The following is a 67337-nucleotide window of genomic DNA, read 5'->3' as shown; positions in this document are numbered from 1 at the left end:
GCAGTCTATTTAACAACATAAGATCAGGAGCATAGGGGTTTACCGAGAGAGCTGAATTTATATCTTTAATGGTACACATGCATCTTCTGTGCTGCTCTCTAGAATAAATTTCAAAGCAATTTCCTTAATAAAGTATTTTCAGTGGTACGGAATATAATAATAATAAACACCGATCATTTATTTTTCAGTTCAAACATTAAAAAAAATTTTAACTATACTTGTTATGAAACATTTTTATTTAGAACATAAGTTTCTACACGTTAATTATATACACGTACAGAAAGCGTAAATGTATTTATCATGATTTTTTAGTTTAAAAAAAATTTAAAGGTTAATAGCTTTTGTAAAAAATTAAATGTAAGGTAAATACATTAAACATAATTAATGTCATTCTTCTATCAGAATTCATTCTCTATAAAACAGGATATTGCGTTCATTTATTTGTCTTATTAGAAAAGGTCTTAAAGTCCATATCATAACCTAAGATCAGGGGCCTTGGGGTTTAACGAGAGAGCTTCATTACACAGTAAACTCCATTTTATATCTTTAATGTTACACATATACCTTCCGTAATGCTTTCAAGAATAAACTTCCAAGCAATTTCCTTAATAATGTATTCGCAATGGTACCCAATATCACATTTTAACCATATTCAACTTTTACTATACTGTATATAAAACAAGGTATTAGGTAAGGATAGAACATTTGTTAGAGCTCAATTAATGCCATTCCATAATTACAATATTTTAATCATATATATTTTTTTGCTTTGTTATGTTAATACCTGAATCTTTAAAATGCCACATGATTTTACTATACTAACACGTTCCGTAAAAGCCGTAACGTTGCTCTATTGATATAATAATGCTAAATGCTATGCTAGCCAGTTCTGAGGCTTGAAAACGTACTTGTTGGGAATCCATAGGGTTACAAGAATTGTTCATAAGTATTCTAAACGGTTTAAGATGTATATATCTGTGTTTTCAGATTTCCAAAACTAAACTCAACAACACTTTGTCATCTACGTACATCTTCCCTTATTATAACAACTATTTTGAACATTATATCTGACAGGACGTAATGTATATAAACGGAATTGATTGTGGATATTAATTCGATATTTTAAATAGCTATGAAATTACATATTAACAGCCTTGATTCATAATGGACTTTTAAACACTACAGATTTAACGAGGATAAATGGAATGAGCAATATAAATGTTTAGTTTAAGGACTAGTAACTCGCGTGACGATGTTGTTATGGCAACAGCGTTCGAGATTCACTGTTTACCATATGTTCAATGTTTATACTTTTTCTATATGTGGGCTGAAACACGGAACCGTTGCTTTATAACAAAAAGAGTTAAGGTAAAACTACCGAACAGTAATAAACTGAACTCAATTTATAAATTAAATTATTAAGGATGTTTAAAAAAAATGTGTGGTTTCATATATTCATTTTCGTGTTAATATATTGATTAATGTCAAATAATTGTAGGTTATGTTACTTTATCGATAAATAAAAAATATTTTATATTCATAGAATGATATATATTCAGTTGGTACCAGATCTAATTTCTGCACAATTTTGCGTCGCATTTTATTTCTGTCTGCCTGTCTATCTGTTTATCTGTCTATACGATATCTTGAAAACAAAGTGAGTTATAGACTTGAAAGTTTGTATGAAGTTTCGATACTATATAGGCCAGAATAAGTTTGATAATGGTGCATTTCAAGCTATGGGATTTGGCTGATTGATTACATTGCAGCCCTGCATTGTAGTACCGTCCCCTACCTCACAGGAATGTTTATTATTTAAACAATGGTATGAAATGTAACTCGATGAAAAAAATATGAATGTTTCATGTTGCAAGATACCTTGATAAAAGATATTTGCAGACTTTAAAATTTGCATGTTTATTTGTAAATGGACAAGAATAAGTTTTATGATAATACATCTCAACCATGGAATTTGGCTGAGTGTCATTGAAGCCCATCACTCATTATGTTGACTGAATATTTATTTGTCTGTGGGGAAGACGTTAAAAATTTCTGTTCTGTATGTATGCCTGTCTATTTAACCGCAGAACATCTAAGAATGAAATGAATTATAGGTTTGAAATTTTGCATGCAACCTTTTGTATGAAGCCTGGTACGTAATGTACAATGTCGCGTACACTTATTTTGCTTCATGTAAGTCTAATAATAACTAACAAACATAATATCTTATAGAATAACAGTGTTATAGTTTTATTAAAAAATTAGTCAGTTTATCGTTGTTAAATGTTTAATTAGATTTTCAGTCTTAAAGTTTATTTAGGTTTTTTAAAAACACCAAAATGACCTTGATAAAATTGTATAATAAGTAACTTCTTGATAAAAATAATTGTCATTGACATAACATATAATTGTAAGAATACAAACATTTATTTTATATTAAGTAATATTTCCTTATTTTCAGTATCTAATCATATTTTTAAAATTTGGTTTAGGTCTTGTTTTTTTTAATAATACGGCAGGGTTTAATAAGTCTATCAGATCCTATTAACAGAATTGATCCCATTGACAGACTTTTAAATAGTGCAATTTGCAGTCTTAGAGAGCCAACCAACGCACGGTCTGAGGTGTCGGATTGATTTGGGTTAAGATCCTCGTACAAGCCAGTGACCCGTGAGGACAGCCAGGATAAGGCCTTAAAGGAGTTTGACTTCTTAATTATACATGTATATTCGTAAAAAATTGTCAATGGTCTTTACATTGCCAGTTAAACGCAAAGAAGCGGTAGGAAATTGATGATCGCAATAAAAGAAAAGATTCATAAGAAGGCCGGTAGTATTCCTAATGATTCTCTCAATTAACTCTTTCAATTAACTCGCACGCGTAAAATGGGAGTACGGGTTATTGTTTACCTTGATACGACAAAACGTTACGCCAAGTGATCTTAACCGACGAGATAATGATGTAACAGAGCCTCATTGCAACTCTGATGCAGAGCAGTACCTATGACTAGTTATATCCATATTTGAAGCATTGAATTATTCCAAAATGAACGTTACTTACAACCTCAATAAATCACTAGTTGCCATGTATTTTTAACACTACCTAGGAATTAAGATATGATTATTCAATATTTTTACAACTGCTTAATCAGTAAATAGTATATCAGATTTAATTGTGTGAACTTATAAAATTTCTATATGACCTTTACTGGGACATACGCAACAAATAAAAACGGAACGTTTTACCACTCTTCTATCCTTTTTCGCTACACATAGTATTCGTTACATGAGATGACCCAAGCAAACTATTACATTTTGTATTTCCGGTTAAATTTCATTTCGGTCTTATCTAAACTCCCTATATTTGAACCCATTTGGGTTGGGTCAATAAAGTGGCACAACAAGCTGAATGAAATAGAATATAAAAAAAATTATGGTTGCCTGTAAAGTCGGTTTTACGGGCGAAGATTTTACGTGACAACGTCTTTTTCGGTAGAATATTTATTGATATGAATATTATTAAATTGCACAATAGGAACAAGGAATTGAATGAAAATAAGAATTGCACAAATTTTAACTATAGAAATATATTTTGTTTACTAAAACATTGTACATAATTTGAAATTAATTAAAATTTGTTATTGTAAATGGTACAGTTGAATAAAACATTTACTAAAATTGGAATTTGAAATTCTTGCTAAACACAGTTAAATTCTAACTCCGCGCGTGGTGATTGGTCGGTTTAGTTCGTTTGTTTGGTCGCACTGTTATGACAGGTTAGAGGTTATAATTTGTTATTTTAAATGTTTGACTAGCAATACGCGCTGTTTCTTCTCAATCGACTGAATTACGATTGATTGCAGAGTGATTTAAACTAATAATTTACTTAACACTATCAACATTTGTCAATAGTATGACATAACCTATAAACTCAGTTTCTCAACTTTTGTGTCAATCTAACAATTAATCAATCAATCATAGTTTACGATAATGAAATATCAGTGTACAATTATTTACCTTTATTGTTGTAGTTGTTGTAAATGACGAATCTAAGCACTCCACATTTTCACGAATAAACATAGTTATCTGCTTTATCCCGTGCGGCGGACCCACAGTTATCTGCTTTATCCCGTGTGGATCCCGTGCGGCGGAAGTTAAAAAAACTTAAAACTTTCTGAATAAGAGATTCAGGCTTATACAGTAGAGAGATCGACATGAAATCTCTTGCCACTCCATGACAAGAGATGAGTAATGAATGTGCGATGGAACTTACATCACCAAACTAATCTTCAACGTTATATTACGAGGGTACGATGCCCCTTATACATTTGGTCTTCTTGTTATTGACTTCTCTTCTAAGATTATTTATTCACTGGGCTACATTTTGATGAAACTTTCCTTTCAAAACCCTCTACACTCCTACAATCAACACTTATAACTTCAAGACAAAACAATTTGTAACAGGAAAGTGCCACAACAAGCAGAATGAAATATGCCAGGGAATAACACAAAAACTTGCTGTACTAGTTTGAGATTATAATTTCCTCAAAGATGCCAAGAAACACTTAGTTTTTTATGTTAACGTTGCTGTGATGCTTTCTAGTTTCAGTTAATTTGTATCCATGGTAGAATAATGATAAATGATTGAGTAAATTTATTGCAAGCCATGCAATTAAAAGAACAACCGTCACTGTTACTAAGCGATGTTTCATCGAAGTTTCCCTTTTAGATAACATTTCTATTGAGATGGCTCTTATAACTAGTAATGAAGTAAATATTTTCGGTTTTTAATTGCTATCTTCTTTACCGTAGTTTTTAATTTATAGTTATATGAATGACTCCCAATGCAAATTCATTAGTATACAACGTTTATTTAGTGATCCAAAAACTAGATCATTTCTTATAAAACGCATTCCTCACATAAAAGTGGCAGCTAATTCAATAATGATTTCCATTTTAATGTCTTAAAAGATTTTATTAGTTAAAACATCTCAAACAGCTAATTTTATTAGTATGAGAAAAATGGTGTCCAGCGTTCTAAACAATCTAATTGTCGTGAACAATGTAGTTGATGGCCTTTGTCACTATTTGTGGATGGTTAGTTGGCTGTTTATTGTTGTTGCTTCACAAATCCTGATGTCTATTGAATGGCGTCAACTGTATGAACTAATTGAAAAAAATGCCTATAACTGTGTATCGTTTCAAAAGGTTTATTATTTCCCTCTTTATTGCTTTGCAACGGATCCCTTGAAATATTTCGTTTAGGATATTCTGATCTATATAAAACGATTATCAAATAATATTTAGTACTTTTTTATATGATTCTAACCATGCCTTTCAAAAATGTGATCAAATGAGAAACTTGCAGTGTTAGCCAATCACTAATAATCTTAAATATTAATTATTTCACATAAATTTAAAGTATTTAAAACCCTAACTTCACTTACATATTTTATATAAATCAAAAGGTTACTATTTTAGTGTGCCTTTTGTGTATTTTAAATAAATTCGAATACAAAGGCTCCATGGAGTCCAAAGTCCAGTGTTCATCCTATAAATGTTATTTTAGATTAGTTAAAAACAAATAACTACTACAACTCATGTGCTACTCAAGCAGTTAGCCTCTGTTGAGTAAATAACTTAACATCGGAACATTGCTTAAAACATTCAACTATAAAATTACCATCGTTAGTTGGTAATTCTTAATGATAGAAATTATTCAAAATACACTTATAACTATCCGAATGAAACCGATTTAATTTGGAGTGCATAAAGAATAATTGTGATTCGTAATTGAATGAAATGTCACCTGAGTAAAAATATAGATAATTCTTGCCCCGATCCATTGAGGTTGTACAGACAGATGGGAATATCATCAATCTGCTCCCTATCAGAGTTATGGTAGTCGTGTTGAATAATTCAAGCACTCATCGGAAATGGCTTTCAGTGTAAACCTGTAAAATTTAAATTATACGTATTGTAATTTTTATTTTTAACACTCTCACTGTGAATAATTACTGATTGGTACTGAATACTCTTAACAATCGCAGTAGGTGTTATATTAATAACCTGTTGATTCGTCTAATAGTACCTAGGTTTCATTCATCAAAGCCGCAGAGACATCAATCTGCATTGCAAACTGGTGCAATGGTAATAGGGACGAATGTCAGCCTGTTGGATTGGACTGAATATCCTCTGGGACCAACTAATTTTATGAATGCAAATAAACGCGAATTAAAAAAAAAAGACAGTAGCAGTCGTGGGACTGCCGATAGAAGTGAAAACCGAACTATTAAGCTGAGAGTAATTAAAACTATATGCAAAAATTATATGAAATTTTTTATGTTTTATTTATTAGTTACATATGATGGGTTAAACAAATCATGAACAAAATATAAATACAAAGTGGTTGAAAGAATAATTAATATACAATTATCTTAACAATATCTTAATAAAAACAATAAATGAACATATTTCATGAAATCTAAAATTATTATAACATTTTTTTAATTTTCCAATTTTAAAATCCACGAAAAAATATTATCAAATAACTAGAAATCTATTTTACCACGCTAGTAAGATAAATCTTATACCGTAATAATACTCATTTCATGATGAAGAGGTTAAATATTAATAAACATAGAATACAAGTGAGTAAACACCGAGTGAGCAACAGTGAGTTGAACACCGTTGTAAATAATACAGTTATTGCTACGGATAAAGTATATAATTGCAATAACAATTAAACCCACAATATTTTTAAAGCTAATAAATTAGTTAAATTAACTTGGTTCTCTCGTAAAGGTATTTTATTGCACAATAAACTAATTTATTGAGTTAATACGGTATCAGTGAGCCAATGCGCCAACTACAGTTCCGGCAGAAACGTTCACTCATCACTTCATACGCTACTACAGGCTAAACTAAACTTCCAATACAAAAATGATAAATTACAAAAAAAATATTCATCTATTTTCACACAACTTTCTCGCTGACAAATTTTTGTCTGACCAAAAAATAAAAAAAATCCTCGCTTACTACTTTTTTCTTGTCATTGTAAACGCTATGTAAAATGTAAACAATAATCAAAATTATTTCGAAATTTTTTTAATATTTAAAAATGTAACCAATAGATTGCCAATATTAAGAGCTTTAATTTGACGCATCTTACAGAATTGTACGACATTGGCTTCACTTTTAAATCGCGAGAGGAAGCCGTAAAGGTCACTGATTTTCGCAGTCTGTTTTCATACTCCGCCGGGACAGTTTTAACACAGCGAGACTGACTTTTTCATGCAGGTTAGTAGTCCGCGGCCAAGTCTACGGTTAAAAAACACAGCGAGACTGACTTTTTCATGCAGGTTAGTATCATTAGCATGTCGGTGACGCGAACCGAGGATTTTACCCTCTACCAAAACGCTCAACGCGCCTAAAGAAGTTTTCACTTCAAAATAAATGACATCTTTATTAAATTATCCATTCTTGTGATCTTAGAAACTATAAATCTGGCTGGAAAATTTAAATGAAGAACTTTTGCCTGTTTTAGAAAAATTTAAAACTATGCATTTAATCCTTTTAGTTTCCCTGTGAAAAAATTTGACAACTATATTGAAAAAGTCGCAGTTAAAAAATGTTTTAAATAATTATTTATAAATGTTTCCGAAATAATAAAATGTTTCTAATTCACCGTTTGCTGTCAGATTTATCGTTTTCGAGTTCGGAAAGTAAACGCGTTTAAAAAATACGTGTGTACTTGAGTTTTTGCAAAAATGTTTGTACTTCATCCTATAAATATTTGAAAGATGACAAGTCGACAATTCCTGATTGAAAAAAATGCGGATAAAGTACGCGTGGGTAATTTTCAAGTGGATGTTACATTCGAGTAGTAAACAAAGATTTAATGGCGAAATTGTTACAATTAAATAAGTAAAGGTTTGGCATATGAGGGCGCGAGCTATTTTACCACTGCTATTGTTTTGCTAAAATAGAAATTGCCGATAGTTTTAAGAGAACGGGTTATAACTTTACCTCTCATGTAGGTGATGTACGTTTTAGATAGGATAAGTTTATTGTGTGGGCTTAAGTTTGGCAATGAGTGGTACGCCATTCGTCTATCGTCTATTATCCATCGTTAGATGTTGGTAAGGGTCGTTTCTCTAGATAGAAGGTTTGCAAATAAGAACCAAATCTTTAGTTATTTAATAAAACTATGTCGTGTTTATAATTTATGAAAAATATTTCTTGCTGTTCACAAAAATAATAAAACATTACGACCTAGAAATGGCTATTTATAATCCATGTTAAGTAGGTCTTAAAGTCTATTAAATTTCAAAATTAAATGTCAAAACTACTTTAAAATCTAATATACCACAAACGTTCGATGATATAATACATACATTAACGAAAACGCAACGAAAGCATAAGTAAATATTTGTACACATTGTCTCAACAGGTTTAAATGAAAATCACTCATGCATAATTTACAGTTTAGGTTTCTGTTTCTGTCTTCAAATGTTGGATAAAGAATCTAAATCATAATTGTTTAAAGGCAAATAAAAGTGATTAATATAAATGTTATCTACGCTATTTGGTTATATTCGTTACAGAAAAACTTCAACAAAGTGTACCAGAATTTGGTTTAAAAAGCTGCTTTTTTATGAAAGTTTATATATATATATATATATATATATATATATATTCAAATGTAGTAATGTTGAACTTTATAAATCTAAAAAGATAATCTGAGTTTTGAACTACAATTCTCAGATTATAATTTCAGAGCAATAAACCGTTATTGAGATGCTGGAAGAGGCTGTTCAAGCCATAAATGTTCATGGAGCTATGAAATATCTTACCTTGGTTCTGGCTTTGCTTAATTTTACAGCTTTAGACAGGAAATAGGTTACCCTGGCTTCAGGATCAGTTGGCCAGCTATGTGTCGTCCTTACTGAGTGCCATAACCCCCCCCCCCTCCACCACGAATCTATAAAATGCTTTGAAACCAAAACTACTTTTTAGACACATTTAAATGCTTACAGAGGCATTAATCTTCAAACTATACAAAAATAAAACTTTCTTTTTCTGAAATATCCTTTGTCAAATGACAAAAAAATTATTATTTTGTCTTTTTTCTTCTTGAATAAATTGAGCAATCAGGGGACTGAAATTTTTAAGCTAGCTGAGAACTAGGAGGCAATTCAATAAAAAAATAATAATAACAATTTCTATGTATCCATTTAAAATTAAACACGAAAATATTTATGTGTTATTTACGCAGCTCAGTATTTACTTTAAAGGTTATTCTCGGTTGAATCTAGGATCTGCAACTAAATATGTATTTATTAGGCACTTAAAACGATATGTTTACACTGAAATAATTAAAATAATTATGCTGAACCATCGCAATGCTTCACAATACACGGTTTACATATGGATGCAAAAATAGAGTTTTCGTAGAAATTTATTTTATACTTGACGTGATATGCCTCACTTAACTTGGCTTTCATTTACTCCAGCTTCCCTGAACCCCGAACACAACCATTTCTAAATAATCAAACAGCTTATGTATAAAGTCCTTCAGAATTCAGATCACGTTCGGCTCATATTTATCTTCAGATGTATTATTTGTCGCTGTGGTATTACAATGTTGAACGTGCTAACACCGTATTTGCCGTGTTTTAATAACTTATTTGAGGATACTATTTTCGTGATTTGGTCTACTAAACTCTATAACTTTATAAATATGAAGCAGTATGTTGTAAAACGTTAAACATTAAAAGCTATAGATTTAATCCAGTTTGTTTTTCAAGTTACCAAAGTTTATTTATATAGAACATTTAAATTGAGTCTGTCTATGTGAAAACTCCTCAAATAGGACATTGCATTGAATAAGGGACACACTGTCATGAACATGACTACACAAAGACGTGATACAAACCGTCACGTAACAAAGAAAGCTATCCTATTAACAAGGTGACACGATGGAATAACGTGTTTACTCTATACAGAGAAAAACTTAGATGCATTGTACTATAACTGATGTGGTGGCTGTTCCTTTGGAAGTAAGCGATTGCGCGTAGGTGTAATCATTTAAAATATTAAGATTAATTTAACTATTTGCTTATGCTTTAAAAGTACTATTTAGTTGAAATAGTTAATTTATAAACCTGAAATATTTATCACACCTAGAGATTGAAAAATATGAAGCCATGTTAAGTTAAAGTTTCTTTTCAATTAAAAACTTGACTGCTGAAAACAAAGCTTAGCACAAAACTGGTCCGACTAAGCTTTAGCCTCGCGTTTGATTAAAATATGCTATAACGTAATATGTTAGGTGCAACAAAGAATGGACAAATATTTCATATAAACATTTATAATACATGTGCTTTAAATGTAACTTATAGATTTATATATAAGGCTATCTAAAACTTTTTAGGTGAATTATAGGTCTCCAGTCACCTCACAAAACTGTCATTACAAGCTGTAATTAACTGTTTCATGAACATATTTTACATTAAACTACCTTAACATTGTGTAATTAGTATCATACAATATATACAATATTTTAGATCTAATTTTATGTTTCTTGAATTTGACACTTGACATGTCGACTTGAATCTTGGAATGTGGACTCGTGTTCGTCTAAAGAGATCCAAAAATGTCGGCAACGAAGAAGCTCAAATACACTATCACATAGCTTAGACAATAATTAAAGACACTTAGATCACACTATGTATTGTAATTTAGGTAAAGATGTATTTTCGTTGTGTCATCAGGTGGACAATGGAATGTACTACAATGTTTAATACATGATCTCTAAATACGGTGGAGTAACCCAGTCTTCTACACGTAGCGCAGCTATGGTTGGAATGGTTTGATTCAACGTGAATGATGACTTTTGCTCTAGTTCACCTTCCTCTTAGTGTAGCATCAGAAATATCTCATGTTGTCACAGACTTTTCTGACGCAACAAAAACATTGGTAACGAAGAAGCTAAAATTATACTCTTTATAGCGTACAACATCAGAGACTACTATACTAAAACTTATTGTCTCATCAGGTGTACAATTTCTTTAACGTTTTAGGATCCCTTCTGACAAACATGAATCAAGATTCCAGGAGTCTTTCAGATTCCCGACGTTGCACTAAGTGGAAGGTAAACCCTTTCCAACCTAGCTACGTTATGTACAATAGCGTTTGTTTCAAAGTGTTTTTAAGTCCCCACCATAATAATTTGATATATATGATAAAGTACAATGATATATGTATAAAACTTTATTCTTTTATATTGAAAATAACAGTAACAGGTAAACACTTTCCTTTTATATAACTTTAAAAAAGTTGTTGTCATATGATGATAATATCCCAGCAGTGATTTCCAAATATTGCTGATAATATATCAAAATTAAAAGAGTATCAAAAGTATCATAAACTTTCTTTCGAATTTATTCATATAATTTGCCAGTGTAATACGAGTAACCATTTAATATATCCCAGTCCAAAATTTCCTTTCGTCTGCATGTTTTAAAAGATTGGAATACATGTAGTCATCGTTTGAAAAAAAATTATGTATTCCATGCTGAAAATAAAATAATAATTGGGTTTATTACTTTCAAATAAAAGAGATTCGTCCAAGGCAGGCTTGTTTTCTTATGTGGTTTTATGTAGTTGACGAGTCAAATGAATGCCACCGAAGCCGTCTCTTAATACACAGAAATATCCCAATTTATAACATTCTTATTCATTAATAACAAGGAAAATCTTTCTTGGTTCAGGTATTAACCCGAACATTATTATATATCATAACCATGATGATATTCCCTGCAATGTCGCAAAGTTACCCAAAAGTTTAAAAATATAAAATATTCCTTGAAATATATATTTTCAGCTCTTTCCCTGGATCACTGGGCGTCCTATTGTGTAGATCACCTTCTTCTAGAACCAAAGTAATTCTACAAAGTGTAAATCTGAACTCTACGAAAAAGTGTCGACAACTCTTCATGTACTTTATTCATACAAATTATTTATTTAGTCATATTGTTTGGATTTAAACACAATAAAGTAATATTTAATAATTGTGTTTATTATGTGTTGTTTTTCAACAATCAGGCTATTTTAACCACATCATCATTTTCAATGGATGAACCCCATTAAAAGAGGAGCTAGAAAAGTTGCATTCTATCTGCCTGTCCGCACGATACATCGAAAAAATAGCCTATTTCATATTTGACATGAATTTTTATTGTTATATAGGCAACACTGGGTTCGAAGATGGTGCATATCATGCCGAGAGTACGCTGAACGTTAACAAATATTGTACACGTTTTTATAGGCAACAATGGTGAAAACCGTAAAGTTTTAATGTTATTTATGACATTTGCTGCGCAATCCTAAGAGTTATTTAATAATTTAATACTTACAAAATTTATTATAAAACCAATTAAATTCGATACATGCGTCAATCAATGATAAATCGAACTGGGCTCAGTAAAAATAACCAAATTAAATAGTAAGTTTCATGAAACATACAGTCCACTCTGATAATTCTCGCTAATTTAAAAGATAAAAGTCATCTTGAAACCTTCGGTTAATTATCTATAACATCTTATGAGGGAATTTATATTCATCTGGTGTACTTTAATGGTCCACATGGTCGTTTAATTTAAGTCATGCCTTGCGGCCCTGAACTCCTCAATGTTACCCTCAGGACTCATAAGTTCCTACGTCTGAGACAACTAAAGCACCTCCTTACTATTAACCTTTGAGTTGACTAGAGCTCTATTACATATTAGACACTTTATATTATCAATAAACATGTTACAAGCCCTCAAGTTGAACGCTCTAAAGTCATAGCCTTGATTATAGATCCTTACCCAGAAGGATCTCTAATCATGGGTCACAGTAACCTCTATTACATCACAGTAGGTTACCCGTGATTCCTATGATAATGATGTTTGCTACATAACGCATATACTGACATTGATTGATTACCGATTACGAATTAACCTCACAGGATATACTGAACACTTCACTGATTCGTCCTCCTGTACCAGATCACATTCATTTCCAAGGAGCTATGAACAAATTTTATTTTTCAAACTTCTCAAAACATTTTTCAAATAAGATCGGTCCTGGTTGAAAAGTTTATTTTCATGTGTAAATGAATTAGACTTACGCTTAGGCAGAGGTAAATGAATAAAATAGCGACACTTAATTAAAGACTTATTATAAATGGTGGGAAAAAATTCGATGACTTTTTAAAAAGGTGTGGTTAATAAACCCACGGCATATTGAGATTCTTTAGCAATCTTAATGCAGACAAACATTTTCGATGAAATAAGAGGTAAGCTCTGAGAATCATACACAAAGTAAACATATTTCTCCTCCGTCTTGATCATATGTTTCATTGATATTTTTTTTCGATTTCGTTTTTTAAGCAGGGTGACAAAAGTAACTTTAATCATAGATTTTAATTATTTCTCACTAAAATTCGTGTTGAAGCCCAAGACGTAAAGGTGGTTCCTAAAAAAATTTTCTTGAGAAAAATTGCAGTGTTTTAAAAAAATACGTATTAGTAGTTTATAAGTATACATTGTTATTAGTGTGTAGTTAAATACTCAAATGTAACTAATTCTTGATCAGTGCTGTATTTTGTATTTGTTGTAAAAATGTGTTCTCAAGAAATAAAATCATTCTTCTTCTTCTTCTTCTTAAAAAAGGCGTTTGAAAATATTCGAAGATATACTGTTATTTTGTAAACCCTTTACGTATTTGTTTATTATTTCCAACCAAACAAATACATATTTCTCACGTACTAAATGTAAATGAATAACACAATTGTTGGGATCCATTTCATTAGCAGTCGCAAATCAAGAACATAATACACGTGCACGAGGAACAATAACTGCGACAGTTGGTTTCCTTTTGTAGAACTATTTAATTACTAATAATTAATCAGCGATACTCTCTTTCGCTTTTTTACTCCAAATAATTGTAAACTCTTAAAATTAATAAATTTTCAAAGATTTGTTTTCACTAATATATAAAAACCCGATAAAAAGAATTTTTGCTAGTGACATTCTGACGTTATAAGTTTTACCTCATAATATTTGATCAATTAAAAACGTTGTTAATTAATTCAATATCTACGTGAAGGACAGTAAGTTGTGAAAGCAATGTTGATTTTTTTCTGACGCTTCACCCACTTAGCTAAAAAAAGAAACATATTATTTATTTAACATTACCATTAATGGAATAAAATTGTTCTACAAAACAATTCTCAAAAAAACAAAATAAACTAAATACATACCAGTAAAGTATTATTTTTTACAAAACCACCGTGTAGATAATTTATAAGAACATTTATATTTGAATATTTAACCTCTTCCATATAGGTTAAGACCATGGCTTTATTTTCCATTTTTTACATACAAATACCAAGTAAAAATTATAATTATAGTTTGTCTATAGTAAAATATATGGTTTCCATATTGGTTATCACTATCTAAATCTCACGCAGTTAAATCGATGGCCATGGCAGTTGAATATGGAATAGTCGTAACCGGTGTATGGTTGACTAGACGCGACAAGTTCTGTAATTGTAGTTTATAGCCTTAACTGGCTATAAACTCAGCTTAAATTTTTAACTCGTGTTGAATTCTATGAATATAAATATATATATTGCGTTCTATGCTATTCAAAAGATAAAACGTTACGTCATAATAACAACTTTTACAGTATCATATGTGTGTTAACTTCATATTCTTTTTGGTTTGTGATCCTCACGTCAGATAAATAGGCCAATGAAAATTTTATGTTGAAAAAAAAAACTATTAAATTATAAATGAGTAGTGTTATTTACACTATAAAAAGCAATAAAGAAACGAACAAGTTATAATTAGTTATACAAAGTTTATACGTATTATGCACATATTTTTTGTACTTTAACTGGATTCAGAGCAATCAACGTTATTATGTGAAATTCGTTTCAAAACAACAAGTCGGTTTTGTCACATTCAAATCTATTAAATACTGTATAAAGAAAACGATAAAACTATTTTTACTGACCGACAAATAAGCTTGGCATTTCACTTCTTTCATGTAAAAGTATTAAATTCAGTGGATATTAAACATTTTCACTAACAACATAAGCTTCTATTTAGTTGCATTATATAAGTACAAGAAGTGTTGAAATATATTTTCACGTTCTTTTTGTAGTCATTTCAAAAAGTAGTTATAAAAAACGAGTTACAATTAATTGTAACTTTATATAATAAGCTGCTATGAAGTACATAAAACAGGCTTAATAAATAACGACGTGCTTTTTTTACTTATACAAAATTAAATGTTACCAGCATGTAGAAAAACTTAAATGTAAAGTATATAAATAAACAGAATAAAAGCAATTCTTCTATCAGCAGACAAACATCCAAACAAGATGTCGTGCGTTAATTTATCTGTCTTATCAGAAATGGACTTGCAGCCCGTGTCATAACCTAAGATCAAGGGTCTAGAGGTTTACTGAGAGAGCTGAATTTATGTCTTTAATGGTACACATGTATCTTATGTATTACCCTCAAGAATAAATTTCAAAGCAATTTCATTAATAATCTATTTACAACGGTACTCAATATCACAATATTATACATCGATCACTTCTTTCTGTTAGTATACTAATAAATATTTTTAACCATAATGAACAGAAAATCGAGTTGTTAATGGTAAACATTTTACTATATCATAAATAATTCCATTACATAATTACAAAATTTTCAATTATTTCAGTTTTTTGTGTTATGTTTGTATCTGATTATTTAATATTACAAATGATTTTTCTTTACTAACTCAGTCTCTCAATATTGATTCGTAAGACCCACGCCTTGCCTTTGGGTTTTTTTATAGGCGTAGAAACCTATGAGTCCTGAGGGTAACATTGAGGAGTTCAGGGCCGCAAGGCATGACTTAAATAAAACCACCATGTGGACCCTTAAAGTACACCAGAGGTATATAAATTCCCTCATAAGATTTTATAGATAATGAACCGATAGTTTCAAGACGACTTTTATCTTTTACATTAGCGAAATTACCAGAGTGGACTGTATGTTTTATGAACCTTACTATTTAATTTGGTTATCTTTCCTAAGCCCAGTTCAATTTATCATTGATTGACGCATATATTGATTTTAATTGGTTTTATTATAAATTTTGTAAGTATTAAATTATTATATAACTCATAAATAACATTAACACTTTCCGTTTCACATGATATCGAAAACTTTGATTTTGTACACTCTCGAGATATATCGACCTTGCTTTGTAGTACCAATTTAGATTGTATTATATACTTAAGTAAGTTGACTAAACGGCCACATTGTACAAGATGTTGTGTTTTTAGATTCTGAATAGAAGAGAAATAGAAGCATATTGTTAGAGAGCCTCATAGTTTACCTTAAATGGTTCTTGAAAAAATATAATTTGCGTACTACAAGTAAAGAAGATAGTGTATGTTTTTGTGTAGTTAGTTTACATGTATTAATATTTCTCATTTAAAAATTTGATGTGATTATACTTATTTTACTTTATTTATTTTGGTATTTTCACGTTTCCACCATTGTTGCCCATAAAAGCGTGTACAATATTCGTTAACGTTCAGCGTACTCTCGGCATGATATGCACCATCATCGAACCCAGTGTTGCAGTTCCAATATGGATTATGTAGGCGTGACAAAAAGACCATTAATAATAAGGATAAAAGAACACAAAGGAAACAAAAGAGAGAGTCTAACAGCAAAGTCAAAATTTGCAAAATTTGGACCATTGTTGGTCCAAAGATCAACATTTGAATTGGGATGAAGGCAACATAATACATCAGGAAACTCATTTCTATAAAAGGAAATTAATCGAGGCTACATAAATTAAATTGGCAGACCAACCAATAATTTAACCATCGGTCGAGATTTCTTCGCTTTGTTTGCCAATTCTAAAAAATAAACTAAAAAGAAAACCAAAAGTATCATACAGATTAGATATTTGTAACAAACCAACACGGAGTCACAGTATGGTTTTAAGAAGTTCATCTAGCATGAACCAATAATAAAAAATATACAATCCCATTCCCTTCCTTTTTTCCGCCATCTTGGTTTTGCCGTACGATCGCCATTTGGTATTGGCCTCTGGTCAGTCGTAGGTGGGTTTTCAAAGAATGCAGATATATTGTGACCTGAACTCTGTAGTTCAGTTTTGATAATTAGTGTTGTTTAGTTTTTACTCAGTGCATGAGTTAGTAAAGTTGACACACAACATGGTGGTTGTAATTCCTGACTTACGCGTGTCACAACGCTCTGGTATGACTTGTTTATTTCAACCTAGTTTGTGATTATGGCTTAGGTTAGTTATTTACCTGTAGAAGAGATCTCGAAAACGTAGTGTTGCTGATTTTTTTTTTATCACTGAACGATGACAAATGATTGCTCGAAGTATTATTGTGTGCCCTAAAACGGCCATAAGCCCTAGTGAACTTACACGACGACATAACGGCAATTAGCGACGAGCTTTTAACTGTAGTTTTATTGTGAATGAAGAGCCAGTGCCTACAACTACTATTGTCCATACTTAGCCGCCCTTGAAGCATTTAACCAACTCCAAAAGATATGTCACTCACTATCTCAATGATGTACAGGTTTTAGTGTATTTTACTCTCCATGTGGTCTTAGATATCATTATTAAAATTTCATATAACTGTTCAAGTAGTCAGTAAACAAGTACGTACTCAACTTCAATGTTTGTACGTTAACATTTTCTGTGTGGCCAACTCTTACAGACGAAAAAACAGGACCTTTGCCAAGTCTCTTTCACTATTTCATATAACTGTTCAAGTAGTCAGTACACAAGTACATACTCAACTTCAATATTTGTACGTAAACATTTTCTGTGTGGCCAACCCTTACAGACGAAAAACAAAAAAACAGGACTTTTGCCCAGTCTCTTCCACTATTTTATATAACTGTTCAAGTAGTCAGTAAACAAGTACGTACTCAACTTCAATGTTTGTACTTAAACATTTTCTGTGTGGCCAACCCTTACAGACGAAAAACAAAAAACAGGACCTTTGCCCAGTCTCTTTCACTATTTCATATAACTGTTCAAGTAGTCAGTAAACAAGTACGTACTCAATTTCAATGTTTGTACGTAAACAATTTCTGTGTGGCCAACCCTTACAGACGAAAAACAAAACACGGGACCTTTGCCAAGTCTCTTCCACTATTTCGCCACCCCTAGCATTAAGTACTTTTAGTATTTTACATTACGAGGTACCCCATGCACCTTATTACATTTGCCTCTCCGATTATTGACTTTCATTCTGGAATCATTTACTGACTAGATTACATGCTAATTATGCTTTCCGTTCAAAACTGTCTACACTACTACGATTAATACATATTATAGCTTCAAGAATTCAACCCACTTGGACCAGGAAAGTGACTCAACAAGCAGGAGGAAATATGCTAGAACAAACTTTAAAACTTTCTGAACTAGTACTAACAAGAGTTTCTGACTTGGATGAGTTTATGGCATGTATGAGTTGAAACATAAAAGTTCTTGAGAATCAGGAAAGTGTCTAGTAATGAGTAAATCCAATTTTAAGTTCCTAGAAATGTTATACTTTTAAAGAAAATTCAAATTATCAAACTAATCTACAATTTACACATCTATTCTTGAATATAAATAATATAATTTATAAAATATAATCAAACAAATTCTATTCGTAAAAGTTTTAGAGATAAAATTAAGAAACAAATAAAAAATTAATTTTAATTTTAGAAAACAAAATTTTTATCTAAAAAAATATTCTCATAAAAATTATACTGGAACTTTAGTCGTCCATGAAGTAAGCTATGTATTTGAATTTGGTACAAAGGTATATTTAAAGTATAGGCTTTTGATTGGTGCTAAATATTTACGTAAAGTAAGAGATTTACGGACTTAAATGTATGTATAGTAATAGCAAAGTGTTTAGATTTCTAGAGATTAAGAAACATTATAAGTTTATCTCATTATCTTCTTTCAAGAGAGCTTTGTTGGAATTACGTAAAAAACACCCTATGTATCGTACCCTATGTCACACCACTTGCTGCTCATTTAATAAATAAATTTCTTTATTGCCGTAATAATAATTTTTACAACATTGCATGGCACGCGTCAAGTCGTGTAGGTATTTAAATAAAATAATATTGTAATGTTTTACAAAGTTATATGTAAAACTAAACAAATAAAAGAAAGCACTTAAAATTTTAATTCTGAAATAAAACAAAACTTAAATAGAGAGAACATTATGGTTTATCGTGTAGGCCTAAAGCCTGGCACCCCCCACTCAACGGTTGTACCAACTAACCTCCCCAGTCCACGAACTCGCCGACGGAGTAAAAGGCCCCTTGCACCAATAGGTTCCTTAGCTTCCTCTTAAACAGTGGTTGCCCATTTTCAGGCTGTAGGTCAAGAGGCAACTTGTTGATAAGTTTGGCCCCGACCTCAGATGGCAGGGCTTCGAAAGCCCTGAGCCTGTGCTGCGCTGGTCTTAATGCATCCCTCCCTCTAGTGTTGTAGTCATGGACGTCTCTGCCCCGCGTTACTTCACATTTGTAACGACAGTACAGAACAGTCTCGTACATGTAGAGGGATGAGAGCGTTAACAAATCAAGACTTTTGAAGTGCTCACTGCAGGATTCTCTCATTCCTATTTTCGAGATGATTCGGATTGCTTTCTTCTGCAGGACAAAGCACCTTTGGAAGTGGGTGTTTGCGCATCCTCCCCACAACGTTATGCCATAAGACATGTGTGGGTACACAAGGCCATAATAGGCCATTTTTAGAATAGGAATTGCACAACATTTTGCTAACTTTCTCAGAGCAAAGATGCCCGAGGACATTTTGGCGCAGACTGCGTCTACATGATTGTCCCACGTTAGACTTTTGTCAATGTGGATTCCTAAGGATTTAATGCTGTTTAGTTCTTCAATGACTGTATCATTTAGCATAACTGATGGACCACAATCATGGGACACTCTCCGCCCTGAGAAATAGATGAAATTGGATTTTTAATAATTTGTCTGCAGATTGACCTTAGATAAGAACTGCAGACAAGAATTTGCACTTACAAAACATTCCACTTCCAATGAGGCCCTGCATTTACTCTGAAAACAGAGAGTTGTGTCATCTGCGTACTGAATCATTTGGCCAGATGATATAGATAACCCGAGGTCATCTACATAAATTAAAAAAAGAGCTGGGCTGAGAATTGATCCCTGTGGGACCCCATATTTTCCGTGGACGTTGTTTGATGAGACGCCATTTATATGGACTTGTTGCAGGCGGGAACTCAGGTACGACTCAATCCATGAGAGTGGTGTACCTCGTATCCCACAGTCATGTAGTTTTGAAATGAGAGTCTGGTGGTCCACACAGTCAAACGCCTTAGACAGGTCAAGAAATACGCTAAGCGTAGGTATTTGCCTGTCCAAGCCCTTCACAACAATGTCGATCAGTTTAGTGACTGCATAAATTGTCGATATTCCCTTCCGGAAACCAAACTGTTCCTTACAGAGAATATCATGCACGTCCAGAAAGGAAAGCATTCTAAAGAGAAATAACTGGGCTTGTTCTCAATCCAATCGACAGGCTTTATACGTTTCACAATACTTAAAGCACCCAACAGTCACATATTCCCAGGCAGTGGACTCACCTACAATAACTCATTGCAACAGTTTTCTGCCTCAAAATTTCTTGGGCTGCATTTGGACGCCCATCTCAACTGGGAATCTCATGTGGATGTAATCTGCAAAAGGCTCCGCCCAGTCTGCTATGCTCTCGGCTGCCTTGCTCAGGTATGCAGCATCCGAGTCCTTCTCGCTGTATACTTTTCCTATGTTGAATCAATTTTAAGGTATGGAATTATTTTTTGGGGTATATCAAGTAACAAAAATGTTCAAAGAGTTTTAAAAATTCAAAAATGGTGCATAAGAGCAATATTGAAAATGACCAGAAGGGAATCTTGTCAGTTGGTGTTTAAAGAATTAAACATAATGACGTTGGCTGGTCTGGTGGGGTATGAGTGCTGCATGTTTGTTAGAAATAACCCCACTCTGTTTACTGCTGGCGCGGCTTGCCACTCGTATTCAACGAGGGGCGCGCAGCGACTGACAGTGCGGCAACATTCGACTACATTTTTTCAAAAAGGGCCACAGTACATATGTACTGCAGTATATAACAGGCTGCCACCAAACATAAAAAAGAGACAGGTGCTTCCACTTCTAAAAGACTTTTAAGAGAATATTTTGTAGCAAAAGGCTTTTATAAGAAGGACTTTATACAAGACATGTAAACTGTATTTTCTTTGTTATATATTTGTTCTTACTTTGATGTGTTCAATTGTATTGTAATTTGAACGAATAAAATATTATTATTATAACTTCTTAGGAAATTGCCCAGTTTGGAAAGAAAAATTAATCATTCTGGCCAATGGTTTCAATATAACATCCCTAGAATGCTTGGCTTGAAACTTGGTAATATTCTTTTAACTTTGCCCTAGAGACTAATATTCCGGTAGTAATCCAACCACTTTGACAATTTTTATATTTTTGAAAAGTTTTTTTCTGGGGACATGCAACATCTAGGTAATAGTTTAATACCCTATTAAACGATATAAACTTGTCATCAGCTCCAGAACAACCATCAAGACAGTCCCAAGTTTCTTTTTCTAATAGCTTACAGAAAGCAGCAATATTCTCAGGTCGAGTAGCTCGGGAGACTACTGTCTGTGGCGGGAGAGTAACAGGCGCAAAATCCGTCAAGGTGACCAGCTGCGCATCATGGTCCGAGATGGCTGTGACAATCAGGGACACCGCCACAGATGGTATGTTGGTGATGACGTTGTCAATTGCGGTGGCAGTGGTAGCTGTCACCCTAGTCGGCGAGTTTATGGACCAATGCAAATCAAATGTTTTCAAGAGATCCCCAATTTCCTGGTTTTCATGTCTGTTACATTGAGTACATCAACATTAAAGTCCCCAATTATGATAAAAGATCTATTTTTCTGAAAAAGAATTTGTAAAAGAACTCATTTGGTCCATGAAAACATCGAAATTACCATCAGGGGATCTGTAAAGGCCGATCAAAAACATTTTGTTTTTTTGCATTAAAAGTGAAATGGATGCCGCTTCAAAGTCCTTTTCAGAACAATTCACATTACATCCACTTTCGTACTGAATTCCCTTTTTGACAAACAAAGCAATACCCCCACCTTTAAAATTACTTCGAGCAAAGTTATTACTCAGGTAATAGTTTTCCAGTCGAAACTGGTGAATGTTGCATTCATTGAAGTGATGCTCAGTAATAACCATCACTTCGGGCATGACTTCGTCTGCCATCAAATTTAAACAGTCAATTTTATTTGTAGCGGCCTGAGAGTTTTGGTGCAAAATTTTGAATTTGTTGCACTTTGCTGCATTGTTTTGGCAGGGGGCGCCGAAGTCGAAAGTCTACGCCCTACTGTACAATGTTTTTTTCTAAAACTTGGCTTACTGCTAAAAAATGTCTATGGTCGGTCTATAAACTCGCTTACGCTCTCGGTGGACATCCGCCGGTCGCCGAAATAATACAATATACCAATGTAATGTATCTCTTATACAGGTCAGAATAACCTACAGTAAATTGTAAAATGGGTCCATAACAAAGTAATAAAGAGAGAAATCATAAATCCCCTTAAGAATGGTAGTGATATACAAATCGGTATAGACAATGTTTAAGCACGTCATAAATTTGACGCCATTCAATCGGTAAAAGGGATTTGTGTATTACCGACGATGGAGAACAGCCAACTAACCGGCCATAAATAGCGACAAAAGCCATCGACTACATTGTTCACGATGGTGGTTGGACAACTGGATTGGTTTCACAGCTATATACTCTTTGTTTACATTCTGTTGCTAAGTAATAAAATGTTGTCCAGCAGTAGAAGATGTTCATTGTATTATAAGGCTCATGTGCTATTCAAGCAACTTTGATCAATCCAATAATCAAATACTACCAGATGATAGGCTGATATTAATGTGATTATATTTATTACGGTTCTTGTATGATTGTAATCGGTTTGCTTTAATTTTTATTTGTTCAAAACTGTTTCTATGCCATCACTATTACCTATACAATTAATGTACCTGTGTAACTGTTCACTAACGATCAGTAAAACTCCATGTAGTCATTTGCAACATCATTGAACACAAAGTTGCTTGCATATAAACGAGTATATTTTAAAGTTGAAAATCCATTTATCAGTTCGTTCCAGAAACGTATAGACAGACTGCAGACGAACAAAGAAAAAATAATTTTCAGGCCTCACGAGTGATATGCTGTTATAAATATAACACGTAGTGATACATTACTCTGTAATGTTAATACACGTATTAAATGTGCCAGTCAGTTTTACAGGTTCCAGAAAAACCCATTAATTTGAAATTGAAGGTATTGTGTTCCATTTAAATACTCATACTCTGAAGGTCAGAAACAACAATTAGGAAGAAAAATTTCTCTCCATTTAAATTCTTTCAAATAATATCATTATAACTTACACAAATTTTCCACTTAATATGTCTGTGTACGCCATTAAACATTTGATTTTACTTTTATTTAAACCGTTTAATATCATGTTACAGAACTTTTATTTTTGACGGCCTTAATTCTTACAATTTTAAAAAGATAATAAATATCACAAATAAGTGAAACTGTTTCTTTTTATATTTAGATACGATATTTTTGGCTAACTTTAAACACGTTACTAACTAGCCTAGTGATAATGTAATAACTGTTTGAAGTTAGCACTGAAATAACAAAATATTAGACTCAACAAATTTACATTTCCAATAAAATACTCCTAATCTTACAAATATCTATAAACTCTACACTTCGCACAGTATTCTATGTTGTCTATACGCACTTGGAACAAGAAGATGAGGAAGCTCCGCATTGCATGAAATCTTAAAAGTACATTTGAACTGTTTACGGCATTACAGAATGTTTAGAAAAGGAAAACACTTGGTTCCATTGTACCGTTTTACTGATACATGAGGGGTTAGCTTTGAAATTTAAGTTTTGTGAAGGTTCAAAAAGGAAACGAAAATCTTCTGAAATTAATAAAGTTCAAACTAAAATAAAACTTCTTCTTGAAAATAAACACTGGATTTAAAATAAAAATAAAACTTCTTGATGACTTTTAAGTTCAAACTTGCAATATATTCGTCACTCAAAAAAATGTACAAAATTCTCACAGCTTGTCTTTTATTCAAAATTAAAAACTTTCACCCTCTAATCTGATCTAGCAATTCCTCACTTTAATTTATCTTCAAAATTCAATTTTATTCTGTTACTAATTTCTTTATTTTACTTTAAATATCAACAATAATTATATTATTAAAAATTCTTCTGTGTTAGAGAATATTAGATATTCTTCAGTGTTAGATAATATTAAAATTACTTCTTTTCAGTAATAGAGAATTAAATTGCTGAGCATCCGCGGGTTCGACGACGATTAGCAAGAAACAACTCTAAACACTTTCAAAGGCTTTATATCGTTATCACTACGACAGATCAATTGAGATGGGAGGTACGGCACGTCTACTTCACCCCACCTCTCAATTTGGTTATCAAACTCTCCCATCTGCGATGCGCGCCTCGCTGATAGAAGGCTTTTTTGTACTGTCCAGTCCTTATCATTCTTCTAGGCCTACTCCTTCCACCGGTAATCCAGTTACCCCAAAATTACTATTTAATACAATCGGTACACCATGATGAAATATAACGGTCACTATTTCAGTATTTTCACCTTTAGAGAAGGAAATGCTAGCTTTGTTTAGCCTCTTTCAGTGAAAGTGGACTGTGACACTGAATTACTCTTTGGTTAGGCTTGGAAAGGATTTTAACACTAATGGAGCTCCACTCACTCCGGTCATCCTGTGCAGTAAAACAAACCTACCAAGCAACTAATTTACCGCAATATATTTACATGTGTGGTTAGTGGTGTGCCGACCATGGACATCCACTAGGTTGCCCAGTTTTACTACGATTTTTACTGTAATCATTATAATTTCTAGTGAGCTGTATAAAATTGGCAGACGAACCCTCCTGGATAAGCACAACAATTCATATCTTGAATCAGAGAAGTTCTGAAAAATGTGAAAGGGATTTTCACAAAGATCATTATCATATAGAAACATGCCGTATTTTTAGAAATAAGACTTATCATACAGTCACCAATTTATTTTGTTATTGCCAGCTCATTTCGGAGTTGTTACAACATAAAAACAAATATTCCTATTCTAATTACTTTACTAACGTTGCAGTAACTGACAAAACAAATAGATGTTATATTATTGTATGTAATATCATCTTAACATCTTCAGATGACAGTCGAAGTTGGAAAACTTTCTCACAATCATTTTTAGCCAGATTGAAAAGTTCCCAAAGCTATAAAGCTTTCCACTATCCTAGTGCGATGGGACGTTGCTATCATTTATTTGAAATGTATTTACTTCAAAATCGTAAGTTGTTTTAAACCACTTAATTGTATATAATTTATACAATAACTATATTAATTAATTGTTTAGTGAAAATTCATAAAAATAACAGTTTTTTATTACTCCTCTAACCTACTTATTAGTCACACTTTAGGGATTATGTTTTACCTTACACAAAAAAAGAATGAGGGAATACCATTAATTTAGAATTCTGTAAATATCTTTTTATTTACAAATCCTGTTTAGGAATATTTAAGAAATAGGTTTAAAATCTGGTGGCCCATCTATATCTACATTAAAATGTCGAGATAGTTCCCATTTAGTTATGTAGAAAAACGCAATAAACCTTTAAAAATAGGTTAAATAGGTTTGTAAAGTAATTTTTTGTGCTTCAATTTTTATAAGCTATCGAACTAAAAATTAGTGATATTTAAAAATTTAAAAAAGCATGATAGTAGTTTCAATATAGTATTAATATATGTTTTATTTCTTTTATATATATATATATATTATATATATATATAATATATACAATAATGTGTGTGTGTGTGTGTGTGTGTGTGTGTGTGTGTGTGTGTGTGTGTGTGTGTGGTGTGTGTGTGTGTGTGTGTGTGTGTGTGTGTGTGTGTGTGTGTGTGTGTGTGTAAAAACCTAATCTGTGGTATATAAAAGAAATAAAACATTTACAAAACTCCATGTACTACGTGGAAAATTGGTTTTTTTGTAATGTAACTCTTCCCTACTCTAGCAAAAGATGAGAATTAAAATTAAATAAGACATCTAAAAAAACACAAAATATCAAAGATCACTTATCACTCTGTACAAGTATTAAAGTTAAATGTAAATATATTTCTTTTTCCTTTCATTCTTCACAATTTCAACTGTTGTAGGACTTTTTATGTTATATTTTTATTATTGAAACTACACTGTGATCAGTAACTTCATTGTAATTTTGATTTGAATATTTTAAAAGTATGAATATACTGTATTCAGGATTTACGTAACATTTAGTAACTTATATTGTAATATAAGCATGGTTTAATTAAGATTAGTGCATATTAAAAGGCCAACTTATTAAGGTTTATTTGATATTTTTTCTAATAAAAATTTATAAAAATTGGTGGTTGTTGTAAGAAAAATAAAATGTATTACATTAGATCCGTCTATCACAACATTAAGTTTATCGCAGTACTATACAGAAGTAAAAATGACCAAGTATCCTAATACACATGATATTGTCCTTATAGCAATTCTTAGTAACCCATTAACACATCGTAAGAGTATTGCAGATATCAGAGCTAACGCCTGTAAACAGATATTGGCTTCATGTGACCTCGTTAACTTAATTCTACTAAACATAAACGTTGAGGTTAACCGGTTTATCATTCTTAAAGATAATGCCTCAAACAAGTTGTACCAAGATATCAGTGTTAAGTGTGAGAGGTTTCACTAGGTTATCTACTAATATTCACTGTGTATAAATGTGTGTACTCAGATACATCTTCGCCTCGTTTGTGCAGCACAAGTTCGCGTCAGTGAGATATTTCTACTGTCATCGTACTCTAGGTGTGAAACCCTCACCAGATGCGACATTCTTGTGTCTGGCGCACAAGAATACTAAACTAGTTCGATTGGTTTTTCTTTTGAATTTAAATGTGTAACCTTAGACAGAATAAAAAAGCCACTTGCCAAAAGTCTTGTGGCCGAACTTACGCTTAGATTTGCCATTTTATCTCCGTTTCTCCACAAACCCATTTTCTTCTCTTTTAAAACTATTTCTTTAAATAAACGCCAAATAACTTTATTTTGTTCCTATTTTAACTGCCATTATTGGAAAAATTAAATACTAAAATTGTAAATGTGCCTATGCTAACCTTAAAAAAACACTTTACTGGATCAGTTTGTCTATAAAGCCAGTTTTTGCGCTTATCCTCTGTGTTGTCAAGCCTATTGGCACCGTGCCGATGGACATCACTTATCACGGAAGCGACCTCCTTGTCTTCGTTGACTCTGCTGGCACATATCCTTTACACAGAAAAGGAAGGTTTATACGTTTATTTCAACAAGTGTGAGTATTTTCTTCAATCTATCTGTTTAGAAGCGATTGGCCTTTTCAAAGTAGGTTGTGTTATACAAGGGATATTTGCCCCACTGAACTTAGATGTTGTAGAATCTGATTGTATCTTAGAGTCCATTCGGGACATGAGTCTCTGGCAGTTATTTTATATATATATATATATATATATATATATATATATGTTTTCACTCAAACAAAGTATGGATATATTATGATTTAAATAAGAGTGTTACAATTAGGTATGAGTATTAATTTTATTACAATAAAAGTATATTTAATAGTTTCGAAGTTTTAGTCTGTTAAATGCTTTTAATCGCAAACAAAAAATAATCTATATAAATAAAAATGAATTTCCGTTCATTAGTCTCGCTAAAACTTGAGAACGGCTGAACCGATTTGGCTAATTTTGGTCTTGAAATGTTCTCGGAAGTCCAGGGAAGTTTTAAACGATGAGAAAATATAACAAAATTGCAAGGAAAATACTAAAAACGGCAATTTGATTTTCCCATACAAACTGTTCTTACCTGTCAAACGTGTGATTGATGTTCATGTATCCATAATTAGTTTAACAGCTGTAACAAATACAAATGACGAAGTGTCTCAGTATCATATGTTTACTTACTACTGCATGCAATTTTGGGTAAAAAAGCTGTCGCCATTATAGGTTAACATTATTAGTGCAAAAAAACATTAATATCAGATACTGCTTACAATGCCGAGAAGAAAACGATCTAACATAGTTCGTCGAAGTAGATCGAATGTGCGGCGAGCTACCTCACGCGCTAATCGCACTGATGACCAGTAAGAGACTGATAATGATAACAGTCGTATTGGTATGGCACATTTGCGTTCTACAGTAAATCTGAATGAAGTGGATATACAAAGAATGCAACGATTTCGGGCACATCGATCACAAAAGCAGCGAGCCCGGGAAAAGGAAATTGACCGATTCCGCAAACGCAATGCTCTTGTGAACCTGCAACGAGCAACATTCTCCTACGATCCAGAAATCGTTTCAACAATTGAGAACAGTTGATGGACATCTGTGTGCTACTTACCGTGAGGCGTGTCAACTATTACAGTTACTCGAGGATGATTTACATTGGGATAGTATGCTCAAGGATTCCATCATATCTTCATCGCCACATCAAATTCGAACACTGTTTGCGATTACAATATCCACATGTTTCCCTTCGAATCCGGAAGATTTTTGATGAAATATAGGGATGACATGTCTGAGGATGTGCTACATCGTGTGCGATGTCAAATATCGAATCCTACACTACTAATTAATGAGGAAATTTACAATGAGACGTTGATCATGATAGAAGATATGTGTTTATTGATGACAAATAAAGTACTGTCGTGTTTGGGACAGCACCCAATATTTCATGTCGAAGATTCTTGTTACACATGGTAAAGTATATCTTTATATATTTACGCACCGCAAAAAAGACAAAAAATATAGTTTATCAGAAAGCTTTAAACTGATTACTGGTATTTTTACCTGTATTGATTGCCTTTTGTCCGATAAGACAATGATGATAATTTGACAATAAAAGTGTTGTATGTCATTGCTTATCATTTCTGATTCCAGGTGCTGAAACCAACAAAAAAGTCAGTGCTATGAAGTTTTATTCGTATAGATTCATGATCCGTGAAGGTGAAGTAAAACACATTTTGATGTGTCAACGGCTTTTTCATCAGTTTGCATTTGACATATATGTCAAAATTGAGACCGAACGATTGACGTACATCCGTCTAAACCAACAGCAGCTTCGATCTGAAGAGTGCATTCATCTTCGTGATGCTATTAATACCGATGCAAATGCAGAAAATGTGGGAAAAATGACAATTTTGCCGGCCACTTACATTGGAAGCCCGCGCCAAACATGCACGATACGCGCAAGATGCGATGTCGTATGTTAGAAAATATGGCCGTCCAGACCTATTTATTACATTCACCTGTAACCCACAATGGATGGAAATTAAGAAAGAATTGCTACACGGCCAAACACCAGTTGATAGGCATGACATTACTGCCAGAGTGTTTAAGCAAAAATTAAAATCTTTAATGAATTTCATTACAAAGCATCGTGTGCATGGCCAAGTACGTTGTTGGATGTACTCTGTTGAGTGGCAAAAGCGTGGTCTGCCACATGCGCACATATTAGTTTGGTTAATTGATAAATTAAAGCCAGAAGACATTGATTCCATAATTTCAGCCGAGATTCCTGATGAAACACTTGACCCAAAATTGCTTGCAGTAGTAAGTAAACATATGATACATGGACCTTGCGGAGTTTTCAACAACAACCCATCCTGTATGATCGACAGTAAGTGTTCAAAGCAATACCCTAGATCATTGATTGCTGAAACCATCTCGGGAAATGATGGTTACCCGTTGTATCGCCGGCAATCAGTTGAGGACGGTGGGCGATCTGTAATTGTGAAGATAAAAGGACAAAATTTTGATGTAGACAATCGTTGGATTGTGCCGTACTCGCCAATACATTGCAATAGTCTAAAACTTTTAAAACTCACATCAATGTGGAATTTTGTAACTTTGTCAAATCGATAAAGCTCATATGTAAATATGTTAACAAAGGTAGCGACATGGCCAAGAGGTAAGTGAAACGAAGTTCACCGGGTCAGCTAGTTTAATATAAAATTAATTTCATTGTATGTAAACATTAATAATAAAATTCAAATATCTTTGAACGAAATTTTCTCATTGAGGTGAAAGTAAATAAAATTATAAATTTTATTTTCTGAAAATCCAAATATACACCCTGTATATAGACATTTATACAACTAAAAGTGCATACACACAAATCAAGAGCGTTGGAAGGACCGTCGTGTAAATCAGCCAATAATCCAATTAAACTGTACCTTAAAGTAACCTTAATAACAATTTAGGATACCAATATTATTACAGTTGACTATGGCAATCTTGTACAACTAGACATCGAGCTATCCAAACTAATCTATCGTTCTGCTTACCAAGATATTTCATTTTAAAGTGTTAGAATAATCCAATTGTATTTCGCTTACAGAATGAATTTCAGGTGTATTTGATGTCTTCTACAACTAACGGTTTAGAATACTGAATTAGAAATGCATTACAAAATGATCCTTCCACATACCAACTATTCATTTCTAATTAGTTTTATACATTGTAAGACACTTCTTTCCCTCTTCAAACATCGCACTTCATAACTATATCGGTACCTATGTAGTCTGTCCACTTTTTAACATTAACTTATTGATTTTTATACTTGTAATTAACATGAATTATTGTTCCTTCTCTCAGCGGTAAATAAAAAAATTTGAAAATGTTTCACTTCTATGCTCTAATATTTAACAGCATTATTAAATTAAACTATAAATTGAATTTATGTGAAAAACATATAATTTTATAACTGCATTTTCATTAGAAAATACATTTCTCATAGACTAAAATACCCCAAAGATTGCAAATTACTTTTGTTTGGAATTCTTATTTCAGTTATATAACTAGTTAGGACTCGTTTTGATAAATATTGTGAAGTAATTATATCTGGCACCTGGTATATCGCTTTCTTAAAGTTGAGATGCTATAATTTCACCTTTGTTTGCCTTAGCTTTCACATACAAGAGGTTTCATCTCAACAAAGCAATAAAAACGCTAAAAGACTGACAGGGTTACAAGTTATCCACTGGAAGTGGTAAAATCATCAAAATCATAAACGTTTGTTGAAAAAACTTCCGAAACCATGTGTCGAGTAATAGACATTTCTGAGGTGCATGCAAAATGCCGTCTGTATACCCGTAACTGTGTCACATGTAAAATTTGATATAATTGTAGATACTCAGTCTTTTACAAATAAAAAAAAAAATTATTCTGAAATTTTTTGCCATCATAGTTATATGTAAGACCATAAAAGATGTTTGCCAACTCTCAGCAAAATCCTGTGGAGTAACATGCATCATCATCAAACTTAATGCTTATAGAATAAAGCTTCATAAAATATTTCAATTCTAATATTCAGTCTGTCCTCGAGATATCGTGCATAACGGAGGTTCAAGCCGACAGAATTGTAATTTTCCAGCCCATCAAGGGACAGGCTTAGCTAACACTCTGATACTAGGTTACTTTGTACCAATAAGCTTCAGGTAGTGCGCGAAGTACATATTATGTTAGACAAGTGCGGAAAAAATTATGTTTACTAGTAATTTCATGCAGTAAGGAAAATACAGTTTTGATTTCATAAACATTGCTTTCTCATCACTTGATAATTTGATGCACTCTAATCTGATAATTACCTGAGATCTTGGTGAGTAGGGGATTTACCAACAGCTTAGGGGCATCAATGAAAACTAAATGAAAACAAGTAAAGTAAGATAGTCATCACAATTGCTCTAATTATAGAGGACTTTGTGGATATACAATACGTATTCTGTTTATCCTATTATTTTCTAATTCTCAAGGTTTGTTTTCTTTTTTTGAGATTTTTTGAAGTGACTACTTATTTTTCCAGTCTACGGAATTGTGTTTTTGATGGGGGATAAACTTACGTTTCGAGTCACGAAACGTATAGTAACGCTATGTAACCGGTAGGAGTGGGACTATCGCGGCCATTTTCATGTCACGGAGGGCGTTCTCCCTTCAGTGGCTATCCAGGCGTGGTAGTGAGAGGTTACTGTCGCTCCTTGTTGAAATAGCTAATTCTTTTGGCGGGCTATAGATGTATGTTTTGCACGGGGAAAACACTTTTGTTTCTCGTCATACATGTTATGTTTTCCACATGCTTCCAAAGTAGAATGACAGCTTTATTTAAACGTAAACAAATGTTATATAAACATCTGACCTGAACTAACAAAATTTGACGTTAATCAAAAATCCGTCAGGAGAGATTATAAGGGAAATATAACAACAATAACAAACATGATACATAATATATAATAAGGAAAATGACGAAACTCTTCTTAAATATAGTAGTGTTTTACAATGATTTGCCTTCTAATCATTCGATCGGTTTACTCGTATTATTTTGGCGTAATGTACGAAATATCGCATCGTATTGATCAATCTCGGCTTTTGCAAACTTTCCTTAGTGACAGAATTTTTAAGGTTAGGTTACTTAAGGTCTAATTAATATGCTGTCAAACTTTACAAAATCGATTGCTATAAGTAGCAATGTTGACTTTAACACACTAATCAATTTTTAACACCAAACAATCGTTGCAAAAAGACAAAATAAATGGTTCAATACTGGTTTGAATGAATCCACGAGCTAGTACCTTATTTATTAATGAATCCAACAGAAATATTCATTAACGTACTGCATCATTTAATAGACACATTTAAAGCTCTTAAGATTCAAAATTGAATTTAACCACGGTTAGTATTAATTCACTTTCTAGTTCACTACTAGTTTCGTCCTGACGAGATTTATAAAAGGATTAAAAAAACTTTTACAACATATTTAGCAAGAATTTAATCAATATTTTTATTTCTTATTTCAGTTAATATAACCCATAGTATTAGAATATAATGATAATTAAAATGAAGTAATGTTTTGAAAATAGAGGACTGCAATGAAAATCATACTCAATAATTAGTAAAACCTAATATGAACAACGACAATGAAAATTTTTAAATATTTATTACTTTAATATTTAAGTGTCAGTAATCATAGTATTAAATAAAATGTAAAAATATTACAAAAAATATAAATTAAAGAAAATATGAAACTTTTAGTTTTAGAATAGAGTGTCAAATATTATTTTAAATTCAAAAAATAACCATTTAATAATTATCAAACGTATTTCTTCAAGATATATATTAACAACCTGTTATACGAAGTAGTCACTTCTGTCCGTCGGTCTAGCGACTGCAATCCCATTTTTTCCTTTTTCGTGGCTTTATATTCTGAAGAGTAAACATTTTAATAGATGAAACAATAATTTCCAATGTGCTACTAGAATTTATGATTGAAGAGTGACGATTTATCAGAAGATGTAGTCACATAACAGACCGGGCATCACGTCGGAACAGCAGCTGTGGTCTTGTAACTAGTTCAACTGTCATTGCAAGCTGTACTTAACTGTCTATGAACAAAGTTGACATGAAATTCAGCAACACAATGTAATAGGTATCATACAATGTAGCTTATGCAATATCTTATGCAAAATGTTATAGTCCTTGAATCTGATGATGTCACAAGACTTGAGACCTGAAAACTGGACTCATGTCCGTCTAAAGAGATAAAAAAAATCTGCAACGAAATTCCATATGGAATATTATATGGTTTAGGTATCAAATATACCTACAAAAATAACGTAAAGCAGCAGTGTTCTCATTGTTTTATCAGATGCACAATTGTGTACACTACGATGTTTTAGAAAGGATCTCTAGCATGATGAAGTATTCACGTTTTTTACACATAACATAGGTGGGAAGTGCTACATTAAATGTGAATGTTGAGTTTGTTGACCTTCGTCTCAGTGCAGCGTTTGAAATCTGATGCTGTCATAGATTTAACTCCCAGAATAAAAATATCGTCAAAGAAGAACCTCAAAATGTACTCTTTATATAGTTAGACATCAAAGACTTCTGTACAAAAAATGTATATTGTAATTTAGTTAAAAGTAATAATCATAGTCTTATCAAGTAAACAATTTCTCCAAATTTTGTTGTTGCTGATCTCTTTAGATGAATATTGACTTCACATTCCAGGAGTAAAGTCTGAGTCTATCTGATTCCAAAAGAGTAAATAAGAGTAAGGTAAACCGGCGTTAAGTCTCCATTAACTGAACTAACCCTTCTTACCGTACAAATACATAACTACGTTATACAGAATAAATGTCTCTCCAAATCATTTTACCGTATAATAGTATAATATATAATGTTAAATGATTATTGATGTTTATTGATTTATTAAGAAAAATAAACATTGCATTTTAAAAACTTGGTTTTCACATAAATTTCAAAACGTCGCTTTCATTTTTTTGAATGATATTTTTATAGCTATTGTTTATATCCAGTTATAGCTTACTTTATGTAAAAATTATAAGAGTATCATAACATTTCATTCCAATTTGTCCGTATGATTTGCTGAAGTAATACGAGTATTATTGTAATGATCATATATTCAAGTCCATAACTTCTTTTCGTTAAGATTTCTTCATATCTTTTTACAGATTGAAGTACATTTAGTAACGAAATGTATAGTTATTTCTTGAATCAAAAACATTTAATAAAAACAAAATTTTATATAAAATTTGTTTATTACCTCTTTTTTATCTGATACTTACAAAGATGGTTTTTTCCTATGTAGTTTGACGGAGTTTAAGGGGCAAATGAATGCCAACGAAGCCGTCTTGTAATGCAAGAAATCTGACGGTTTCTATTATTTCTAGAAGATTCCTTCCTTCCTTTTCTTATAAATGGCCGGAAATCAAAGAGGTTTAGTCTGAGACAAACCACGAGCCGAATTGTTTATCTAGAAGGAGAATATTGTAATTTATTATATGCTGATTTATTATATCACACTCATTGTATATAAGATAATATGCCTTACAAGAATTTCTAACTAACTTGGACTAGGCTTGGATAAATAAAATGTACTCGTAGATGGACCGTTACATTGCAGGACGTCTTAAAAATACTCCAGTTTTTAGGTTTAAAGCTTAATATTAATAATTGAGGTGAAAAGTGTTTGCTTTTTCCAGAAAAGACTATTTGTTATCGTCTGGAAAACTTTTAAGACACATTTTAAAATCAGTTTGAGTTTGATTTTTTATACTATCTATGAGCATTAAGATATAATGTTATTAAGCGAAATTATCCAAATTACCTGTTTATGAGATATAACTTTTTCATATAAATAAGTTAAAAGGTAAATATTTTTGGATTATTATTTTTTATTTCTGTATCTATTAATGTTGTCAAACTGGTTCATACTATAGATTGTTATAGTAATTCAACAAGGTCTTCTATACCAAAACACATGTTATTTAACTTGGCAAGATACAGACCACCATGTCACACTACATGTGTAATAGGGTTAAATTAGACAACTAAAGAATAACCTCCAATTATTCGTAATTTAGTTATTTAATAATATTGCAATTATATGTTTTCATAAAAATGCTTTTAATGAATGTCAAGGTAAATGACGTTTAAAATGTTTTGAGAATAACCTAAATTTCATACCAGAACATACACCACCAACACAATAAAATTCTTTAAAAATGTTTCCTTTAATTTTGAGAGCTTCCTATACTCTCAATTTTATTGCTATTGATACAGAGTGTTCCTAAAAATTCATGTATCAAACTTCACAATTTGAATTTACAGCTTAAATATAAGCGAGAAATGTCAAGCAAAGTATAGTTTTACGTCGTTTATTTTATAATCCGTCTACCTGCTTCTATATATTACGGAAGAGGTTCTATTTTTAAATTGAGTATAATGTTCAAACTTTCAAAAATATTTAGTCTATTATAAAATAATATAAAATCTATATCTTATCAAGTTTCTAATTGATGTTATATTTTTGATCTGAATTAAGTACATCAAGAAAATGTCGTAAAATGTTATAATAATAAAGAAATGTGGGTTACGTCTAGCCTTTAACCTATTACCTTGTGTTAAGGCAGAATGTATTCAAGAATTGTTGTTAAACTGTAAATGACAGAGAACAGACCGGTGATAATAAGCCTCACTGGCCCTTTGCGTGATGTCCACTTTCAGGAGTTTCACGTAGTTGACGATGGACTGGCCTTGATGTTGAAGTACCTATATGTATTTAAATTTTGTTGAGATCAACACTGCGAAATATCCAAAGCGTATCGTGTTCTGTAATCTAGTTAAATATCACCTTGTGATCTAAGTTTACAGAAAATCTTTAAACTTCAGAGTATTTCATTACAATAAAATTAATTCTAATTTTGAGTGTTCTGTATTCAGTAATAGTATCTCATTGTTACCATTAAAATCCCCATATTACTTATTTACAACTCATATTCAAAATACTTAATTCCCAGAATCTATTTGGATAGGGTAAAAAGTTTGGATCTATTGGATGTTAAGTAAATGTTTTGGACAAAAGTTACGTTCCTGACCATTACACCTGTGGTTTATGTCAAATGAATTGGATGTTCCAAAGCGCTTTCTATGGTTTTCGAATAGTGACTGCGAACAATTCAAATAGTGACAAACTTATGGTTTTCTTTACTATTCTTAGAATAGTAGAATAGGTTTCACGTCATTTTAATCTATGAATATAGTAACAGCTCTTGCTGTGCTCTTCAATACTGTGCATAGCCCAAATATTTTAAAGGTTATTATTATGAGGATATACACGGTGTATAATGATATTTTGATGATTTGTGTACATAGTTGGAAACACAAAGGACGTTTACAGTATTCTTGAAAAGGTATTTGCACGAGCTAAGAGATATGATGTTTAGAAAGTTTTAAAATTGATGAGGTTCAATATTGAAGAAAAATATTTTCGTGCAATTTAAAAATAAAATTGTATGTTTCCTGGCGCAGACCAAATCTTTTCTATTAATATTTTAAAAAATCCTCATAACAGAACGAAATTGGAAAAGCCGTCCTCATGGGCCACTGGCCTGTGCGAGGATCTTATCAAACAGAATAAGGAAGAGAGTCGATTCAGTGGAAGGTCGGTGGTACTGATAAAAAGTGCAACGGGGGGTTTGAACCTGCACCATCTCTAACTCAGACCCAAAGTCCAACGTCTTAGACCGCTCGGCTATCGCCACTCCTAAACTACTACTATGGCTATTAGGATTGGTGAATTATCTCAGAAATGACATTCCAAACTAAATAGAATTAACAGCTTTTTCAGAGAGTTAATAAAAAACTACTGTCAAATGATATGAAAATCAATCACAAGAAATTCAGACGAATAATTTATTGTGAATGGATATTAATTAAATCGAATTCTTCTAAATATGAAGTTGATTGTTATGTTTTGCAATGAGGCAAACCTGTATAATTTAGTGTCTCATTGTTTGATCAACACAATACAATCATAGCATACAAAATGTGAAAAAAAAACATTTTTGCAATTACTTTTGCATGCAATAAACTTCACCATTTCAAGTTTCAAAAGTTTTGCAGTATTCACAGATTATTTGTCATTTACAAAAATAATAAAAAAATAATAAGTACTAGTCTCGAAAAAAGTGGACGAACTTGGCAACTTATTGTTGTAAAATATAGGTTGAAATATGGGTCAGTAATGTTCTCCGAAATAATTTAGGATTCGGGAAGTAATAGTATTAGTTATGATTCTGTATCTACGAATAGTAATATTTAGCTGACACCAAACAGCTTATGACACTTTCAATTGATACTTGTGAAAGTAGTTGAAATATCTGTTCAATTAAAAATTTTATAAAATATTTTATTACATTATATTTGTATTCTAGGTGGCTCTAATGTCAGAATTAGTGATAAATGAGTTTTGAGCTTCTCGTCATCAACTACTTTCATATCTTCTGACGAACATGACTACAGATTTCAGGAGTTAGTTCTGTAACAGCATTAGATGTTCTGACAGCTGTGATAAGGGGAAGATGATCAGGAGCTTTACTTAACATTTTTATTGAATCGATCAATCAATATACTTTCTTGATCTGTGTGAAATGGCAGACTCAAATATGACAGTAAATACATTAGACTGGAAGTAAATCCAAACGGCCGGAAGTAGATGCCTTTTGATCGAAGTAACTCACTCAATTCTATATATGCATATATTCTCTTCCTTGTGATACGAAAGCAAATCCTAATATTACTTTGAAAATATAAAATATTTCAACCCATTTTTGGAGTGACTTCCGAGACCTATGGAAAATTTTGTGCGAAATCAAGGGTAATAGCTACTTAATAATAAAAACCTGTACGGCGTTTAATATGGGTGGAAAATTTAGCACGTTCTACATTATCTCTCCTTAATGCAAGTATTTTGTAATTTCCTGTAATTCGACGGAAAAGGAACAGGTCACGTGGCTATAATGATGAAATTTTGGGTTAAGAATGTGGATTATTTAAAGACAAGTATTATTAGAGAAATTTATATATTGAAAAAATAATTCTTCAATAAAACTAAACTGTTTCGTTACATTTCATGTAATGTAATGTAAATTACACATTGAGGCGTTGATATCAAAGTCTAATATTTGAAAAGTAGCACCAGCACTCATATGATCTTGTGAGCTGTCAGTATGAACTTATAGGTCAAGGTCATAGGGGGGGTTATAGGTCTGATAAAAGCGCTTCTATGAAGACAACAAACACATCGCTGACATTCAATTTAAGACAGTGATGGCATTCACATACTGGGTACTGTTTGCACTGTGTGGTTCAGTTCTTGGAATACCGACAGGTAACAACACCACAGGTAAGTTTTGTACTACACCGAATTAATGTACAAAATGTTTCTATTTACTTTATATAATCAAAACTTCCAAAAAACATTTGTGAGATTAAAATTTACAAAACATGAATAAAAGACAAAACATGAAACTGAATAAAGACATAAAGATGTGCTTTAACAAAACTAACAACAGTTATACTAAACATTTACCATCAAAACAGTGTTTTATAACAAACTTATCAGCAAAAAAGAAAAGACCTTGCTAAGAAACGAAAAGGTAAAGTCATCCTAAACATAAATTTAGCTTATCCATTTCAAAATGGTAACCATGAAATGTTTTGATAAAAACTTTGGAAATAATCCTATGTAAGAAGACTTAATGACCTGCCATATATATAAATGTTAGAATGTACTATGAATAGATATTTGGACTTTGTTGCAACATTGTTTTCATTTAATTGAGGTCAAAATAATATCTGATTAGCCGCGATAAATTTATCTAGAATTCATTAAGGAAATTAATATTTGGAAGGAAATAACTTTCTTATTCAGAAGGTTACTCAAATAAAGAATAGAAAATTAGACCTTACATTTGAGGACAAATTAAATTTTCTAATAAATACAATAATATTAAAAAGTAATTCTTGTCAAATATTTATGAACATAAAACCACTTTACATGTCTGTCTGTATTTACTGTTTATTAATAGACGATCTACAACGTCTGGTTATTCAACGATAACACAAAAGTACATCGCCAAATTTTTAATAGCTTAAAATTTGCAGTGAGATAACTTACTCAAATGCAAGATTGTTCAAATAAAAACAAAAAAATAGTTCATTTGAAAAGTTAATTATTTTATATTGTAATATCGAGCTGCAGTATCTTTAAATAAGATATCCTAGATAGATTACAGATTGCTCTCTTCTTTAAGTCCGTTCATAAACTATCCGTTTGCTGCAAACTGTGTCATCCGGAGATTTAATTGTATAACATTTAGATTAGAAAAATATTGAGGTAGCTCTAAGAGCAAATATAAGGTTTTGAAGAAAAGCTATCAAAGCTATATTTAACTACAAAAACATTGTTGAAGTTGAAGTGCTGTATCGTTTTTTTTAAGTAAGGAAACGTGGCATATCGTTTAAACATTATTGAAAGCTGTTAAAAGAGTACTAAACAAAATGTTTAAAATCCATATCACCTGGCACATACGTCTGGCCGTTTGCCTTTAATATTTAATACACCTAACCCGACTTGTTTCACATTGATAAGTATACTGAAACATTATCTTTAATCAATGCCGTATTATTTAAGTCTAACCATGTCCATGTCATTTTGCTTGTCCTCGTATCTTATCTTGTCTTTCAGATAGAGCGTATTTTTGAATAAACACAGAAATGATTCGACTCCATGTGTGGCGCGACACGGAATAACCATTGTCAGACACACTGGGGTGTAACACACTCCACACTATTTTTTTAATTATTTTGTATATCATTTAAGCCTCAGCGCCGGCTTTGAAGTGCACTGGTTTTTTTATTAATGTACAAAGTATATGATTGGACCTCCCCGGGATTTGAACTTGTGATCTATCGGTTACAGAGCCAAGACTATAACCATTAGTCTACGGAGGAGGGCTACTCCACACTAACTGTTCCTTTGCAGCAGAATTGGGTGGTGCAGGGAAATTTTGGTGGCCATGTAAATGGCTGCTCAGGCGATATCGTTGTTTACTCCATTCTGCTTGTTCTTGTCCAACTGGAAAGGTCGAGACGTTGCTTGGGGTGTGGTGCACCCCAGGGTGTCTTCTGTGTGACGGATTTAGTTTTCTACAAATTTAGTATTTATAATTTTAAAAATAGTGTTTGTGTTGATTAACTGTTTAGTTTTCCTTTAAAAGGTTAAATTTTATCATTGTAAGAGTTATTTATAGTATAAATAGTTATGTCTGCTTAAATAAGAAGCGATGAAATTCGTGATTTATTATTGAAAGAAAAAAAAAGAAAGAAACACTTCACACACGGATTATTGGACACGAAAATTGACGAGGAAAGTTTATTGGATAATGATGATCCGGATTATGTAGTGGAGGAGTCAGAATATTCTGATGAGAACAGTGCAGACGAAGAAGGAGAAGAAGAAAGATAGAAGGGAGGCGAAATGTAGCTGCTCTTTTGGGGAAAAATGGTTACATGTGGAGCTCAGAAGAACCTCAACGGAGAGGCCGCCCGCAGGCAAGAAACTTGATAACTGACTTTCCTTGTGCTAAAGGACCCGGAAAAGAGGTGAAACCCCACTTGAGTCATGGTTACTTCAAATTGATAAAAATATTTTAAAAGAACTGGTCTATAGGACAAATTAAGAAATTTGTAGGAATGTTTTATTGATACAAAACATCCAAAGCTATCATCATACAACAAATAAAACTGAGCTTTTGGTTTGTATTGGATTGTCTTATTTAGTTGGATACCAAATAAATAACAACCGACACTTAGATGAACTTTGGTCCATACGTTTTGGCTTATCGATTTTTCGTGCTACAATGCCACTAAATAGATTCAAGTCTTTTGCTAAGACAAAAATGAAAAAGAAAGCTTTGAGGCAAACAAGGAAAATCATCAATTTTCACCCATCAGAAATATATAGGAAATGTTTATAGAAAATGCAAAAGGTTTGTATTCTCCTTATGAACACTGCACCATAGATGAGCAGTTGGTTGGGTATCGTAGTAAAAGTAGATTCAGGGTTTCTATGAGGAGTAAGCCCGATAAGTATAAATTAAAAATATTTACGCTAAATGACTCAAGAACTCCTTACATGATCAACACTTTGCCATATGCTGGCTCAATCAAGCCACCCAACAATGAACCCGTACGTCATACTATGTCCGGATTATAAGTGAACCTATCAATCACACTAATCGAAATATTACAGCAGATAACTTTCTTTTCGACAATCCCACTTTTATTAAATATGCTACAAAATTTTCAGCTGACAATGGTTGGTACCATCAGATCCAGCAAGCCTGAAATACCCAGTTCTTTCATTGCACCATAGCTAAATATAGTTCTCTGTTTGCTTTTACTCCAAACGTTTAGCTTATGTTTACAATAAATCAAGACAGTTCGTTTACTAAAACACAAAATATAGTATATTATTTACTTTTTATGACAAAATCTACCTGGAAATTCATAATAAATAAACCCTTAATGAAGTGAAAACTAGAAAAAGGTATTTCATTCAGACATGCCACCACCAAATGTAACTTAATATAAAATATTTGCTATACTTTTATAGTTTAGTTTTTTGTTCTAACCCCCTACAACTAATTATATATGCTCGTTAAAGGTTTAGGAAGACTGCACTGTTGTCGGACACACATGCCTTTCTTTGCATAAAAGACACACTAGGGTGATTTGTAATATGTGCCTGTACCACCTTTCGTGGTATTGTAGAATAGTATAGGCATAGGCTTCACTGTTATGGGATCAAAATCTTTGTTTGTGGGCTTTGTAGTTAGCAGAAGAACATTTTCCTAAGGTTTTGGGTAATAAGACTGGTACTTAAAATATAGGGTTCTTTCACTTCTACACTTAGTTAATAGGTAATGGTAAAATTACTTAAATAAAATGATTATGTGTTCCAATTTTCAAAACCTTTTCAAAAATCAGTTAATTATACGACTTGATTTTTGTTTTCAAATTTTGCTTGAGCTTATAAATTTAAGTATACCTTCTTCATACATAATGGTTAATAATTGGATTTGTTGAATATACAGGGTGAGTCAGATAAGGTGACAATTAAAATTATAAGAATTAAACAAAACAAAAAGAACTTAAAGTGAATCTATAAAGGGATAATCATCAAATGTAAAGTAACTAGATGTGCCTAAACGGAATATATCGGGTCGAATCTCAAACTCTTCATCTGTAAACCTGTTACATACTATTGTTTTGAAGCTCTAGTTAACTTTTTGGTGAAATCAATGTTTGAAAATATTTACTGTTTCAAAATTATGACATACACATAACAAAATTAGCGTTTTACATAAAACCCTGAATATCTTACAAATTAATTAGTGAAACCAGCAAATTCTTAATCTTCCATAAATACCCGATTAAAAAGATACTTCAAAATTTAAAGCAACCATAACAGATTTAACCGAAGGTACTATAACCGTTTTCTTGTACCTATTTTAAACTTAATGAAAAAAGGTGTTTCAAGCATACAAAAAATCAAACAGTTTTTTAATGGGAAGTATAACATGTTTTTATGGTTAAAAATAAAACGTATCCACTATTATAAGCATCAAATATTCTTTTTCCTACATTTTTAAACATAACTACATGGTATGTGAGCTTAACCCACTTTTGTAGAAAATGCTCTCTGCATTGATTCAATACATTTTTAACCAGTTAAATGGTAGACCAAAATATAACAGGTTTCAATGTTTATTAATATATCTCATTTTCTTATTTAACACACAAGAATAAGCCTATCCAATTCTCATTCAGTTTATGTATGTTGTCAAAAATCTGCACAAAGAATATATTCCAGTACTAAAAGGTTTTTTCATATCTAGTAGGTCTTCTTTTAAAGATAAAAGTATTTCAGGTAAAACATACAACATTAAAGAAACGTTTGATATCTTATAACATTTATCTGACGTGATCGTAAAGTAAATTATGCCTAATATTAAATAGCACACCACTTTAGTATGCATCTAGTCGATATAGTAACGTATTCACAAGTATTAATGATCATATATAATTATTTGGACATTTAAGATTGTTTTTGATTAATATTTTATATTTACTTATTGCTTATACATATTTCTGACTGTTTATCTTTTTTGCATGTTGCTGATTACATATTTTTATTTTTGCATACGTTATTTGTAAAATTGTTTTAATCACTTTGTTGTTATTTCTTTCTTATCACACATCAAACATTTAGTACTGTTACTCGTTTTGATATTTAACTATCTATTATTGGCTTTACTTTTTTTTAACTTTTTGTTGATTGTTTGTTAACTAACTTATATTTTTCACTTATTCACTGTTTTTTATTTTTATTTTAACACGGTTTGTTATTTAATTATGTAAATTTTATTTAATTTAATTATGTAAAAATTAAGTAAATATTATTAGTGTTATTAATGGTTAATACTCTTTTTAACGTATTTAATTGTACTACTGGTGAATTCCGTTAGAAAAAAAAACAAATAGCTTGAATGGAAAGAAACTAGTAATATACGAGTACATAATAAAAGCTTCTTCTCCTCTCTTTGTCAGGTGGAGACCAATTTTAACTAACCAGTCGTGGAAATCTTGGGGATGTTATTAAAGAGCCAACAAGCAATTCGGATTTTGAATCGTTTTGAACAGTTTTTGGATTTTAATTTCAACTTCATCGATGTGGCATCGTAAATGAGACATCATATGAAATACATTGTAAGTTAGCAATTGTTATTACAATTTTATACAAACCCAGAATATTTTTATAGGTCGAGTTCTTACTCTGCAACGATGTTGTGAACCAATTCTAGTAATATTTGTTTTATGTTTCAGGAATCACTTGTGAGAATCATTATGACTGTGAACCAGGCAAAGCTTGTATAGACTTTCAGTGTGAAGATCCTTGCCTTGGCCTGTGCGGCCTTAACAACATCTGTCATGTAGTCGGTGAAGTCTCTATGTGCTCTTGTAAACCGGGTTTTATTGGCCAACCTTTCAATGACTGCTTCCCTGAAGGTAGGTACTTTAAGCGTGTTATAGTTATTCAGCTCTTATAAAATTTAATTTCGAATTTTTAGATTCTTTTAAGTAGGCCTAAATTGTTTGCATAGATATGCAACAATATAGTAGTAATACTTTCCCAATTTTACGAGTAATATTTTGTAGCATTTTCTAAACGATTGTACGGACATTCTATAGTTTAAATAAATCATTTACTTTTCCATTAACCCTTTATAAAACAATTTTAATTCAATTCTTGCGTTGACTTAACTTTAAATAAAAATCTAAATACCCTTGTTTGAATGTTTTCTTTTTTTTAAGTATTGTTAAGGAAACAAGATTTTCTGGACTATCTATTTCTCTGGACTATTTACTATCGATAAAAGTCAGTAATAGTCCTTTTCGTGCAATCAGATATTTTATTCAGGTGGATAACTAACCTAACATATAACTACAATTTAGGTAAAAATAAACAAATCAGTATGTTAACCGATAGAAGTTTAGTACTCTAGCTGTTGTACAATCATTTCAGTTAACAATTTTTCAGTATGCACAATGAACTCGGATTGTCCAGAGGAGAAAATTTGCAGTGACCACCTGTGTAAGGACGCATGCAAGGACGCTTGTGGACTGAACAGTGTTTGTAAAACTGTCAAACATCGTGCAATCTGTTCCTGCAATGCAGGATATGTCTGGAAACCGTTCTTAGGATGCCATGTTGAAAGTATGAAAATCGTCATTCGTATGTATTTAATGTGTTTTTTTATGATGTTTTATCTTATCTTCTATGTATCATGGATTGGAAAATATGTACCCTTACAATGCTGTAATTATTATGCTAGGTGGTAGGATTATGGTTTGAGAATATAATTAGCTACAATATAACTGTCTCCCTTAGATATAATTGTAACTGTATTTTGCCATCGTCCTTTAATATCATCTCTATTTGTCTTAAACAAACGTACATATTATACCTGGTCAAATTTATGGTTCACCGTCAAGTTATTAAAAGTGTAAAACTAAGAAATCAATCACTACGTGATGTGGTTCATCGCATTTAGGATCTACTAATACTTTATAGATTCATGGAATAATGGTTATCTCTTCCTACGAGGGTTTTGGTAACGTATATATGATCGTGATCTGCAAAATGCTAATCTTCTTAAAAAATTTCGGATAGAAACGGCTAACAGTCACAAACACCACACTTCTTTTAGTAATGTAATTAAGCGTTAGCGAAGCTTATCCTCTAGGGGATGGAAATATTTTATTTCTGCCTAGTTGTCTAACTCTCTGTTAATCAGTCCACATGATACGCTGTGATCAAACATATAGACTTGATATTTAGTAAAAAATTCATTTATTATATAGGCAACGTAGAGGTCCATGATGATCTATCTCTCTCCCTCTCTCTCTTTCTCTCCTTCCCTATCTCCCTCCCTCCCCCCTATTTCTCTCTTTCTGTAGAATTTAGCTAAGCTTATGTCATAATTTTTCCAAAGTTTTTATGGGTAAAGATTATGTCAACGTGAAAATCGCATAACAAAATAAACTTTTAATCAATCTGAATATTGCCATGTGGCGGCATTATATGATGCTATGATATATTAATATGCACAAAATAATGCATGTGAATGTTAAATATCTCGTTAAACATAATATATAAAAACTTTAAATATGCAATAAACTTCAAAAACGTTGGCACATTCCATCTGTCAGCCTGCCTGTCAAAAAAACTGGGTACAATCGTATGGCATTTTAAAATGTAACATGGTAACACATTGTAACGTGTCTTTTCTCAACGCAACCATTTACTGTTAAGAATGACACGTATCGCATACCCTAGATGAGCCCAATCAAGCGGGGATTCGATCCAGGGGTCTAAATTTTATTCTTTTGGATTATGTATGTCAGTTGGGTTCAGATATATTGCTATCACATAACGTAGTGGTAGAGTTCAAGCATTTAGTCAGTCATCATTATCCAACTAACCTTGAAAAAAATCGAGAATTTGAAATAAAATGGTGCCGATATGTAAGATATTTACTATAATCAATTAAAGAAAAGGATTTTACATAAAAGCGTAACTACCTAAATCTCTGTCTAAATCACAGCTATCTCAACCGAAACACACTATATGTTATGTAAAATAGTATGAACAAAAGTAGGCCCTAATATCAACGATAAGAATAATATATACAGTGATGTTTGGTCAGTATCGCATGAACAAAGATTAAGTAAGAAAAGTGTAAGAGAAGTAATAATAGACCCAGAGCAATAATGTATTTGTTAGGACCGTATCGCACGAACATAGGTTAAGTAAGATAGTAAGTAAAGTAAAGAACCTTTAATACCAATAATCAATTTAAAGGTTACGTCCGTATTGCACGACCATAGGTTAAGTAAGATAGTAAGTAAAGTAGAGAACCAATAATACCAATAACCAATTTAAAGGTTAGGTCCGTATTGCACGAACATAGAGTAAGTAAGATAGCAAGTAAAGTAAAGAACCACTAATACCAAATTTAAAGGTTAGGTCCGTATTGCACGAACATAATAATAATAATAATAATAATACTTTATTGTCATGGACATATATACATGTATTGACAATGTCAGAATTGTTGAACGTTACATTGTTCTTAGTCATACTAGAGCAGCAAAAAAAACCAAACTTAGCGGTATAAAATAGTAACAATTCATGTATTGCATGTAATGTAATAAATGTAACAATTTTAAAAACAATGTAAAATTGATAATAATAAATTAATTAATAAATAAGTATATAAATAGATAACATCACAAAAATTCAACAAGTTAACAAAAAAATAAAGACTATTAGTAAGAACAGTGAACAAGAACAAAAATAAACTATTTAAAGAGTCAACAAAGCAAAAAGGTATTGATCAACGGACAATATATTACAGAGTTATGCCAGGGTGTTCTAGGAATTCCTCAATATTATAAAAAGGATTTGCTAACAGCCAGTCATTGAGTTTTTTAAGAAAAACCTTACAACTATTAATACAATTTAACAAAATAACTTAACTTATTATAGACTTTTTTGCACATGACAGAATGGCTATTTAACATTTTACTTAATCGGCATTGTTGAAAACTAATATTATCTTTATTACGTGTATTGTATGGATGTACGTCTTCATTAAGTATCATTTCTGGTAATTTTTTTAAGGAGTAAGCAGCAAGTTCAAAAATGTAAAGATTGTCAACAGTGTTAATTTTTAAACTTATGAATATAGGCTTGCAATGATCTAACGGGGCTGAGCCATTAATTATTCTAATAACCCTCTTCTGCAATTTCAAAATCTCAACAATCCTTGGAGAGTTACCCCATACAAGCAAACAGTATTTCATTATTGACTGAAAGAAAGCGAAATATGCCATCCTAATATAATCTGTCGTTACACAATGTTTCAGACGTCTCAACAGAAATATAACTCTAGACAGTCAAGTTTTAATGTGATCTATGTGTGTTCCCCAGGCCAGCTGGTGATCAATAAAAATACCAAGAAATTTAACATTATTAACAGTGTCCAACTCTACAAGTTCCTGATTGTATGGCCTTAAGCTAAATATTACATTTTCAGTTTTACTTTTATTTAAGAGATAACCATTGGCTCGAACCACACACCTGCCTCTTCTAAATAGCTCCTCACCAAATCATTCAGCTCTACAATATCATTTGAAACATTCAAGAAAGTTGTGTCTTCAGCATAAAGGAAAGTTCTACTAATAACATTTACAGGCAAATCATTAATACTTATTAAAAATAACAAAGGCCCCAAAACCGAGCCCTGCGGCACTCCATATTTTAGGACAACTTCTTGAGACCATTCTCCATCGATAAAAACCACCTGCCTTCTATTTTCTAGATAGGACTTGAAAAGCCTCAATGAGCTACCCCGAAAACCATAAAAATTAAGTTTTTCTAATAGGTCCGAGTGATCAACACAGTCGAAAGCCTTGCTCAGGTCACAAAACGTTACCTGAGCAAAGGCCCTGCTCTCAAAGGCCTGCAAAATTTCAAAAACCAAACTATCTATGGCATCAAGCGTGGTCCTAAAACCAAACTGAAATTTGGACAAAATGTTTTTCTCTTCCAAAAAAGTAACAACTTGTTCATAAATTATAATTTCAATCAATTTGGATACAACAGGTACAATTGAGACTGGGCGATAACTTTCAGGTTTATCTCTCGGACCTTTCTTGTAGATAGGACAAACTCTGGAGATTTTAAGCTCTTCAGGAAAATTTCCTTCTTTATGTAAACAGTTGACACATTTAGTAATAGGTTCGACAATAAAAGGTAGTATTTGCTTCAAAAGAGTATTAGACATGTAATAATAATCATTGCTGCAAGAATCACTCAAATGTTTTGCGGCCTTAAGAACATCATCTGTTGACACGAATTTCCACTCAAATAAGCTAATATTACTTAAACTAACTGGGCAAACATTTTTAAGGAGAGCTTTAGTAGTAACAGCAGGTTTTTCGATGGCTTTTTTTGCTTCAACAACTGCTTCTATACAATAATTGTTAAACATATTTGGTGAGATCAAGGGCTCTTGGCCTTTTGCCATGTTACAGTTTTTCTTTATTAAGGACCAAGCTGCCTTACACTTGTTCTTGCTAGAATCTATTAGCTGACTGTTATAAGCTACTTTGGCAGCAGTAATGTTATTGGTGTACTCTCTCTTTAGCACTTTCAGCTGATTTTTAACTGTATTACTACCAGTATTCTTGTACAAAAAATCAAGAGACAACAACCTATCCTTTAAAGTTGCCAAGTCAGATGTATACCAACTATTTCTCCCTTTAACCCCATTTACTTCAAATTTAGGTCGTTTTAAAATAAAAAAATAATTCAAAATATTAATCAAAATAGTAAAAAAACATGTGAACATTGCTGCTCCATTACAAAAACACTGTGCAGAAAACAGGGACCAATTAACAAGATTAAGTCTATCAGTTAAACAAGACATACTTTTCCTAGGCAGGACAAATTTGTAAGAGGAATTAGCCTTAAGTATACTATGTTGTTTAGATGAAGCTCCCTTTGCCATCGATCTATTTATGATCTTCAAATTAATAAGCATGCCATCATGGTCAGTAAACGGAAAATTTTTGACAACATTACAATTTACATAGTCTAAACTACAATTTACTTAAACATTATCAAGACAGTTGTTACCTCTAGTAGGTGCAGAGTTCAAACAGTAGCAGATAAATTGTCGAAGTAGATTAAGAAACTCGACTGCTGTGGTTTTTGTAGTAGTTACATCGAAATCAGCATTGAAGTCGCCACCTGCTATGACTGTGTAGTCATCCCATTTTGTCAGGTGTATAAAGAGATCTTCCAATGTACTGAGAAAATATTTAGGGTCAGACCCAGGCGAGCGGTAGATGCAGATGATGATAAGCTTGAAATTGTCCACAATTGCTGCCGCTGCTTCAAAGTTCAACTCGGAACAGAATGATCCTAAATCTAATTCTCTGGTTTCCAAGTTATGTTTCACAAAGAACCGCGCCACCTCTGATATGATCAGTTCTGCAATAATTTGCCGCACAATAATAACTCTCTGGGTGAGAATTCAAAAGTTCATCTTTACACAACCAATGTTCCGTGATACATATGAATGCGATCGGGGATAAGTCTAAGTTAAGAATCACTATATAGTCCTCAAGAACGACAGTTTTATTGTTAAGGCCCTGTATATTTAGATACAAAAAACCAAGCAAACAGTTATCACTATTTGATTTCACGAGGCTAGAGTCATCTAACCTCTGCGATTGCCTAAAAAATTGCCTCTGAATTGCCTACGCAGTGGCACATACTCCTTAACGAGTATACCTTCTTCCCAGAACTCGGGATCCATGACTTGATCAAACTGTGAGTCCTTTACACTTATTTTAAAAGACTTGTATGTATCATATTTTGTCTCCAACTCCAAACAAACAAAGTCCTCGATTTTAGAGTCTTTCAAGTATGTTTCAATATTTTCCTTGGCAACACTTGTATCCAAACGAGAGACAAACACCCAAGATCTCTTACTAGCAATTTTTAGTTTACTACTACCCCCTGTTTTTATTCCAACAATAGGTCTAGCTGTAGCTTTTTCTTGATAAGTAGTATCAGCACTGTTATCTCTTTCTTGAGCATGCTTCATAGCAGATTTTCTCCTTCGTGAGATATAAAACTCAAATTACTTGTCACTTTCATTATTTTTTGAGACTGTATCATTTCCACCCATCTTAGCGCCAAGAGCACTTTTTTTAACTACTCTGGAATAGGTTATGTTGTTTGAGCGGGTAGTGGTAGTATTGGCAGCATCAGGTTTCGTCTGCTGGCTCCTGTCTGTGTGACACAGAGTACTAGATGCAATAGAGCTTTCAATATTATTAGTTACGTTGTGATTAGTAGATCGACCTAGACATGTTCGAGTGTCTATTACTTGAGAATTACCGTTTATGCGCATAATCTCATTCAAAGTTACATGGTTTGTTTTAATTTCACGAAGTTCGCTGTTAAGTTTTTGATATTGGGAGGAAAGCATATTGATTCTCTCACACAGTAAAACATTGTTCTTGCTTTGATTTTCAAGTTCTGTTAGGACTACATTAATTATACTCGGCCAATCACAACCGTCGTTAACTTTCGATGACTTGCGGATAAGCATTTTCAGTTTACTGTTACATGCCTCGCAATACCATTTAACCTTATCGGCTATGTCATTGATCACAGCATACATTTCATTTTCAATGTCCACACAATCAGGGTGGTACCATAATTGACAAAAACCATCACACCCCATAGCCATTTCATTGGAAACTGGCACATTGCACTTTCCACACAAAGATTCTTCTTCATTTTCTATAGTATTTGCCATACTGATTTTGGCCTCAAGATTATTACGACTACGCGTATTCATAGTTCAAATACGGTCGGCTGCCTGTATGAAGTATGAAGAAGGAAAAAAAAATTCTCCAGTATAGGTAATAAACCTACAGTGTATTATGAAGAAAAGTATTTCCAAACAAATTAACTTTCTTGAAGTACAGATAAAAATAATCCAATACACATAAATGTGTTTTATTAAATTAAAAGTAATTTTCTTCATAAGCAAAAATATAATGCCAATGGTGAGAATTGAACCAGGAACCTCAGACCCAAGAGCTATATCTCTAACCAACTGAGCTAGCAAGCCATACAGGACATAGCTGATAAGCTCTACTTGGCCACAATCAAATCAGTTGCTTTGCAGGTAGAAAATTGTTATCAACAAATGACCTCAGTTCATCCTAGGCCCAACTTACCAAAGTGTAAATGTCAAAATCAGCTGTTAACTGTTGTTTACAACATTTTATTTCACAAACACTTTCAACTTTCTTTCACTTTTAATTGAAAAAATGTATTATTTTCACAAAATACTTGTGTTGCAAAATAACTAGTAGAGGTTAGTTTCTAGGCTAATAATTTAAACCTTTCAAATAAAATGAACTCATGCTCAGTAGTAAAAGTTGATTGTTAAGAAGTTTACCAATCTTCCAATCTCGAGTTTAAACAAAGAAAGCCATACTAATATTACAGAATAATAAAGTTTTAACCAAATTAAACAACCATGTCACCAAGACACTACATCACCAGACTAGATACCCATTACGATTCCCATTACATAGATTAAGTAAGATAGTAAGTAAAGTAAAGAACCAATAATACCAATAACCAATACCAATTTAAAGGTTAGGTCCGTATTGCACGAATATAGAGTAAGTAAGATAGCAAGTAAAGTAAAGAACCACTAATACTAAATTTAAAGGTTGGGTCCGTATTGCACGAACATAGATTAAGTAAGATAGTAAGTAAAGTAAAAGAATACCAAGAATACGTTATAAGAAAATTTCGTGTGGCACAACATATAAAAACTATACAGAATATGAACGAAAGGTTAATTATGATAAGTATAGTAATTGAAGTAATATATTACCAAAAGCAAGAAGTAATCGATACGTCCGTATCTCACGAACACGTCGGCAGGAGTGAGGTTAAGATCTCAGCGCACCGTGGATCTTACCGTGGTGATAGGATTGTACAGGCTGACCTCTCGCTCCTCTGCTGGCCGGTCCGTCTGACGAGTTTGCGTTGGAGCGCATGCGCGAGTTATCGTTCATGCCGCAACCCGTCAAGCGGCGAACATGTCGTGTCACGATAGCTGAGGCGGACTTGTTTTATCTGGATCCCGTTAATCATTGTTGACGGGAAAACTAATCCCACAATACAGCTTGAATGGACGACCTAAGATAATTTAAAAAAAAATACACTGTACATTTTAGTACCTCACACCCCCCTCTTTCTTTCGGGAAGAGAACAAAGGGAACAAAATTAAACATCTTCTGAGTTAAATTCAACAATTTTCTATTTTAAAATGAAAAACTATATTAATAAGATCTAGAAACTAAATTAGACAAAGGAATTATTTACTTAAAAATATAAACAAACTAACATTATTTTCTTCTGAACACAACAAATTGTGTACTAAATTATAATAAACATGATATAAAACAATAAAAAGAACACTAAAAAAGAACACCATTTGTTGATAAATCTACATAAATGTAGTAATAAATTTGAAATGAAAACATGAAAACGAAACTTAAAATGGCTAACCTTTTATAATAATTTTGTTAAAACTAGAAAAAATAAACTGTTTTCAAATTGATAAAGAGGCACACTTCACTGCAGAAAGTCCAGTTGCCTTGAACGAAATAAAACAAAATATTAATCTTCGGTTATAAAAAATAAAAACATTTCCTTCTTGGTGGCTAAAATATACTAATGGAATGACCAATTCAGTGCAATTCAGGTGGCAACTTTCGCACATCTATTCTGACCAAAGTGCCGTCCGGATTGAATACCCGAATCCTTTTTGGACGTTATCTTTTTTCTTTATTTGAAGCAGCCTGCACGTTTCTGGCTTTCAACGAGTAATCCAGGACATGCTTGTTTATTTCTTCTGGGGCTTCAGTTTTCTCCGGTTGTGGTGGTTGGATTGGTTGTGGAGTGTCTCGTATTGTGGTAATGTAATTGGTGTTGGAATTTAAGTTTGTCTTAGGTGACGTTTCTTGGAAATCTATTCCTAGTTCGTTGCCTACCCATTCCGAATTTTCCATGATGGAAAGGCATGGAGAAGATGCTCTCGACAACGTCACATCGCATTCATTTACCATCTCAAAGTCATCCTCGGCGGCGGCTTCTTTTTGGATGTTAACATCTTGATACGTATTTGGCGTTGGACTTTCCTTCCTCAGTTCATCCATTTCATGGCATGAAAGACACTCAGTTCTATTGGAGGTAGATACTGCGTTTTTAACTTCACTATCAGGTGGATTTGAAAAGGTAACCGAGGATTTGTTTCCCTCATAATTATTGTCGATGGCTTCTTTGAGGGCTTCAAGCATCGGGTCCCATGCCGTCACTACAGTCTGACGACCTTCGGGGAAGCATATTGTGAGCTCGGACGTCTCTTGGATTTGTGATTATAGCTGAGAAATCCTTGTCTGATTCCTTATGTAGAAATAAATCTAACCGTTTATGTTCATCTGCCCTCAAGTTTGCAATTAAGTTTATATTGATATCATTGACGTCATTTTGCGTTTCACGTTTGGAAGACGTTGTGTGGTTTACTATATACTAAGGACGTAGTAAGGTTTGGAACATACAAGATTTCTGCCTCAATATGGACTTCGTTAACCTCCAAGTTAACCGAATACAAGTGTTTTACATAGGTCTTAAAGCCATTGGCCATTTGCAAAGATATATTTGTATTTTGGGGTTTTATAGAATTATATTTTAAATGATCTACTAAATCTTTGCCTACTATGCTAACCATAGCACCAGTATCAATCAGAGCCTCAAATGTTTTTCCAAGAATGTTAACAGTTACATACGGTCGACAATCATGTAACTTCACAAGTCCGAAACTACCCTAGTAGTGTGTTAATTCTTCGGCACAGGAGATTTTCCCCGTTGGAGTTCGTGTTCGACAATGATATCGGGATCTCAACTGACCTCCTTGATCTGGGATCCACAAAGCGTGTCGGAATTACATCGGCAATCCGTTGTTTTGATACCTTCCGTTTTGCAGTTATAGCAGCGGAGCCTCTTAGGTTTAGTACACTCACTGATCTATTTTCTTTCATTGATCTTGACTTAACTATTCAAATATATCTAATAAGCAATGAATGACAGTTGAGGATCATGTAGGAGTTGAAGGCGACGAATTACTAGAGAGGGGTTAAGTATGAAACGTACTTAAGGTTGTCGCCTGTTTACTATCGTCGTCAGAGTATGTAGCGTTATAATAGAGTACGAATAGTTTCAGCAAACCCTGATGTCTCCCTTAGACAATTTCTAATCAGAAATTTTGAAGGTATCTATAATAATGTAAACTATAATTATTGTAATCCATTATATTATATACCTCGTAAGGTGAAATTGTGCCAGATAGTTATTAGTATACATCGTTGTTATGTAGTATGGATTGATCCACTCTCTTAGACTGACAATTAATAGGCTTGGTACACCTTTTTACGCGAGTATTACAAATATTTTTCTTATTAGGTTTTACCTTCTAACAGAAATTTGAATTATTACACTTAATTTACGCTTTTTACGATTTAAAGATTTTGACCACCCATTTTTACTAAAGAAAAAAATTTTGATTAAAGAAATGCCTATTAAATGTACGAGTCAAAAATAAGTAACATTAATAAAAATAGTACAAATATCAGTACGAATTAATAAGGCACACGTACAAAATATATAACAACTTTTTAACTAAATTACATTATACAGAGTCATTGTATTCTATTCATTCCTTGTTTTAAGTTTATTTTTGACGATGGAAGGATTGCGAATGAAACAGGATTTTTTCTGTACTACGTTTGAGATCTGCAATCTAATCTTTTCTTAAGGTAAATAACTAACCTGTAGATAATTCTATAAGCACACGCATTGTTTTGTGCATATAAATATATCATAGCATCATATAATGACGCCACATGGCAATATTCAGATTGTTTAAAAGTTTATTTTGTAATGCAATTTTCTCGTTGACATAATCTTTACCCATAAAAACTTTGGAAAAATGATGACATAAGCTTAGCTAAATTCTACAGAAAGAGAGAAATAGGGGGGAGGGAGGGAGATAGGGAAGGAGAGAAAGAGAGAGAGGGAGAGAGATACATCATCATGGAACTCTACGTTGCCTATATAATAAATGAATTTTTTACTAAATATCAAGTCTATATGTTTGATCACAGCGTATCATGTGGACCGATTAACAGAGAGTTAGACAACTAGGCAGAAATAAAATATTTCCATCCCCTAGTGGATAAGCTTCGCTAACGCCCTAACACATTAATAAAAGAAATGTGGTGTTTGTGACTGTTAGCCGTTTCTATCCGAAATGTTTCAAGACGATTAGCATTTTGCAGATCACGATCACATATACGCTACCAAAACCCTCGTAGGAACTTATTGTTACTATTGCTAAATTACTTATCAGAAAATCCAGCTTCTAAGAGATAACCATTATTCCATGAATCAATAAATTTTATGTTTTTGTAATTCTGAAGCTGGATTCTTGTAAACCATTTGTAAAAATACATTGATGGAACCTCCAAACAGGCTTAGCCTTGGAGGCCCTATCATTTCCTCATATATATTAATATAATATTTTTATTTTGTTTTAAAACTATAAATTAAACTGGCATTTAATTGAATTTGTTTATTTTTAAGTAGGACTTATGTAGCCTTAAAAAACCTGGCAACAAGACATTTGAGTTTAAGTTTTAGTTTTGAATTTTTTCTATGTAAAAATGTATAACTTGTAAATGTTTATTTTTATTTTGTGGAAATAAATATATCCTATTCTAAAAAAAAATTACAAACTATGTAAAAAAACTAATTATACCAGGGCGTTGTGACACGCGTAAATCAGAAATCCTAAACACCATGTTGTGTGTTAACTTCACTAACTATAAAACATGCACTTAATAAAATCTAAACATAACACTAATAATTAAAACGAAACTACAAAATACAGGTTACTTTATGTCTGCATTCGCCTACCAACCACCTACGACTGACGAGAGGCCAATAGCAAATGGCAATCATCACGGAAGAAACACGGCCTTTTATATTAATTTATACTAGACGAATTTCTTAAAACTGTACTGTAAGTCCACATTGGTTTATTACAAATATCTAATCTGTTTAATACTTTCGGTTTATTTTTAGTTAATTTTTCAGAATTAGTAACCACAGTGTCCTTCTTTAGACTGATGGTTGACTGATTGGTTGGTCTGCCAATTTAATATATGTAGCCTCGATTAACTTCTTTTTAAAGACATGATGTACCCGATATATCATGTTGGCTTCATCCTATGTTCATATGATGGTGTTCGGACCAACAATGGTGTGCAATTCTTTTCCTTGTCTGTTAGACCATTTATTGTGTTTTCTTTGTGTTCTTTTATCCTTACGTTTATTGGTATTTTTGTCTCGTCTATGTATTCCCTATTGCGACTAAATTTTTTACTGAAAACACAAGTTTTGAAATTCTATGTGCCACTTTTTTTCTTTTGTTTTACGACTTTCTCAAAAGAGTATTGTGTATTTTAATGTTTGAGGTGGTTTTTATTTTATTTTATTTATTTGTTTTTGTTTATTTCATAATAAGAGCTATATTTGAATCCTCGAATCGAAATAGTCTTTTATATAGTACATTTTGTGTGTGTATGTTTATGTATGAATAATGTCTTTTAAAGCCAGAAATAATTGTTTTCATTAGTATTACACATTTTATTTTATAATCTATTCACACTATGGATACTTTAATTCCGCTTAATAATTTGTAGGTTTTTTCTTCAAGATGTCTTAGATCTCTCTGTAAAATGTTTTGCGGCTGAATTTTTAATAGTTATGTATTTTGTAGGCACGAATTATGCACAGAGTTTAATCATGCTATTTGTACATAGTAGGGGCCTATGTTCCAAAGATAATGATATTTATAAAGAAATAGTTTATAATAGTATCACCTTTGTGTATCAGAATGTGAGAATGAGTACTATACTAATTTAAGGGACGTCGTTACGCGAGGTGGTAGCTCAAAATAGCGTATTCATCCAAATGTTACTATTATTATTATTTTTTACCTTTTCAATTACTTGAGTGGGTCCGGATATTCTCACTCACGAATGAAAACATAATGTAATTGATAGTTATAGAAGAATTAGCAGTGTTTCTATAAATAACATACTTAGTCATAACTCGTTTTACGCATTTCATATTGGGGGGTTTAATATATTGCATTTAATATCGCAATAATACAGAAGCTATGGTAAAAACTTAGACAGTTTCTTAGTTTGTTTAGAAGCCATTACAGTTTTTTGGGGTATAATTATTTTAAGTGAAACATGGCTTGATGAAAATGGGGTAGGGATTGAACTTGAAGGATATAAGTGGTACAAAACCTTAAGAGGTGCCAATCGGAATGGTGGTGTGTTAGTGTATGTGAGAGAATGTGTTTGTGGTGTGAGTGAGCAAGAAACGGAGCTGGGTGGTGTGCATGGCCTGCAGTGCAACTTTACTTATAGTAACAAACAGTGCAACCTACTGGCAGTGTACAGAACTCACGATAACGATCTAGACGACTTTACTGCCGCACTCAGTGAACACTACTCACACCTAACCAAATCCAAAACTTATATACTTATTGGTGACATAAACGCTAACATTTTGATACCTGACAACAAGACCGAAAGATACGTAGTCATACTGTATGAATGTGGTTTTATGTGTGGCATATACAATCCAACTAGAGAGGCAGGAGCCAGTCAGACTTGTCTTGACCATATTTTTATTAAACACGATAATTTTGACAGATTACACACAGCGGTGATCGAGACTAGTATTACTGACCACTGTTGTACTGCCCTGAGTATTTAAATGCCAAGACAAAATCACAAGTCTCCTAGTGAAACTATTATTATTGACAAAAAGTTACTTAGTAACTACTTAGGGAACTGCGCCTGGACCTGTGTCACAAATATCAACGAGGTCAATGTTCAACTTATTCTTACAAATTTTAAACATTTTTACTGAAAATTCGAAGAGGATTTTTACAAATGAAAAGCATAAGTTTAAAAACAATAGGCGATGGATTTCGGAAGAGTTGGTAAGAGGCATTAGGAAAAGAGATAAAATATGCAAACCTCTTAAAAACAGCCATTAAATCTGAATCTAAGAGAATACATAACATTAAAAAATAGATTTAATTAAATTGTAGATCTCGAAACTGTGTTACTGATTTTTTTGTGTCATTGAACGATGGCAAATGTTCTGAAAAAATCCCGTTTCTTTCACATTCTATTCATATTAATTCCAAAATGGTGATATAATATAAAGAGTTCGTAGGATTTTTTACCCGTAGTGTTTGTGGGAGCTGTTGAGATCAAATGCAAAAATATCCCAATTTACTTACTTTGGTAGCTTACTAATATTAAATTATTGTATTACTATTTCAAGTAAATAAATTAGGGGAATTGTACTTTTACCTACATGAACATATTCCGATGTTTGTGTGAGTCATAAATTACATCTTACTTATTAACTAATGTAAATTCCAGAGATGAAGTGTACACGAGACTCGGACTGCTCATCAAACAGCACTTGCAGTAATGATGAGTGTGTGGATCCTTGCATTGGCCTCTGCGGTAACAACACTGTCTGCAACGTTATGAATCATCGTGCCGCTTGCGCTTGCAAGTCGGAATTCATTGGCGACCCGTTCCTGGAGTGTGTAGCTCAAAGCAAGTCCATAAATTCAAATGGTTTAATATTTCTTATTTGAAATAATATATTTTTTATAAATATTAGATCTGTGTTTGAAGGGTATTTTTGACAATGGAAGGATTGTGAAGGAAATAGGATTTTTCCGGACATTTGCCATCGATCAGTGAAACAAGAAATCAATAACACTACGTTTCAAGATCTGCAATCTGATCTCTTATTCAGGTAAATAACTAACATAATACATATTTACAAAACTAGGTTAAAATGAAAAAAATCATATCAAAGCGTTGTGGCATGCCTAAGTCAGGAATTACAACCACCATGTTTGTTTGTCAACTTCACTAACTATAAAAAACATCCACTTAATAAAAAACTATACACAACGCTAATCATTAAGACTGAACTACAGAATACAGGTCACAATACGTCTGCATTCGTCTACTAACCACCTACGACTAACCAGAGGGCACTAGCCAATGGTAATCGTCTCGGCAGACAAAAACAAGATGGCCGAAATAGAAAGGAAGAGGGACAGGAATAGGCCCTTTTGTTATTAGTGATTCATGCTACATGAACTTCTTAAAACCATATTGTGACTCGCATTGGTTTATTACAAATATCTGATCCTTTTGATACTTTTGGTTTTCTTTTTAGTTAATTTTTTAGAATTGACAACCAAAGCGGCCTAATCTGGACTGATTAACTGGTCTGCCAATTTAATGCTCAATTAATTTCCTTTTGAAGAAATGGGGTTCCCAATGTATTATATTGGCTTCATCCCATGATCGTCTTCGGACCAACAATGGTGTGCAATTTTTTACTTTTCTGTGAGACCCTTCTTGTGTTTTCTTTGTGCTATTTTATTCTTACGTTTAGTGGTCTTTTTGTCTCGCCTATGTATTCCCTATTGCAACTAAATTTTATACTATAAACATAGTTTTTGGAATCCTGTGTGCCATCTTTTGGTTTTGTTTTTACGAGACTTTGTCTAAGAGTATTGTGTGTTTTAAAACACGGCTCTAATGTTGTACTTTCTACTTACTCTTCTAATTTTTTCCGATAATTCCGGCACATAAGGGATTGACATGAACGCAAATTTATCACAATTCTGTTTTTCTGACTCAGGAATTATTCTTCTGGTTCGTTTGCCCTTATTAATTACTATTTGAAGGTATCCATTGCTTGTGAGATCCGATTCAACTTTCTTAAATTCCTCTTTTAATCCATCCTTATCTGAGCAAAAGCTCTTTGCTCTATCAAGCAACGAGGAGGCTATTCCTTCTTTGACAGATTTTTGATGATTGGATTGATAATTTCATATTTTCTTGTGTGTTTTTCCTTTCGAAAAACAGTTGTCTTAAAGACATCTATCTCTTAATACACACACATCCAAAAAGGGAAGCTTGTTTTTGACTTTCACTGCTATTGTGAGGCAGATGGAAGGGGAAATACGATTAATGTGATTCAAAAAATTATTTAATTCACACACCTCCACAAAATCTTCGGTTTGAACTGAGCTGAAGCCAAACCTTTTAGCTCAAATTCCTCCATAAACATATTTGCGAAAATAGGAGACAGTGGAGAACCCATTGCCTACAATTAAACCCATTGCCTCACCTTGACGGTAAATTTTACCCCCTAACTAAAAATAATAGCATTGAGTGCATAGTTCTAAAGTTCCATAATTACTGGCACGGGAAGTTTAGTTCTATCCTTTAATGTATGGTCTTCTTTGGGACGTGATTGAATAATTCCCAGTGTTTCTGGAACTGGTACATTTGTAAGTAGACTTTCAACGTCAAAACTTTCTAGTTTGTCAGATTCAGTCCACTTTAGGGATTTTGAGTTCTCTACAAAATTTGGTATGATTTGTTTATTTTAAACTAGTTTTGTAATTATGTATTGGGTTAGTTATTTACCTGAAGAAGAGATCAGATTGCAGATCTCGAAACATATTGTTATTGATTTCTTTTTTCACTGAACGATGGTAAATATCCGGAAAAATCCTGTCCCTTCAAAATATTAGTTAGTATACTGTTACAGTATACATATAGATTTGTCTGTTAAGAAAACATTTTTTTCTAGCTAATTCTAATTTTGAATGTACCTCTTATGCTAAAAGTGTAAAACAGTAGTTTTAACTAATAACTAAGTTGGTTACACACTTAATGGATGAGTAATTGTAGCAGAAGAGTATCAGTTACAAAGAACATTGTATATTTTCAAAAAGGTGAGAGTATTAAACTTAATGTACGCTATTGTAAATGTTGGTTACTTTGTGATTAAACGGGGGCCACCTGTAGACGATTTGTGACGAGTTTACTGTACAATACTTTATAATATGTTTTTTATGCACTTCTCGATAATTACAAAAGTTGGGAAATTATTGAACAGTGGCATGAATCGAGTCGGTCAAGGCCAAGGTTATTGGATATTATTACGTTTATCGTAGGTTTATTTTATGATAATTTTATCTGTACAAAGTATATCTGATCTGACCCTCTAGAATTTGTATATTTTACGTATCACTACCTCGAAAGGGAAGTAAGGAAACGCTCATGGCTAGATAACAAACCGTTTGTCCGTTCACTTATAAGTCCTTCATGAAAACTTTTTATATTTTTTGGAGTTCCGAAACATGCAACAGCCGCAATACATTCTCTTATTGGTCACCGTTTAATCAGAATGTACCTGTCTTGAATACAAGTTGACCGCATGAAATAAGTGTTTATAATATTATGTTACAGGTACATCCATTCCAGAAAATATTACAAAGAAGTATAAAATTGGAAATGACCGGGTGCGTTGAAATTACTGTTGATAGTTTGTATCAATGATTTGGAGGAGGTATGTGGTTGATACCTTTGTTCTTTTTCCTCAAGGAGACTCTGAACTCAACACTGTTCCGCTGCTACTGAACTTGTAAAAGTCTCTCCTTATGAAGTGAAACTTAGTAGAATTTGAATGTGGGCAGTAGTAGAAATTCATTAATGTAGTCTTCCGTTACTTATAGAATAATCACTACCTATATAATGAAATAAACAGATAGTTATAGAACCTGTTATTTCTGTTATGATAACATATTTTGTTGCGAGAGTTAAACTAACAAAAATAGAACAAAAATATAACAAATCAGGATCTTATCACTTATAGTAACAAATCCGCAATAGTAATTTCTCCTATAAAAGCGATGTAGAAAGTTATACACTAGTTATGACTTGCAAGGATATGAATAAATATTTTAGAGCATTGCTCTATGTAGCTAAAATAAGAAGTAAAAAGGTCGAAAACAATAATGTATCTTGATAATATATTAGTCTCCCCTTTATCGTAAGCTTATTTACTTAAACATTCCAAAGTAAATTAAAATTTCTTAAATAAAAATAACAAAAGTCCCTATATTTAAGCAGCTACTAAATATGCTTAATTAAAGTACATGTTTTATTTACCTCACTCACCTGTTTAGATAAAAATTTTGAATTTTAAATAAATGCCAAGTTTAACCATACTAACGTAATCTATTAACATACAATTTCAAAATAAATATTGACTTGCACAAATAACAACCTGCACTTGAAGTTAATTCGATTTCAAATAGAAACATTTCTCATAGTAATATAAACTAACTATTGACATTAATGTAACAAATTGTTTATATGAGATAATAAATTCTTTATTAATGCACGTTTAAGTTTAGACATCGTAGTGCTTTCTTGTTTTCGTCAAATTACCTTAAACCATTGATGCTACAAAAATTGTACCTAGTGAAATGTATAAACAAACTCATAAATTAGGAGTAAAAAGGATTAACGGTTATCTTAAATTTAATTAATTTTCTTTGGCGACGTGCTGGTGGAAAGTTGATTTTCATATTGAATTAAAATAATTCTTACTAGGAAAAGTGAAATAACAGTATTTACTAGATAAGGTAAACTTAATAAGCAAAAATATTTAACATAACACTTTACCCTAGTGCGTTGCTAACAGTAAGCTAGTGTACGGTTATTCACTAATTAAATGACGGCTATTCAGTAAATTAATAGTTAAAAGCAACAGCATAATCGAATCCGACTAACGTTTAAGAGATATTAAAATTGGAAAACAAGTATGCAAAGGGTAACCCCCTCCCTCCCTCTCTCTTTCACCACACTTTCCATATATATATATATATATATATATATATATATATACGGAGCCTAAAAAGTAAGGGCTCTGTGGTGTAATGGTAGCACATTCACCCGGCAAGTGAGAGGTCCGGGTTCTAGTCCCGGCAGAGCAAGTACTTTTTATGATTCAATATTTGTTGAAAATTAAATTCGGCTATCGTCACTTATAAAAATTTAATTGATATATATGTGTGTGTGTGTGTGTGTGTGTGTGTGTGTGTGTGTGTGTGTGTGTGTTTAATGTCTTCTCTTTCTTTAAATCGAGTCCCTTTCAGGGACATTTTCAGCTCAGAAAATAGCCAGAAGTCACAGGAAGCCAAGCCGGGGAAGTACGGAGCTTGGAAAACCAGATGTGTGTTTTTAGCGAGAACACTCTGAATTAGATTTTCAGAGTGGGCAGGTGCATTGTCGTGAGGGAGCTACCAAGTTTTTGTTACCCACCCATTCAGCCGTTTGCGCCGCACATCATGACGTAGATGACGAAGAATTTTAATGTAGTATTCTTTTGTGATGGTTTGGTCTTGTGGTGCGTACTCATGATGGGCCACTCCAATGGAGTCAAAGAAGACTGGCAACATGACCTAAAATGGGCTACGAACTAGCCGTGCTTTTTTTGGTCTTGGAGATGTCGTGATTTTCTTCTGCAAGGACTTCATCTTGGTTTCCGGGTAGCATCCATAAATCCAGGATTAATTACCGATGGTCACTGTTCAGGAAGCCAGGGTTACTATTTGCACTGTCCAGCATGTTTTGTGGAATTTCAAGGTGAAGTTGTTTTCCTCCTTTTTCACCAATTTTGGAACAAATTTTGTGGACAAGCTTGTCATTTTTAAATCCTCTGTTAAAACCGAATGTACTGACCCAATGCTGACTCTACTTTCTTCTGCTATTTCTCGGATTGTAAGACGACGGTCCTCGGTGATTAAATTTCTCAACTGTACAAAAACATTCTCATTCCAGCTTTTCGATGGCCTTCCTGAACGTGATTCACTTACGTTTGACCATTTTTGAATCGATTGTACCACTCTTTTATTGGAATAATGCTCACGGCAGACTCCCCAAAAGCCTGTTGAATTTTGTGAATTGTGTCCACTTGCGAATCCCCAAGCTCTTTGCAAACTTTAATGCAGTAACGCTGCTAATGTTTTTCTGTATTTTTATAACTTGATAAAAACCGTCGACCACAACAGCGCCGTCTAAAACTACTAGGCTGACTGCCGACGACTCACTTAAGCTTTGTCACGAGCTCTTCGAGGGTCACCTGCATGGTCTGATCATACAACTCGGAGAGAAAAGAGTGGTGATGGAGGGGCCCCTCCTGCCAACTACAGATAGCCCGTGTATTGGAATAGTGGAATGATCATTCCCAAGCATTCTCGCTCCATACTATTCTGGATTTAATTTACCTAGTGCAATACCTAGCAAACCTATTAAAATGTACCACTGTGTTTTCAGCTAATACTCTGAGTTAAACACCTTTCAGTAGTGTGGTACAGCATAAATATATTTCAATTAAATTTTCAAACTGAATGTTGCAGAATGCAGCACAATTTCATTTATTTCTTTAAACATTGATTTTACAAGGTATTTAAATATTCATATCATTAGAGATCAATAGGTCTAAAATATTTTCATTATTTATATTATGGTGTGTGTGTGTGTGTGTGTGTGTGTGTGTGTCTACGTAATCATAAAAGTGTTGTTTAAACTTGTAAACCATACTTATATTCGTATATGATCTTAAACTGAAATTGTCATTTACATTACTATAATCTTATTAGAAAATGTGTTATGTATTAATGATGTTACGTGCTATGTTAGGTATTTAAGTTTGGTAGTTGTTATTGATTTTGTCATATTTATGTTTTTGTTGAACATATGCTCACAAGTTTCTTTTTTAATCCATTTAATATCTAGTTTTTAACACATCTACTGTGATAACTCTTTACTACAGCTTTTTCAGCGTAATTATTAATTTATGTACTATCAATTAAGGACTTTATATTAAAATATTTTGCAGCTATGCTTATGAATGTGTTGCTTTGCTCTATTAATTTTAATAGCTTTCCAATGAAATAAAAAATATATGTAACGTCGTTTTGAGTCTAAAAACAAAGTATGATGAAATTACAACACTTCATTCGTTGTGAACCATCTCACATTTTGTCAAGTGTCTTTGGAGGTATCGAGAAAGTTAAATATTAATATAATTAATTTAATAATCATTATTGTAGTATACGTTTTATATAAGTTCAATGTTTTTCAGTTATGTTCGGATATAAAACGACTCATGAATTTGTAATAGACAATTGAAATCATAACCGGTCCGAACTGACGTTACAGATCAGCCAAATATTCGATATTTGTCGGTACTGCTCGGCTCTGCCCCAGGGGAGGAGTATGATCAGTCTATGCAGGTGGCCTGCAAGGAGCTCGTAATCAGTGGCAGCGCTTCATTCGTTTAAGCGGGAGGACAGAATGTCTAATTCCTTTTGGAAAAGCCCTCGTATATAAACTTCTTTTCAAATTTAATATTAAAAAATGTTTCAGCCCCTTTAAATGTGACAACAGCTTTTTAGTGACAGTTAATTTTTTATTATGAAATATAAATTTTATCTATATTTCTCTGAATTGTAAATTATTCCAGGAAACTTTTCCGATTTTTTTCTTTATCAACATCTTCCTTAGACTTCAAGGAATATTAAAGGAAGGAAATGTTTATGTGATAAACACCACCGCATTTTTAAGCCAATTATATACAACTTTATAAATTCAACACTTAGGGTTTTTATGTATATCCAAAACACGTATCTTCATATTTAACTTTCCTTAGTATCCAAATCTCTCAGACGAATATTATACTTAGATTTAAACTAGTTTTATCTGGGGCGTATTATATAACATGTTTTATCCTTTTTTTCATAGGTAACCTGGTTTACCGCTATAGTGCGATGCAACAATGAGGGAATGCGTCTTGCTTCCATTATGAACGAATCAGAACAGGTCGAAATGCAGAAGGCAATTGCACCATTCTCAGGTAGGTATCATATATTTATGTAGAATACGCTATCGTTTTATAATAAAATAGTGATTAGTCATTGATAAGGTGATTGCCTTAGTGATGGATCTAATTAATTAAAAAGAAAAGGCTATCAGCTTATCCACTAATTTGAAGTTCAATTAAACAAAACTGATATAGCTTTAAAATTTAATTTGTATCAACCTCGTCACAATATATTTTGAACAACCCCAAATTTGAGTATTAATGTTTTTTTAATATATACTCGTGTTTTATTCATAATAACATTTACGGAAATATATGTGGAGACAAAATTTGGATTTTGATTCTTTATATATATTATAAAGTAATTTGGTATAAGGGTTTTTCGAGAAAGTTGAAACACTTGAATAAAACATTTAAACAACTAAAACAAATCGAAATCCCTCCTTAATAGACAAACCACTGGACTATTAGGCTATATTAAATGTCAAGATTCTTACAAAACACTACGTTAATACAAAGA

The 67337-nt window shown here is 32.5% G+C and overlaps 1 protein-coding gene across 3 annotated transcripts; it reads left to right on the top strand.

The window, feature by feature from the left end:
* Nucleotides 1-38901: 38901 nt before the first annotated feature.
* On the top strand, nt 38902-66850 carry LOC124372579 (aggrecan core protein-like; the record flags this gene model as incomplete). 3 transcript variants are annotated; one of them, XM_046830984.1, is given in 6 exon segments in its annotated part: nt 38902-39058; nt 44605-44787; nt 45320-45496; nt 59482-59664; nt 62395-62447; nt 66739-66850. In XM_046830984.1, coding segments are annotated over 6 exon segments (784 nt in total), but the record flags the coding sequence as incomplete, so codon positions are not given.
* Nucleotides 66851-67337: the final 487 nt, after the last annotated feature.

This window comes from Homalodisca vitripennis, unplaced genomic scaffold (assembly GCF_021130785.1).
Source record: "Homalodisca vitripennis isolate AUS2020 unplaced genomic scaffold, UT_GWSS_2.1 ScUCBcl_3529;HRSCAF=9107, whole genome shotgun sequence".
Taxonomy (NCBI): Eukaryota; Metazoa; Arthropoda; class Insecta; order Hemiptera; family Cicadellidae; genus Homalodisca; species Homalodisca vitripennis.
The sequence above is the reverse complement of the archived record's forward strand: the minus strand, read 5'-3'. Positions and strand labels throughout refer to the sequence as shown.